Genomic DNA, 53,433 nt, shown 5'->3' with positions numbered 1-53,433 from the left:
CACATTTTGACTTTTTAAAAGTTAATTTCGTCCTTTTTCTGGTTTCACTTGGAAAACCTGGCGTGCAAAAAAAAAAAAAAAAAAATCACCTTAACAGTAGACTCATTGGTTGAAGCCAAATCCCCTAATCGTGTCTGAATCTGTCGTGGGTTTTTCCTCTCGTGGCAGCCCGGCGGGTACCAAACACTCCCGTGGGAGCCTCCTGTTTATTTATTTATTCATCAACACCACACATGTCTCAGTGATGCCGCTTATCACCGCGTCTCCTCATCTCCATAACTCTCCTGTGCACAATTGTCTGTCCAGATGTCCGAAAGCGTGCCGCAAATCATCTTCAAGCGACAGAAATCTCATGCATTAATTGAATAATAGCTGATTAAGATTAGGTTTAAAGAGAAAGAGTGAAGGAACAATAGTATTTTCACTTTATTTCTGGTTTATTCGCTTTCGTTGGCTCTCACTTTCCAAGTCGGATTAACTCACTCAACTGACCTGTAACCTTGTACCATAATGTTATTTTATTTTATGCTGAATTTCTACCCAAAGGTAAAAACGCTGTGCCCAGAGGGCGTTGGCGGGGGGGGGGGGGGGGGGTGGAAGTGGGTTCAGGGTGGGGGGGGGGGGGTGTTGGTGGGGGGTGGGGGGTATATAAATCTGTTGGCGTTTGCTTTCTCTCTTGGTCTCATATTTAATTGCCACCCTGGTGTGTCCTAAATACCCCGAACTGGGACATCTTCATAATGTGACCCGTCAAATAAAAACAATAATGAAAAAAAGCTTAATAGCCTGTCAACAGATGCGCAGATTGTGACCGCAAAGACAAAACGTTTAGTTAGCAAACCTAATTAGAATATGCAAATCACAGCGGGACGTTGGGAAGAAAGCTGGACCCTGTAATTAGTCTAAATTTGCTTCAAAAAGCTGAAGTGGTCCATTAAACGATGTATCAACTGGTGTGATTATATGTTTTTCCTTTTTATTTATGATGTTTGAAATCATTAAAAATCTAAAAATTGCAGCTTCACAATATATTTATATATAGAATTGTATTTGCAGAATTTCTGCCTTTTCACGCAAATTTTGTCTTTTAGATTTTTGCAACTTCGTGTAGTTTTGAGTGATTTAGTTTGAAACATTAGCATTACATTGGTTTAAATTTTTGCTTAATTTAGAGCAACCATAAAATACTAAAACTCATGCTATATGTACATATTTCTAGTGGGTCTATTTAGCAACTTAGACCAGTATAGATAGTAATAAAATGTCTCTGAAAGTGTTTTTTATTATTATTTTAATGTATTTAAAAATGCAACAAAGAATAAATATATATAGAAATGTAGGGCCATTGTGAATTGTTGAGTGTTAGAAACACTTTGACATAAGAAAATAAAAAGCTATACATGTAGGACAAGATATAATAGGTTACAACAGATTTGGTTTAATGATTATGTGTGCAGCATAGTAATAATAATGACGATAATTTTCTTAGGATAATTAGTTTTATTTTTTTATCCATCCCATTTTTGTAATCATAAAGTCATGATTACAAAAATATTCATCTATTTGACCCTTACCAGTGAGCTGCCCCATAAGGCTTCACTGATCTGACAGAAACTTCAGTGTGTCCATTCTCTCCCCTCTTGTGATTGGCTGCCGCCTGTTGTTGCCTGTTGGATAAAAAGCGCAGCGCGGACGAGCGCACAAAAAAAGTGCACCAGATTGTTGTGTGCACCAGGTATCAGGACTATTTTGTTGGAGGGAGAAGGCCAACATCATGACGGGAAAAGATGGAGTTGTGCTTTCAGACACTGAAAATAAGCAGAAAACAGCGTCACAGAACATCCTAAACCAGGGGGACTCCAAGCATCAACCTCCGGACTGGAAAATGGCCCCCATCGTGCAACGGCGCACTGGCTTCGGCATCCAGGAGCTGCTCGGCCTTAACAAGGAGCCTTCGGCGGCCACACCAAGACGACCGCTGGAAACTCTGCCGCACAGAGCGCACGTCCTGGCCGCCAGGTCGGCCCTCGGACACGCAGGGCTCGGAGTCGGCATGGGTTTACTCTGCCCGGAGGGTATACACCCGTTTTACAGTCAACCTGCTTTCCTGGAAGTTCTGTCAGAAGCGCAGAATGTGCCCCTGCAGCCTCTGCGCACAGCGCCGCAGATGGACCCCCAGATGGAGGCGCAACACTCCGGCGGCAGCTCCGGTGAGTGTCTCAGACTGGTGTTGCAATCAGTCCAGATCAAAGAGTTGCTTAAATATCTGACATTTTAAAGATGCAGCCGGAGAAAAGCAGAAACAAGGCATTTAAATTCGTTTTTAACCTTTTAGATCATAAAACATTTAGAATATTTTAATAGATGATACATTTTATTTGAAATGAAAACGATTAAAATTCCCAGATAATAGGTTCTATGTTTTCTTTTCTATAATTATTCGATTTTAACACTTAAGTTATGGAACAAACCTGCACGCAAATGTAGAAAGGAACAACATGATTCCGTTTTAGCTCTACATTATTAAATTGTATGTTTTGAACAATAAAATGTCGTTACTGTTATTTTGAAGAAGACAAATTTGCTTTGACTTTGCGCCTATAATAATATTTTGATGTTTGCTCACAGATTCAGATGATTTAAGCTCTTCCGGTGATCCGAAATTCTCAACCTCATCAATGAGTCAGAGCAAGAAGAGAAAGAAAAGGAGACACAGGTAAATAAATTATTATTATTATAAATGATTATTATTATGATGAACAATAATAATAATTAGAATAATCGTTGAATTTTATTTATTTATATGTTTTATCTTTTTTCTGTTCTCTAATACTGTGTGGTATAGATTATTGTAGTTCTTTCTTATTATTTGGATTAATAGATTTTAATTATCTTAACTGGTTTTATTTAACTTTTTTAGATTTTTTTTGTTTATTTACCTATAATGCCAGTTAATTGGAATTCAAGTGGGAGAATGTTTTGGAAACATCAGTATTTGCTTCTTTTAAAAAATAAAATGAAGTTAAAGAAATCATAAAAAAAATTGTATCATTTTTATATGTTGTACCCTTATTAAACTGACTAGAAGATATGAGTTATAAATCTGAAGCTAACTGGTTGTTATAAATTAAATATACTGAACGAATTGAGTCAATTAATGTAATATTTTTTAAAAATGCAGCCTATTGAAATATGCTCCATAATGGATTATTATAAATCAACAAATGAAAGGTTTGATTTCTTTTCTCTTGTTCTCTCTTTTTGTCTGCAGAACCATTTTCACATCCTATCAGCTGGAGGAGTTGGAGAAAGCGTTTAATGAAGCTCACTATCCAGATGTTTACGCCAGAGAAATGCTGTCCATGAAAACTGAGCTGCCAGAGGACAGAATACAGGTGATCAGATTTATTTTACTGCAGGAAATGTATATAAAAAAAAAATAATCAAAGCCTGCAGTGTGTGTACTTAGTGATGATAGGGTCTAGATTAAAGAGACGCAGTCAGGTAGAGATTTTCTTAGCTACTGTCTTCCCCTCACACTGTAAAAGTAATCCCTTCTTCTTCTGGCAGAGACAGGCCGCAGCCCTGAAATGAAAGTATAACTACAAAGAAATTAATTAGCAGAGGTCAGCGGCTGAGCAGAGGGCGGCACCCGGCTGCTCAAAGTGTTTTAATTTCCCATGAAATTTGACGTGCCTGTCTCCCATCGACCAGGTCTGGAAATTAACTTATTTTCCAATCAGCTCCCCTGCCCCTTCCTCACCTCTCACTGGAAGCAGAAATGCACAAGCTGTTGAGAGCGCTCACTCTGAAAAAAAAAAGGGTCGATTGCTCATCTGGGGCCCATCACTTTGAGAAGAATTTTATACCTGCCTATCTTTTCACAACCAACACACACACACACACATGCTCCCACACATCCAAGTATCTCTCTTTTTCACCTTCTCATCCATATTCACAAGGATATTACAAGGTGGAGGAAATCAATTTAACCTCTTGAGGACTCAGAAGCCCACCCGTTCTGAAAGAACTGATGTATGAGACGCCTTTCATTCAGTTTTTACTACTACTTCGGATGCAGGAAAAATCTTTTTTAAAGGCTGTTCCACAAAAACGATGCTTCCTGCTTGTAATATTGAGCAAAGCTTTGAAGGTTTAACTTAGATCCAATGAAAAAGAGTCAGAGGTATATATAATCCTTTTAGGGCCCAGTGCAACCTGCAGGTATTCTGCCTTCTTCTTTCCTTCTTTTTGTTTGTTTGGCCACACTTAATTACCTAACACTGACATGTAGTTCAATTTTACAATAAATAGTTTTTCCATTTGCTTTTTTTGGTATAAAGGGCTCCTATTTTTGAAAGCTCATTTTATGACAAAAAAATTAATTAAATCTTTTTATAAGTTTGTGTATTTAGCTCGGGAAAATTAGACCTTTGCTAGGCGTAGGCTTTTAAAATAAATAATAGGGTTAACTGCCTGTTGTGCAGTTACATAAAGTGTTTAATTTAACAGAGTTGTCATGACTGTGAATTTTTGCAGATGAGAAAATACTCATTCTTCCCCTCCTCAATACAGACCTATTCCGGTCCCCAGGAAAAACAGAATTTCAATACAGGCTAAAGCATAATTTGTCAGTGTTTTAACTACAAAATAATTCAAGTGTCCATGTCGTTTCTTAAAAGTAGCAGAACAGGTGAATTAGATTGATTGTGAGAGGCTAATCTCTCTGTCATTAAAGGACAAGCTGATGTTTACATGAAGCAAGCTAGTTTTAAATTAACTTCAACTTTGTTCAATTTTAAGTTTTATTTCCATTTTACTTTTGCCATTTAATGAAACACATCATTTAAACTAAACCAAACACACTCAATTACACTGCAACTACCCTTTGGATAATTAGTTTCCACATAATCAAACCTTAAAGAGGAACTAAACTCTAAATCATAATTTTTTTATTTTATTTCATGTAAACTTGTTTAATTCTGCAATATTTCTTTGGGTTGAACAGTGGTTAGTGCAGTTGGACTATTGGTTGAAACGGTACAGCTTCGTTCCCGGTTACGTCACAGCCCCCAGTTCAGGTATAAAACCAACTCACTCTGACACGCCTCTGTAGTGAATCAGTAGCAAATCCTTCCTCCACTATCGTGACAGCGCCGTCTTTGGTCATCGCTGAGCCAGCGGCTCGAATTGATAAGGCTCAGGCCCGCTAGGCTCCGTAAAACCTCTCCTAGCCTCCAGTGATGAGGGGGGCGCTGCCACTTTCCCTCGTCCTCCTGACCACAGCCCTGCTTAACCCCCTCCACTCATCCCCACACTTGACACTTCCCACTTTGGTGACTTTTTTCAAAATTTGTCTGGGTGGCAAATTTGTCAGATGACAAAACAACATGCTTTCTAAGACTCTGGTTTACTACAGTGCAACCTATAATCCAAAAACACAGAACTGGTGAACATGGTGAACTTTCCCAGGAGTGGCCGGCCTGCCAACATTACTTCAAGAGAGCATTGAAGGAACCCACAAAAGAACCCAGAACAACATCTAAAGCCCTGCAGAACTCACTTAATCTCGGTGTCACTTAAAAAAGAGACCGGGTACAATTAACATCAATAGAAGAGCTCTATGGCACAGGCCACTGCTGACCAAAAAGAGCACAAAAGCCCATCTCAAAAACATCTTAATGATCCCAAGACATTTAAGAAAATATTCTGTGGACAGACAAGGCAAAAGAGGACCTTCTTTAAAGGCTTGTGTCCCATTACATCTGGTGTAACAGCATTTAAAAATAAGACCATTAATTATGACATATATTAACTAATGGAATCATTAATTATTTTCTCTATAGCAGAAAACCATAAAGGAAAGTGCTCTTCCATCAGTTTGTGACCTCAAGCTCAAACATACTTGGGTTATGCAGCAGGACAATAATCCAAAGCACACAAGCAAGGCCACCTCTCAGTGGCTCAAAAAAAGAAGGTTTTGGAGTGACCTAGTCAAGGTTCAGACTTAAATCCAATTAAATTGCTCTAGTATGACTTTAAACAGGCCATTCATGACAGAATGTTTTACAAAGAGCCAAGATCGTTTGGATAGCTTTTTTCTCTCAATAAATTAAAACAATTTGAAAACCACTTTTTGGATATACTCAGACTTGTTTGAGATTAAAATTTGTTACATGGTCTGAAACATTTAAGAGTGACAAATGAGCAAAAGCAGAAGGGTGCAAATACATTTTTATCGAATTGTAGGTTTTTAAACAAAGAAATATTTTATTCACAATAGATCTATGTGGCACACTTTCAGACTAATCCACTTTTACATCATGTTTAATGTTTAATATTTTACTCTCTGCAGGTTTGGTTTCAGAACCGCAGAGCTAAGTGGAGAAAGAGGGAGAAGTGTTGGGGTCGCAGCAGTGTGATGGCAGAGTACGGTCTGTATGGCGCAATGGTCCGTCACTCCATCCCTCTGCCTGAGTCCATCCTCAAGTCAGCAAAGGACGGCATCTCGGACTCTTATGCTCCATGGTTACTGGGTATGTTGCGTTAATTGAGTTTTCTTCTGTTTAACTGGTACATGACTCACACACTCAAACACAGGAAAGATAAACCTTTTTAAAGCATTGTATTGGTGTATTTTGACATTTTTGTGAAATTTATCTCTTCAACTGCTTAACAGTATCTTTATGCCTTGCCCTAATAGCAGCAAACACTGTAAAACTCAGATGCATATACAGATAGAGGCATTTTTTGTGCAATAACACATAATATATGACATCTGCCAACCCATTTCTATCTTTAGTGTAAATTACCATTACGTAATGTTGATGCATGATCAAAAAAGTCCAAATCTTTGGCTGCAAGTTTGTAATTAGGGGCTGAAATGAAGCCGTATTCTGACATGCACTGAGGGGCCCACCCTGCAGTCGATATAGTGATCATCCCTCTTCATGAAGACAGATTAGTCCTCATGTCACCTCATGTCAATTGATTAGATTAAATCAATTAGGAAACACTAATTGAATGAGACCTTCCGTCCTAATTTCTTTTCTCTTTGTATTTATTTATTCTGACATCCCATTTTTGATCTCAACACCCTTTCCCAGATTATATTTAAAAACAGTTTCTATTTCTTTGCCCTTCAGGTATGCACAAGAAGTCAGTTGATCCTTCACAACCTTCCCCAGGAAAAACCATGAGCAACAAGCCGCCAATGCTGCCGCCTGCGCAGGAGAAAACAGGAGACAAATTGGTGGAGGAACATAAGGAGAAACTGAGTAAGGACACTAGTTTGTCCATTTCTAAAGAGGAACTGAGGGAGAGCAGCATTGCAGCACTGCGAGCAAAGGCACTGCAACACAGTGCAATGATGGGGACTGTTTCAGATGGAGCAAACAGCCACACGACGCAAAGAGAGGAGACTGAGAATGAGAAGAAGGCACAACAGGAGAAGAGCAACTGAAAAAAAAGGCTGCAGGACACAGATTCAAGGTGAAATACTACCAGAAAGAAACTTCCAACGGTTTGATTGGTTGAAATAAATCCTGGAACTCGTAATAACTCCTAGCCTCCGAATTCCTGCTCTGCGCTGCTAAAGCTACCACTGTAATAGTTGGTATGAAATCCTAGGAGCATTACAAGCCTAAAGCATTATTTTCAGACGGTTGAAGTGTGATGTACAAGTGTCCAATGGTTCCATGACATGTAATTATTTGCCCCTTTATAAATGTGACTGTAGTTTAAATAAATGTTACTTATATTTAAAATCCTCCATTTATTGTGCTGATTGAGATTCCCATGCTCCATGAAGACCGTGATGAAAATGAACCTATTGCAGATTTACTTTCACTTCCAAATAAATATAGATGCTGCAATTTTAGAAAATCAAATCTATTGTTTTTTAACAACCTGAAAAATGTTATAAGAGCAAACGTTCCCAGCCAGCAGAATTCCCATTATTGCACAGCTTTCATGGAGGTGAAGGGAGAATGTATAGCCCTTTCTTCCTTTATGAAAAGAATTTCTGGCCAACAGATTTTAATTAAAACACTGGTTAGCCCAGTAGGTGGCAATAATGTCAACATTAATAACTCATCCAAATGCAAGGAATGAACAATCTGAGCCTGGCTAAAAAAGAATATCCAAAAGCAAATTAAGTTTGTTTATTCTTTGATAAATATTTCTTTGAAAAATCCTGCTGTTGTGGTTTCCTTTGTTAAGGCGATTACGTGCATATGCATTGTAGGTTGCTGCATCTTTGTTTACTTCAAAGCTCTATTTGCCAAGTCTGCATGGATACACAAAAACAAGGGGTTTTAAAGAGCATCCTTAAAGATTTTTTTTTTTTTTTTTGATTTTCTGTTTTTCTCAGGCTTTCAGCTCACAATAGTTACAGTAATTTTATTTAGAAAGTTGTGAAATTGGTAAAAAGTGTGAAAGAACAAAAAGAAGGAAAATTCTGGTGAGAATGCAGATGAAAGTTGCCAAAGAGAGATGACTTTGTGTCCGGAAAACGGAAGATCAGATATGAATTCCGTTCAAACATTCTCTCATCTATTTGGCTCAGACACTGAGAAAAAAGTCAATTTAATGCTACAACACAAGAGGAACATTTTTAGAGAGCAATTACTGAGTGAATTTTAGCCATGTTTCCACTAGTCTCTACTCAGTGTGGTTGGGTGCAGCTCTATTTGCTTTATAGGCTTTTCCAGTATTAACGATCATGTGGAACCATGCCGAGTAATGCTGAAAAGACAACATCAGAAGACTGTCGATCAATGATTAGGTAGAGGGCGACATCACTAGCCGCATCATACATATTATAATTAGTAAGTAATATCTGTTAAATTGTTGTATGTTGGGCTTATTGTGATTATGACCACTATAGCAAGCTAGCAGGTAGTGTTAGCTTACCCTCACACAAACTTTAGCTTACTGCTGCATGGCTCTGAATTTCCCCAGAATGATGATAGTGTTTATAAGAAAGTCGCTGCTGCGGTCATCCATAATCAGACTGTAAATGATGTCTCTTAACATTCTAAGAGAAGGAATTTTAGAGAACAACCAGTCACAAATGTCAGTCCAGACACCGGTCTGTATTTAACTGTGATATAGCGATTATTCCATTTTGGGGAATTGAGGTGGGTGAAATTATGAATATACTGAATTTTCCAGTACAACAATACTTGCTGATGAAACTGTGAAAATTGGAGAGGGAGACGTTGAACAATAAAATCATAACTCAGGATAGATTTGATTCCAGCCATTTTCTCAAAAATAGTTTTGGGAATATGAAACCACAGATTATTGGAGTTAAGACACTGTTTTAACCATTTTATTTTAAGAGTTCCATTCATGAAGTCAAAATCCATCCAGGAGGAGTGAATGTACAGGTCCTTCTCAAAAAATTAGCATATTGTGATAAAGTTCATTATTTTCCATAATGTCATGATGAAAATTTAACATTCATATATTTTAGATTCATTGCACACTAACTGAAATATTTCAGGTCTTTTATTGTCTTAATATGGATGATTTTGGCATACAGCTCATGAAAACCCAAAATTCCTATCTCACAAAATTAGCATATTATTAAAAGGGTCTCTAAACGAGCTATGAACCTAATCATCTGAATCAACGAGTTAACTCTAAACACCTGCAGAAGATTCCTGAGGCCTTTAAAACTCTCAGCCTGGTTCATCACTCCAAACCCCAATCATAGGTAAGACTGCCGACCTGACTGCTGTCCAGAAGGCCACTATTGACACCCTCAAGCAAGAGGGTAAGACACAGAAAGAAATTTCTGAACGAATAGGCTGTTCCCAGAGTGCTGTATCAAGGCACCTCAGTGGGAAGTCTGTGGGAAGGAAAATGTGTGGCAGAAAACGCTGCACAACGAGAAGAGGTGACCGGACCCTGAGGAAGATTGTGGAGAAGGGCCGATTCCAGACCTTGGGGGACCTGCGGAACCAGTGGACTGAGTCTGGAGTAGAAACATCCAGAGCCACCGTGCACAGGCGTGTGCAGGAAATGGGCTACAGGTGCCGCATTCCCCAGACCTGGGCTACAGAGAAGCAGCACTGGACTGTTGCTCAGTGGTCCAAAGTACTTTTTTCGGATGAAAGCAAATTCTGCATGTCATTCGGAAATCAAGGTGCCAGAGTCTGGAGGAAGACTGGAGAGAAGGAAATGCCAAAATGCCAGAAGTCCAGTGTCAAGTACCCACAGTCAGTGATGGTCTGGGGTGCCGTGTCAGCTGCTGGTGTTGGTCCACTGTGTTTTATCAAGGGCAGGGTCAATGCAGCTAGCTATCAGGAGATTTTGGAGCACTTCATGCTTCCATCTGCTGAAAAGCTTTATGGAGATGAAGATTTAATTTTTCAGCATGACCTGGCACCTGCTCACAGTGCCAAAACCACTGGTAAATGGTTTACTGACCATGGTATCACTGTGCTCAATTGGCCTGCCAACTCTCCTGACCTGAACCCCATAGAGAATCTGTGGGATATTGTGAAGAGAACGTTGAGAGACTCAAGACCCAACACTCTGGATGAGCTAAAGGCCGCTATCGAAGCATCCTGGGCCTCCATAAGACCTCAGCAGTGCCACAGGCTGATTGCCTCCATGCCACGCCGCATTGAAGCAGTCATTTCTGCAAAAGGATTCCCGACCAAGTATTGAGTGCATAACTGTACATGATTATTTGAAGGTTGACGTTTTTTGTATTAAAAACACTTTTTTTTTATTGGTCGGATGAAATATGCTAATTTTGTGAGATAAGAATTTTGGGTTTTCATGAGCTGTATGCCAAAATCATCCGTATTAAGACAATAAAAGACCTGAAATATTTCAGTTAGTGTGCAATGAATCTAAAATATATGAATGTTAAATTTTCATCATTACATTATAGAAAATAATGAACTTTATCACAATATGCTAATTATTTGAGAAGGACCTGTATGTACCCAACTTGAAATCTGTACGATTTGATTGAATTAATTTTGAAAATGCCTATATAAATAAAACTGAACGGAAATGAATTGATTGACATTTGTCAATTACCATATTACCATAGCTTTTGCAAAAATTTTAATAATTTGTAAAACTTTGGTGGTTTCCTTTATAATTTCCATGAAAATAGTGGTATCATCGGCCAATTGGCTTTTAATTATTTTGTTTACCAAATATGTTAAGAGGGGAAATATTAGTTTTTGATTAAAAAAAAAATAGACATCTCAGCAGGCATTATAAAAAGATAAGGATAGATAGGGCAACCTTGTTTAATTCCTCGTGTTATACACAATCGAGGGGAAGTTGTTTTTAATCTGTTCGCAAAACCAAAGTCAAAATTTTACAATCAGTATTTAGTTCCAAAATTCTTTTTTGTGTCACACATCCGGGTCCTTGAGGAAAGCCACATCAAACACAGATTAACCGATTCAAGGATGTCTTTCACTAAATTCAGGGGCTGCGGCTGCATCCTTCGAAGGTCGCATTTGTAGGCTGAATACGTAATCGCGAGGTGACGAATGCTATCCTGTTTCGAAGGCTCTTCCAAATGCGGCCGACAAATGTGTCCTTCTTTTCCCTTTATTTGAAGGATGGATCCGGTGTATCCTCCGTGACCCACCCTATCCCATGATTCATTGCGGGTCGAAGTAGATTGTTCAAACGGAAGTTGGAAAGGCCGGAGGAGAGAGAAAAGCTGTGAACAAGAATCAGAATCAGAATCAGAATCAGAAAAGCTTTATTGCCAAGTACGTTTTTGGACATACAAGGAATTTGTTTTGGCGTAGTCAGTGCAATACAATACAAATTAAACAGTATAAACATATCTACAATATAATATAAATATATGTGCACAGTTTTAAGTGAGTGAGAGTAAATATAGAGCAGCATAAGATGCAAGAGCAATACAACAGTGCAGGTGATCATTGTGCAAGTATGGCAGTGCAAGTAAAGCAGGAGTCCATGCTGAGCGTTAATGTAACGCATAGAGTTACAAGTTACGGGTGTCCTGTCAGCAAAAAAAGGGGGGGTATGGGGGAAAGGGAGAGTGTCAAGGTGGTTTCCGGGCTTTGTTAACCAGGCTGGTGGCAGATGGGAAAAAACTGTTCTTGTGGCGTGAGGTTTTGGTCCGGATGGACCGCAGCCTCCTGCCAGAGGGGAGAGTCTCAAAGAGTCTGTGACCGGGGTGGGAGGGATCAGCCAGAATCTTCCCTGCCCGCTTCAGGGTCCTGGAGGTGTACAGTTCCTGGAGCGACAGTAGACTGCAGCCAATCACCTTCTCAGCAGACCGAATGACACGCTGCAGCCTGCCCTTATCCTTGGCTGTAGCAGCGGCGTACCAGATGGTGATGGAGGAGGTGAGGATGGACTCAATGATGGCTGTGTAGAAGTGCACCATCATAGTCTTTGGCAGGTTGAATTTCTTCAGCTGCCGCAGGAAGAACATCCTCTGCTGGGCTTTCTTGATGAGGGAGCTGATGTTTGGCTCCCACTTGAGATCCTGGGAGATGATGGTTCCCAGGAAGCGGAAAGATTCCACAGTGTCAATTGTGGAGTCACAGAGGGTGATGGGGGCAGGTGGGGCTGGGTTCTGCCTGAAGTCCACAACCATCTCCACTGTCTTTAGAGCGTTGAGCTCAACATTGTTCTGGCTGCACCAGTCCAACAGATGGTCCACCTCCCATCTGTACGCAGACTCGTCACCATCAGAGATGAGTCCGATCAGGGTGGTGTCGTCCGCAAACTTCAGAAGCTTGACAGACTGGTGACTGGAGGTGCAGCTGTTGGTGTACAGGGAGAAGAGCAGAGGAGAGAGAACACAGCCTTGGGGGGAACCGGTGCTGATGGTCAGGGAGTCAGAGACGTGCTTCCCCAGCCTCACACGCTGCTTCCTGTCAGACAGGAAGTCAGTGATCCACCTGCAGGTGGAGTCGGGCACACTCAGCTGGGAGAGCTTCTCCTGTAGCAGAACTGGGACGATGGTGTTGAAGGCAGAGCTGAAATCCACAAACAGGATCCTGGCGTAGGTTCCTGTGGAGTCCAGGTGCCGGAGGATGAAGTGAAGGGCTAGGTTGACTGCATCATCTACAGACCTGTTGGCTCTGTAGGCAAACTGCAGGGGGTCAAGGAGGGGGTCGGTGATGTCTTTTAGGTGTGAGAGCACAAGGCGCTCAAAGGACTTCATCACCACAGAGGTCAGGGCGACGGGTCTGAAGTCATTAAGCCCTGTGGTCCTTGGCTTCTTGGGAACAGGGACGATGGTGGAGGACTTGAAGCAGGCTGGCACATGACATGTCTCCAGTGAGGTGTTAAAAATGTCTGTGAAGACTGGAGACAGCTGATCAGCGCAGTGCTTCAGGCTGGCTGGTGAGACAGAATCCGGACCAGCAGCTTTCCGGGGGTTCTGTCTCCTGAAGAGTTTGTTGACGTCCCTCTCCTGGATGGAAAGAGCCGTCCTCGGCGTGGGTAGGGGGCTGGTGGGGGGGAACTTCAGGGTGGGGGTTGGAGGTGCCAAGGCCCCTCTTGAGGTTGGGGAGGTGGGGGTGGTGGATTGTGGCTGCAGCTGTTGGGGGGCGTCGTGGGGGATGGTTGCAGGACTGTCCCTTTGTCTTTCAAAGCGGCAGTAGAACTCGTTCAGGTCGTTGGCGAGGCGTCGGTCGTTGATGGAGTGGGGGGCTTTCGGCTTGTAGTTGGTGATTTGCTTGAGCCCTTTCCAGACAGACGCAGAGTCGTTGGCTGAGAACTGGTTTTGGAGCTTCTCAGAGTACAGTCGTTTGGCCTCTTTCACTGCCTTGCCAAACTTGTACTTAGCCTCTCTGTATATGTCTTTGTCCCCACTCCTGAAGGCCTCTTCCTTATCCAGTCTTAAACTTCTGAGTTTAGCTGTGAACCAGGGTTTGTCGTTGTTGTAACTCACCCTGGTGCATGATGGTACCAGGTGGATATATTGCGCTTCCTGTGAAACAAAATGAACTTTTACAATATTTTTAAGCGAGAATGTAGCTCTGTAAACCTGAAATATCTGCTCGGTTTATCAAGATATCGCTTAATTGCAAAAGTGCTCTAAAGTGTTCGGACATGTCCGCTCCCATTGCGCTAACAGCCAGCTCGCCTCACCAGCTATCAGCTGACTGGGCGGTTGAAGTGTGCTAAACCCGGAGAGAACAGCTGACTCCCGGCACATTGCTTTTAAACTCTGCTGAGTTTCCCCAATGGTGTAAGTTAAACACAGATTTATTTCAGTCATGAGACAGCTAATGTTAACGTGTTGTCATTTATTATTATGCACCACAAATAAAATTGATTTAAAATTTGTTAGGAAAGTTAACATGTTTGTGTTTAAGTTAAAAGTTTTACACATAAATGGTATTTGTCATCAATATTTTATTTATAGTGTTATATTTTATATCCATGAACAAAAATTGTTTTAAAATCTTTAAATAGCTTATTAATGAACTAGAATAAAAATAAAAGTTAATAAAAGTAGAACATTTTAAACGAAATACGATTATAAACGGACCAGGGACATGTAAAGGGGTAAATAAAAACCATGTGCACTTATTTACAGTGGAGACAGTGGAAATAACCTTCGGACTCCATTTGTATGGCTTCACAGCTCCTTGTTTCACCCTATAACGGTTGCTAAGGAGACATAAGGTACCTGGGAAACGCAGACCTGCATAACACCTGTGCCACACTATGCTGAATCTGGCATGTTTAGCTAATAGCTACAGGTGGCGTAACTGTTAACAATTTTTTTACAGGTCAGCCAAACTCATGTACACTCCACTCCTCCAGCTCAAAATGAAATTTAAGGAAGTTTAACCTGATATGAAACGTAAATCGATGAATCTGTGTTTGATTACGCTGTGGCTTTTTGGATTTTTTATACAAACCAATATGTTTTCAAAGCAAATGAATTCAGTTTTAAACCAATAAATTTAGTTTAAGTTTAGTGAAATACATTTTCAAACCATTGCATTTGATTTCCAATTCAGTTTCTGACGGCATGGCAGACGTTTCTGCCCACACACCTGTGCTTACACACAAACATCTTTACATGCAGATTATTACACACATGTTACTAGGATCATCCAGAATGTTCTGTAATTTTAATTTCATTTTGATTTAATATGGATTAAACATGTGAAAGGGGCATCACAGTCACTGCATTTTGCACACAGTCGTGTTTTTCATTGACGTTCAAAAAAAGTGTCGGCAGATTGTTTTTTTTTCTTCCTTTATTTCTTTCTGTGACCGCCCTTTAACGCATCACTCTTCAAGCCCTTCCTCTCAGGTCTTTCCAAGATTTCCAGCGCAATAAACGGCGAGCGCAGGATTTCCAAAAGTTCGTCACCCAAAACTTTTATTTTGTGTGGAAATGGTTTGCACACTTTATTTGCGCAGCTCGGACTAGTTGCAGCAACACTATGTGGCTTCTTTGCAGATGCACTGCAAAGTACGTGGCTGCTTCCTTCAGTCGTGGCGTCCGGGCATCTTTTCTTCATGTTTTGCGCCGCAGCAGAAGCAGCTGGAACTCGGCTGCCTTCATGCCGGAGTCTGCAGGCTTCGAGGGCGTGTCTGGCCGCGACGCCCTGCACGATTACTCGGTCTCCCACAGCGAGAGCTTCTGGGCCGCCGTGGCCCGCCAGAGGCTGAGCTGGATCCGACCCTTCGACGCTGTGCAGGACTGCGATCTGAGCCAAGGGAGGATTAAGTGGTTCGAGGGAGGAAAGCTGAACGTCTCCGGTGAGATAATCCTCACTTTAAAGCTAAATACGAGAAATAATAAAAGTGTATTTCACCTGTAGATTCCACTTTTAGGTGAGGACAGTGAATGCATCATTATAAAAACTGATAACAATAGCACCCGGAACCACCTCGTGGTTTATGCTGTATTGTTTATGTTGTGCTTGCTTTTATGTGGACATGTAGTGAACTGCCTGGACCGTCATGTGCACACGTGTCCAGAAAGGGTTGCCCTGATCTGGGAAAGGGATGAGCAGGGGTCAGAGGTCAGGTACACATACAGGTGAGTATGTTGGAGTCAGTATAATAATGAACCTTTTCTTACTGTTATTACAGTGTGATTCATCTTTATCCTTGCAGGGAGCTACTGGAGATGACTTGCCGCTTGGGGAACCTGCTAAGGCGGCATGGCGTAAAGAAGGGGGACTGTGTCACCATCTACATGCCCACCTGCCCTCTGGCTGTGGCGTCCATGCTGGCCTGTGCCCGGATCGGTGCTGCCCACAACGTTGTGTTTGCAGGTTTCAGTGCAGAGGCCCTGGCAGAGCGAATAAGAGACGGTGAGACATGCTGATTTACACAACAAACTGGTAACTGAGTTCAGTGTTTTCAGTCATCAAATGAGTTTTGTATGAGCTTTCAACACAGTTATGCTTTATCAGCTGGATTTTACAGAGCCTGTACGACAGGCCTGAAGTCTAAAGTTTTAAGATATAAGACACTACAGAGTAAGGAGAGCAACAGATTGTCACTAGAGTTTTGACAGAACAGTTACCTTTTTAATAAGCGATCATATTTGTGTCAAAAACTTTACAGATGACCAAAAACTGAATTTGTTCCTTTACTTTCACTTTCAATTGAGTAGTCTTTCTTTTTTTTGACTTGGTGGTTGCTGGTTGCTGGTCAAATTCTCAGAATATTAAATAAAGGAGCATTCCCTGACTCCCCTTATTATCTTTTTTAACAGAGGAACATAGGACCGTATGAAAGAAAGGAAAATGCAATTAGAAATGTATAAATACACGTATAAATAAAACATATATAAAAATATGAGTGTTAGGAACCTATGAGAAAACATTTGTCACGTAGGACTTTTCTTGTTTTATTAATTACCAAACTTGATTGTTGTTAAAAAGTAATATTTCATATTTTTGAAAAAACAATATAAGAGACCCTCATTTAAACATGACAAAATATCTAAATATAAACAATACTATTTTGATATATTGAGTGCTTTTGGAACATTGTAAACCTTTTAAATCCAAGCTATTTTACTTTACCTCATGTCACAACAAATGTAATATCTTTTGTTTTTAAATAACTTTTTAAATATATCAACACTAGAAGAAAAACATACATAGTTATCAACTTTTTTTACAACTGAAAAATCTGAAAAGATCTTTGTATGTTGGATTCAGCCCCACTAAGTCAATGCTTTGCAGGACCACCTTTCACTGCAGTTATTGATGCAAGTCTTTTGCATCTGTTTACCAGCTTTGCACATATAGGGACTGTATGTTTTGCCCATTCTCCTTTGTAAAAAATACTTTAAGCTCAGTTAGATTGGAATGAGAGCATCAATTTTGAAGTCTTGCCTCAGACTCTCAATTGGATATGGTGTGGACTTTGGCTAGGCCATTCAATCACACAGATATGCTTTGATCTAAACCATTCACTTGTATCTCTGGCTGTATCTTTAGGGTTGTTGTGTTGCGGGAAGGTGAACCTCAACCCTAGTTCAAACAGATATCTTCTAGAATTGCCCTGTATTTAGCTCAATCCATCTTCCCATCAACTCTGATTTCTTTTCTGCTCCTGTTGAAGAAAAGCATCCCCACAGCATGATGTTGCCACCACCATGTTTCCGTGTGGGAAAGGTATGCTCAAGGTTATATGCATATTCTGCCACACATGGTAGTAGTCATGTATGCCAAAATAATTTTGAGAATCATGTATAATTCTCCTTCCACTTCACAAGTATGCAATACTTTCTGTTGGTTTATCACATTAAATGCCAGGTTTGAGTGAATTATAATATGTCTCCATTAAGGTTAGAACGGAATGGAGGAATATATAACTGTGCTACTGTGGACGGAGTGAGCTGTAAAAGCTATTTCCAGATAAACACAAAACTATCTTCTTTGTGCAAAGTCATTTTCACAAAAATGTACTAAAACTTAAATCTGTCATTTGCTGGTTTTTTTTAACGCCTTGTGTAAAAAGACACAAGCTGAGAGTAAATAATTTTATAGAAAATAGAAAATTTGAAGAACTGCAGAATTTGATATAAAAAAAAAGCAAAAAGATAGAAATCAGCAGAGTAATTTTCAGAGTGTGAGAATAGGATCTTGCAGTAGGGCGTCAGAGATGGGCCCCTCTTAAAGGCTCCTCTGATCATTCACTATGAGCCACTCAAGCTGGCCAAGTACTGTGATGATGTGTGCTCACGTGAATGAATCAGACACCGCGGAACCAGCAGAGTGAGCAGCTATGATAATGGTGTGGCCCCCACTCCACACCTACTTGCCAACTTGTCTAAGAGTCATCACAATAGGGGGTTCTCTCCAACCCCCTCAATTTGCCTCGGTTGTTCCACACACCCCACCAAGCTGGGGAGAAGACATTTCAAGCCAGGTTTTAAACGTTTGTGTGAAAAGTTTAGTTTGGTTTGCAGACGCCAGGCTCATCACTTAGTGTCATTTTTTTATATAATCGTAATTCAGTTGAAGAAAATATATATTTCTCAATCCAAAAATTCAAATAATTTTGTAATTTGTAAAAACATGTAGTACGTCGTTCTCTTTTTCTTTACATAATTGTTTATCATGTGTTTTATTGGGACTTTATATGATCCACCAACACAAAGTAGCTCATAATTGCAAGGTGGAACATAAACATGGTTTTCAAATGTTTTTGGTTACAAATAATGGACTGGGATTCGGATAAAGTCTGTGAGACATTGTATCACTAAATGTTGTGGCCCTTTATTGCTATAAGAATAAAATTGATGATAAAAAATATTTAAACATTTGCTGAAGTATTTTTAGCAATACATTTGTCAGTGCACACATTTAGAGCTTCACAAGCACAAATACCGCTCTGAAACTGAAATAAAAATGTACCTATTATCAAATAGGCTACTTCATTACACCAGTTACATAAAGTAGTGCAATAGAAGCGCCGAACAGTACTGGGAAATGCATTAAATCTTATTTTTTTATGTATTTAGGTTTATTGACGGTCTCATGGAACTAACAATGGAGGAAAAATAGTTCAGACTCTAAAACTAAAAATACGTTTTTGATCATTTCTGATGGTTTGCCAACATCATCAATTTAAGTTCATCATTATCACAATAAATGCGTAATGATAAACAGCAATAATTGACCGTCTCTGGTCCAATTTGTTTTTTACAGATATGTATTTTCTTGTATACTTCTGTGTATTTTCTTTGTGACAGAGGAAAATCAACCCAGCACAGAGACCTGATTCTGACTGAAACACTAATAAATCCTTTTGTCCCTCCTCCCCCACGTTGTGCATAGCTCAGTCCAGCACCGTCATCACGGTGAACCAGGGCGTCCGGGGTGGGAAGATCCTGGAGCTGAAGAAGACGGTGGACGCAGCCGTGCAGAGCTGTCCGACCGTCCAGCAGGTTTTTGTGGCCATGAGAACTGAAAATGAAGTGGAGATGACACACAGGGACTTCACCTTGGAGGAGGTTAGAGCACGAGAGGCTGAAGCTGGTCCTGTCTGTGTTTTAAGTATGTAATTTTCATAAAGTAGGGTTTCATGTTTTGGAAACAAAAGGGTTTTTTAGCTGGTTTAAGGCTTTCAGTAAATTCTCTGAAAAAAGGAAATTTGAACAGCTGAACAAACTCCTGTCTGCTCAGGAAAACACTTTGATGTGATAAAACAAGGCGCTGCTCCTGACTGTTTGTTATACAGGTGATAAGTTCATGTTCCTCTGACCGCCTTACCTCAAGCTTCTGTTCAGGAGATGCTGAAGGAGGACGTCGTGTGTGAGCCAGCTCCCATGGACAGCGAGGACGTCCTGTTCCTGCTGTACACATCGGGCAGCACGGGGAAGCCCAAAGGCCTGGTCCACACGCAGGCTGGATACCTGCTGTACGCCGCTCTCACTCACAGGGTGAGCAGCAACCCCACAAACACTGCTAAGCATTCTCTAAAACCTAACTCTTAACATGTCTCTTCCTCTGTCCATCCTCTGTTTCCTGTTCAGTACGTCTTCAGCTACCATGACGGCGATGTGTTCGGCTGTGTGGCAGATATAGGCTGGATAACAGGACACAGTTACACGGTGTACGGGCCCCTGGCCAACGGAGGAACCACCGTCCTGTTCGAGAGTACTCCAGTGTACCCTGACCCAGGTTTTAAATGTTAAAATGTTTATAATTCCTTCACCATTTGGTACATAGTTTCCTACACAGCCTTGAAAAGTATAGAATGCACTTTGATCACTAAGTATGGAAAAGTGTATTTTTTTAACTGTACCGGTGTTATTAAACTGGGTCTAAAATGCCAAACTGGGCTTTAAAAGGGACATACTGTATCATGCTTTTAAATACTTCCTTTTCACACTGAAATCATTCATTTGTGGTCTATATAAAGTGCAACTTCAGTGCTTTGGTCTGAACTCCTTGGTATTGTAGCTCCACAGACACAAGTACTGAGGCACTTCACACCCCGCCCTCCTCCAGGTCAAAGAGCATTCCATAACAGAGATACAATTACTTAGCATCACAGAAACAAGACAAAAACAATACAAAACTGTTTATGTAATAATACTTTTCAAAACACGCAGTACAGTTCTGTCCTCAAGGAGCTAAAAGTAGCACACAGCGCTAACATAAGCAGAAGGAACGATGCTACTGCTATCAAAACAATAGCCAGGATGTCATATCAACACACAATAAATTAATGTCTAAAATAAAGTTTGTCGTCATTTCTGCGTTACTTGCAGCTTACCGCTTTGCTGGGTCCGTCGATTCCATAGACAGAAGGAACTGACCCCTTAATCAGATGAAGTCTTTCAGCAAATCCTTCTTGATACTGGTGGAGGTTGCTGAAAAACTCGTCCTTGAAGTGGGGTAAATAGGAATTTCCCCACTGATGTGGGTAAATTTCCATGGAAAATAAAACTTAATCAGGTACTTCGAAGAGGCTCTGATTCTGGGGGACGGTGTAATGAATTGTGTGGGTTATTACCGAATATTTAGACTTAGCTACGTGCAGCGTCGCCATGCTTGAGCTTGGACTACGAAATCGCAGTGAGAAATAAAAGTGGCAGATACACAAATTGGTCAGCTAGAAGTCCGTGACCTTGTTTATCTGTTCCGCAGTGAATAATCTGACGTAACAGTTCAAAAAACGTAATAAAGGATAGAGAATACTGAACAGACTGAAAAATATGACCCAAACAAATTATAAAGATATCTCTGCAGCACCCGGACAGACTAAATTCAACTTTTTGGCATTTTGCATGATATGTCCCCTTTAAATCATCTGTGTTTAAAATTTTCATGTTTTTTATGTAAAAAGCCCAGGAGCTTTAGATTTTTTTAATAAAAAAGATCTAAGTTAGATCAGATGCAGCAAAAGCAGTGAAATTGCCTATATAAAACCAGAAGCCATTCTTAATATTGCATTAATTCACTATTATGCAACCTGAAGATGAAGAGACTGCTAATAAAGAAGGTTCAAGACTAATACTTGATATTCAAATGCCCAGAATTTTATAAAATTGTAAGAAAATCAAATCTTTGTAATTTAAAAAATGTAGAATCCTGTGCTTTATCTTTGATTTCGGCTTGATTTAACATTATAACTATCAGTATTTTGGTTCATGCCTTATTGACTGAATGTACACCTCACAACCATTTAAGTAACTGGATCTCTGACTTGAAACTGGGTCTAAAATGCTACACAAATCACCAAAACTGCAACATTTGTTTATATAAATAGAAATACCAAATTTCATAAAATGTGATTCAAAGAATCTGCATTTAGTTTAGGGGACTCCATTCCTTAATCCGCAAAGAGATTTTGAAATGAAGCGGATCTGACTCAGTCCTGAGTGAAATGTCACTATATCCCACTATGAATATCAGAAGGCCATTGTGAAACCTCTACCAACCAGGTACTTTTGATGTTAATATTTTGTACTCACGTGTCTGTTATGTTATAAAAACTCAAAAAAAGTCTAGAAATCCTGGAAAATTATGTCATTGTAAAGTAAAAAACACATGGAGGAACTCTGTTGGTAGAATTCTCTGCATCCTATAATATTAAATGGCTGTTTGGTTCACAGGGAGATACTGGGAGATGGTGGGGAGGCTGAAGATCAACCAGTTCTACGGAGCTCCCACTGCAATCCGCCTCCTGATCAAATATGGAGACCAGTGGGTGAAGAAGTATGACCGCTCCTCCCTCTCCACTCTCGGCTCTGGTATGTGAAACATGTTGCTCCGAAACAAGAAGAGACTTTCTTTTTGTCGTCTGGCTTTACTTTGTGTTAGGTCAGATCAGAGTGGTGCCGAGTTAATATGTCTCTGCAAGACTTCAGCGAGTTTTACCTTTAATAAATCTACTTGGTCTTAAGGTTCAGAAATGTAAACATTTTCTGTTTACATTTAGGTTCTCTTGTTTTTATTAAAAAAGGTAATATTTATTGGAAACTTTATTGGGTCACACAAACAAGATGACAATTAAATACAAAGTGGAAAGTCACTCAGCAAATATCCTCGGACGTGTTTCCACCCTGAGCAGTCTGGCTGCAAACTGCCCTGAAACACAAACACAGACATGTTGATGGTTGGTTGTCAAGCAGCAGAGAAAATAAATTAAGCTTCAAAGTGACAAACCTTCAACTTTGCCCCCTATTTCTGGGGCTATGTGTAAAATATTGAACATTATTTTGCAGTCTAAGCTGAAGTGGGCAAGAACGCATGACAGAAAACACGAAACTACTGCAAGGTGACTCTGCATGTGCAGCAGAGTGAAAGTGAAGCTTTTAGCTTTTTTCTTTGTTTTTACTGCAGACTACCAGTTTTCTAGCATCAGCCTCACAATTATATTTATATTTATAGTAACTTGAAACATTCACAGCCTGTTGTTTGTGTATGAAAGCCTTTTCAAATTCTTGCTCTGGGTGTTTGCTCTCCTACATAACACTGTAGCTGTTAATCAGTTGCCAGTAATGACTAGCAGACTGAGTCCGATTATTAAAAACCTTTGAACCAATTATTGTTTGCCTCAAGCCGACGCAAAGCTTCTTTATTGTGTCCTTCTAAGCAAACCATGTATTGACGTGTTTCAGATGGTTTTTCTATCCGGAAAAATAAATCTAACAAACTTTATGACATTAAGATGGCTCCACGCTGGGCTGCACGATATCAGGAAAACATGCGAGACGCGATGATGTAGGTTGACAATATGACTTGCGGTAAATAAACAAACACTTCAGTATAATGTTAATGTCTCTGTACTTTGGATTAATTTCAAACAGACATCAGACAGTTTGCAGCGGAAACAGATGGTGGAAAAAAATTAAATTCATTGTTTTACTAAAATACCTACGTCCGTCTACAGCTGCTGCTTTGACAATTAAACAACTCTGCAATCTTCATGCCCTTCTAAAACATTTAAACGTAAAAAAAAAAAAAAAAGCATCACTAAATATATTACTGGTATGTAGTATGAATGCATGGTTCTTATAATTTTATTAAAGTCTCAGACGTTCTTTGCAATAAAACATATTGCAGAGATGATACATTTGCTATCCTTTGTGCAGCCCTACTCGTACCCCATTTCCTACCTGCAAGCAAACAATTTCATACCCATGCACTTGAACCGTGGCATACAAGTTTATTTCTTGTTGTGGTTTTCATGAGCTATGGAGATAAATAGTTAGAAAAATGCTCAAACCTCTTTTGTAATTCAATTAAATTGTACATTATTACCTGAAAACTTTGCTTTACACCCTTTTTCAATTTATTCTGGTTCTGATCCCAGCTTGGGCCACTTACTTCATAATGAAATATGACAGATTATTTTATAATATCTTCAGGTTACCTCCCCCTGGTAGATATCATTCATTGGAGTCACATAACTGTGTTTCCTTACAGCAGACGACGAGTAGAATATTGTAAATTATTTAAAACTTTTAGTTGCCAAAGCAGGTGTGAAATGTCATTGTACCTGGTGGGTACAAAACGATGTATGGTTAGTATGAAACCAGACATTTCGTACCCAAAAAAGTTGAAACAACCTAAAGTCCGAAGTTACGAACTGGCAAAAAGGAAGAATGACCAGAACCCTATTTAAAAAAATACCCAGTGACCTGGAATGACATAATGTGACTGAAGCTGTTTGGGTCTGTCTGCAGTGGGAGAGCCGATCAACACCGAAGCATGGGAGTGGTACAATAGGGTGGTCGGGGAAGGGCGCTGTCCTGTGGTGGACACCTGGTGGCAAACTGGTAAGATAGAGAATCTGTATTTACAATTTCTATAATCATCTTTTAAGTCTTTAACATAATCTTAAGACTGATTTAAGCCTACATTGTACAGAACCCTATAGTCTGAAACACTATTTAGTTAAAAGTAGCCTAAATTTGAAAAAAAGCTCACATCACACCCTTTTGTTTGACCTATAATAAAAACATCACAGTTAAATGTTTGAAGCTATTATTTATTTTTCAAAATAACTACAATATTAGCAGCCCTGATAGTGGATAGGTCAACTCAGAGACACAGAGGTTCATTCATTATTAGGTGAACCTGTATGGGGTAAGAACTCAAAAACAACGTGTATGTAAAGACGGAAATGTGTGCATATTAGTCAATAGTTGTGCATAAGTAAAATCCAGAAGAGGTATTGTATATTTTCTCTATAAGAATACAAAATAAAATGTTACAGCTTCAAGAAATTGCAAAGACAAAGTTCAAGTTTACAGTTGTGGTTTATTCTTTATGAATACAATATGCTATAACAGTTTGTGAATACGATTTCTTGTCTATGAGAATACGAATTTACATCAACGACTTGGTGTCACGTGATCTCAGGCGGGTTAGTGGAGCACAGAGTTAGTCGATTCGCGTTGCGCATGGGCTGTCACACTCCTCACCGCCAGTAAACGCAGTGCCGGGATTGGATGACGGAAAAAGGTAATGGGAGATAATTCAGTCTAAAATGATTATTAGGAACAGAGGGGAGATATGGGGGAAATCAAGAGCATTATAAATAAAGCATTGTTCTTATTTTTATGAAATACAAAACCAAAACATAGAATATAGTGGGTGGAGTTATACAATAATGTACAGTAGGTGGCAGTATGCACCTCTGAATTTGTTGCATACCGCCAGCAGAAGAAGAAGCAGCAGCAGCACTAACACCAAGATGACGGACCAAGAGCATATATTAACAACATTAAGACATAAATAAACTTTTTAACATTGCCTGGTTTTGTACCGTAGTTTCTTGGTCTGTAACATTTTATTTTGTAGTCTTATAGAGAAAATATACAATACATTTTTTTGGATTTTACTTATGCACAACTATTGACTAATATGCACACATTTCTATCTTTACATACACATTGTTTTTGACAGCGTTCTTACCCCATAAACCTGAGACAGATCCTGTTGATGAAAACTAAATTATTATTTGATCATTAAAACAGAAATAAAAGGGAAATAAAAGTTAATCAACTCCCTCTCACAGTGGCCATGTTTGCACAGAAACGGTCCATCTTAAAGGAAAAAACCCTTAACTGCTCCCCAAACAAGAACAGTTATATAACATGGATTTGGGTGGTGTGTGTGCATATGCACAAAGATTATTGCAGCTTGTGTGTGTGTGTGTGTGTGTGTATGTGTGTCTGTGTCTGTGTGTGTGTGTGTCTGTGTGTGTGTGTGTCTGTGTGTGTGTTCCTGTCTTGGCATCACAGTGAGAACCATTTTCCCAATTTCACCATCAAATTGAGGACCGTTTGTACCAAAGTGAGGACATTTTGCTGGTCCTCACGACCTATTTTGCTAACAGTTAGGTTTAGGATTAAGGTGTGAATTGACTTTAGGTTAAGGTTAGGGTTAGGCATGCACTGGTAATGGTTAGGTTTAGGGTTATTGTCAGGGTTAGGGCATAGAAAGGGTTGAAAATGACTGAAAATCAATGGAAGCCAATGGGAGTCAACACATGGTCCTCACTACATATAGCAAAACAAGAGTGTGTGTGTGTGTGTGTGTGTGTGTGTGTGTGTGTGTGTGTGTGTGTGTGTGTGTGTGTGTGTGTGTGTGAACACAGCCAGGAATGAAACATTACAAAATTTTGTGACCAAGCAAGAAACCACAATAATTAGCTAAGCCACTAAAGTCACCCTGTTCAACTGTTGAATTTACGTTTTTCTGTTTTTCTTTTTCTGAATAGCTATGTTAGTTCTATACCACATTAAACAGGACATATTATTTCTAAAAGATTTGACCTTCATCCCTTAGAATATTTCCACCAAAGTCTTGAGGATCATATCATGTTTTTGCAAATTTGAGAGGGGTCTCTGGGTTTTTTTGGGTCAGCACTGGTTTGGACCTTTGGACTCTCATATGGATGCCATTTTGTGTCCTTCCTATTGTTGAATCACAAACACTTACCTTAACCGAGGCAAGTGAAGCCTGCAGTGCTTTCGATTTTATTCTGGGGTTGTTTTGTGAACTCCTCTTGGAGTACATTACTGCACTGGTGGTTCTAAACCAATCTTACTGGTGGGCCAATGATGTTGTCAGAGGGCCACATTCAACACTGACTAAAGAGAGTGAGAAGAGTTCTAACATTCAAAATAACTATACAAGAGTAAAAGTATTCCAGTTGCAGTTCAGATTTATTGAATGTTTTTTACAATGTCCAAAGAAATTGGTAAAGGGAACAATATAAAACATCCAATAGTGTTCAAGCCTTCAACATGTTTAGTTCAACATAAAGATACAGTCAAACCTGCCACTGGGGCAGCTTTTAATCTATCTACTAAAACTAGATTTAGACAGTGGCCACCGCAATGAATGTAAAAGGCATATTTTGCTTCCTCTTTGATTCTTGCCTGGACCCCAGAATGCTTACCACTCATGACAGAAGCCCCTTCATATGCTTGACCTACCAGGTTCTTTGTACTCTAGGCCATGACTTTCTAGCATGTGGATTATTTTCTCACTAAGACCTGCTGCATCCAGCTTCTTGGCGGACTCAAAATGGAGAAAACTTTCCTGGACAACTCCATTGTAGTAATACCTTAGCACCACAGAGATCTGTTCCTTTTTTTGTACATCTTTTGTTTTGTCAGCCATGATGCTGAATAATTCACTGGTTTTCGCTTCTGCTGTAATTTCAGTTTGAACCATGTCTGCCTAACGATTCAGACCCTCATTCTATATTATTTTGCTTGTGTACTTTGCATTATGAAATGAAGTTAACATATTTTAAACAGTTGTGTCATAGTTAGCAATTGTCTCTAGAATTGCTATAAAACTCCCTTTGTTATCGGAGTCTACAGCCTCATTGCGACCTCTTTGGGCCATGTTTAGAGTGGCTGTAAGTAGCAGAACTTCCCCTATAGTATTCCCTGTTTTTCCTGATCTGTCTGCTGTGTTCCTTGTTTAATACATTTACTAGTGTTGCATTAGCTGCTGCAGTTAGTCCCCCCAGCTAACCATAGCTTGTTTGTGCCTCTCAGATCTGGCATGCATTGCACTTTTTGAATCTGGATGGTGTGTCAAAGACAGTGTCTGGACTATTAGGAAGGCTAAAATGTCTGCACAATGCACAGAGTCTGAGTTTTTTGAATACTCAAGTCATGGGTAAATGTGGTACCAGGCTGCCTTGAAGCTCCTCCTTTTGTCCCCCATCAAGGTCCTTGGGAACAATTTAAGGTTCGGCTGCATTGGTGGGTCTTCTCTACTTTTGCTGATGTGGAGAAAGAGAAACTGAATACATGTAAATAAATGTATATTCTATGAAGACACACACAGACTCTGCTTGCATGTCTCCCTCAGGTTCTTCTTCACTATTTTCACTATTAAGATCTTCATAGTTCTCTTGTTCCTGCTTTATGGCCTTACTGGCAAACACTCCAAAGTTCACTGGATCTCTTTCTATGGCTCTCTCAGCCTCTCAACACATCTCTGCTTCTGCCTCGTGATTCTCAACTTTCTTTTGGGGGCAGAAGTAGGACATAATGTCCTGTTTTCTACTCAATTTGAACTATTGACAAAAAAGCAATGGAGTGGAATACAAAACATCAGCAAACCAGAACATGAATAACATTAAATATGATAGGTGCTGGCTTGCTTGGATTTGTATGTGATAACGATAGCCTTTATGCTTACATCTGGCTTCTATTAAATGAAGTTAGTCAACAACATTTCCTGACCAGAAGTCTTACTTTATAACAGTTACACAAATACAGGGGTTGGACAATGAAACTGAAACACCTGTCATTTTAGTGTGGGAGGTTTCATGGCTAAATTGGACCAGCCTGGTAGCCAGTCTTCATTGATTGCACATTGCACCAGTAAGAGCAGAGTGTGAAGGTTCAATTAGCAGGGTAAGAGCACAGTTTTGCCCAAAATATTGAAATGCACACAACATTATGAGTGACATACCAGAGTTCAAAAGAGGACAAATTGTTGGTGCACATCTTGCTGGCGCATCTGTGACCAAGACAGCAAGTCTTTGTGATGTATCAAGAGCCACGGTATCCAGGGTAATGTCAGCATACCACCAAGAAGGACGAACTACATCACAGGATTAACTGTGGACGCAAGAGGAAGCTGTCTGAAAGGGATGTTCGGGTACTAACCCGGATTGTATCCAAAAAACATAAAACCACGGCTGCCCAAATCACGGCAGAGTTAAATGTGCACCTCAACTCTCCTGTTTCCACCAGAACTGTCCGTCGGGAGCTCCACAGGGTCAATATACACGGCCGGCTGCAATAGCCAAACCTTTGGTCACTCATGCCAATGCCAAACGTCGGTTTCAATGGTGCAAGGAGCGCAAATCTTGGGCTGTGGACAATGTGAAACATGTATTGTTCTCTGATGAGTCCACCTTTACTGTTTTCCCCACATCCGGGAGAGTTACGGTGTGGAGAAGCCCCAAAGAAGCGTACCACCCAGACTGTTGCATGCCCAGAGTGAAGCATGGCGGTGGATCAGTGATGGTTTGGGCTGCCATATCATGGCATTCCCTTGGCCCAATACTTGTGCTAGATGGGCGCGTCACTGCCAAGGACTACCGAACCATTCTTGAGGACCATGTGCATCCAGTGGTTCAAACATTGTATCCTGAAGGCGGTGCCGTGTATCAGGATGACAATGCACCAATACACACAGCAAGACTGGTGAAAGATTGGTTTGATGAACATGAAAGTGAAGTTGAACATCTCCCATGGCCTGCACAGTCACCAGATATAAATATTATTGAGCCACTTTGGGGTGTTTTGGAGGAGCGAGTCAGGAAACGTTTTCCTCCACCAGTATCACGTAGTGACCTGGTCACTATCCTGCAAGAAGAATGGCTTAACATCCCTCTGACCACTGCGCAGGACTTGTATATGTCATTCCCAAGATGAATTGATGCTGTATTGGTCGCAAAAGGAGGCCCTACACCATACTAATAAATTATTGTGGTCTAAAACCAGGTGTTTCAGTTTCATTGTCCAACCCCTGTAACATAGTTTTGCTTACCTTAAATCTCAGCGGTAGTTTTTATTTTGTGATTCTGTTGGCATATTTTCTTCTGGCGTGTAGCGCTCCAAGGGGTTCGAATGGAATCAAGTGCAACACGCATTTTTATTGTATAATAGTTATTTGGGGGGGACAGGGGGGTCCAGGTTCAGTTTTACAGGGGCACCGGCCCATGTTGGCCCCTGCCCAGAACCGCCACAGCCTTTGTGAGGCTGGACACTCCTGGGAGGGTTCACCACTAGTCCATATTGTCTCCATTTGTGGATAATTGCTCTAAATGTGGGTCACTCAACTCTCAAAGCCTTAGAAATGACTTAGTCCTTTCAAGACTGATAGATGTCAGTGACTTTCTTTTTCACCAGTTCTTGAATTTCTTAAGATCTTGGCATGATGTGTTGCTGTTGAAATACTTCAGCCTAATTCATGCTGTCTGACAGGTTCTATTCAAATGCTTTCTTGATTTAACAGGTATGACAATAATCAGGCCTGAAAATAGCTGAGGAAATTTAACCAAAAATGTGGTCAATCACTACTAATTCATGAGTTAACAAGGAAAAAACTGAAGAAATCTATAAGGGGGTAAATACTTTTTCATAGTACTGTAAAAAGGATGTCATATAATACAAAATACAGGGAATTTCACTTGGTCTGACACAAGAAAAACCTTCTAAATTGTATGTTTTCAACTTTGATGACCTTTAAATTTACAAGAAAACAGCCTCTATGCCTCCACAACTGTAGCCTATATTGACAACATGTAAATCATCTGATTTTGCTTATAACGTCAAATTTGCAGATGAACACTGTACCCAGCTGATGCCGTGTTTTATCCTGATCACATCGCATAATAAGCAAATGGTGCACACCAGTGTTAATTACCATGCAAATGGTAAAAAAAACTATAATTATTGATGATAATTAAACCTCAGAGCATCATGAGCTTAAGAATTAGAGACACAGATATGACCCAAATACCCTACTTCTGCAAAAAGGATTATGTTGTTATGGTGTTTTTCTGGACTAATGTTTTCAATTAGGGCTAAGTGGCATTATTCATAAAGGCCATTTGGTTGATCTGGCGACAAGTAGCCTGTTTAGAGGGGAAATTAGATTTTTATCCACTGTTGGCATCTGCATGTTGGATCAACCAGGGCAGGAGAGGGGAAAAGATGGAAAGGCATGGAAGTCTCAAAAAGCAAAATAGTTCAAAATAATTTAAGGGGAAAGCTAATCGAGGGGTTTCTGGCTGTTTCCAGTTTTCTAAGATGACCCTTAAATAAGTAAATAATGTATATTTACTGTAAACATTATCAAGAGTTTTATCTTTCTACAAGGTAGGTAATAAAATGCAAAACTATCCCTGGGAGTGAGTTTTGAGCACAAGTCACACAGTTACAGTGGCTGTGAACAGGACACAAGTCTCTAATGCTATTGTGGCATCATCTGTTGTGTCCTATTTCACAGCAGGCCCCCTCTGCTGTCTCCAGCATTGGTGCCACCACTAGGTGGATTACCAGAGCCCATGAGGCTTGGGAAGCTCTAATTGCGTTTAATTTACTTAGTACGGTTGTAATACCACAATATGCATCTGGAGTCATGAGAAAGCCTTATGCCTGGATTCACAAACCGTTACTCAGCTCTATCTCTTACTTGTATTCCCTTCGTTCCTGCATCACGTTTATTTATTTATTTTTTTGCGTCACGTTTATAAGATACACAGGCTACTCTTAATATGTATTCTTAACGTATCAAGAAAGTGTATAGGTAAAGATCTTGAAGTAAAAGTGTACATGGAATGGCACAATTGTGTTAAATTCCATAAAAAAGATAAATATGATAAATAAATCATATTGGTGTTAAGATTTTTCATGTGAACACCAAAATATAAAATACCATTATAGTTTAATCTTAGATTAGTTGTGATTGTTAATTTTTAACTGACACTTTTAGGTTTTCATAAATATAACATTGTTAAACAAGTTAAAAAAATGGCTACAGGTTAGATTTTCGTAATTTCATGTTAAAAGAAAGAAATGTTTTTAAATTAATAGATTGAGAGAAAAGATAACTAAATTAACAGTGGCCCAAATGTTAGATCTTGTGTTGGGTTTCAGAGGAAAAAGATATGTTGGAAAATAAAAGTAACCGTCGCCCGAACACCAAACCCAGAGAAACCCCACAAATAAAATTATTATTGTAGCATTTGAAGTATCTTAGCTACAACTGACTAAAAATAGGTTAAATAACTTGTTGCACTGGGTGATAATGCTATGGTTAGCTTGACTTATTCAGTCTCACATCTTTGTGAAGTCGCTGTAAAACGTAAGTATACTTGTTAATTCTATGGTTTCAACATAAAGTGATCTGGTGTTTATCCACTTCTAAAATCTGTTAAATCCAACATCATGTGCACAAAACACACTCCACTGGTTCCACAATTTATTTAACAATAATGAATACCCCCAGAATGTTTTTTTTACTATACTCTCCAGCTGTTGGAATTTATTTATTTGCAATCTTAAAAGTGAATAAAACCTTAGTTTGTTTTATGTTAGCTGCTATGTTCAGTCATTCATTTTATTCCATAGTGGGTTATGGGGAGAGGCAGGGTCCACCCTGGACAGGTCACCAATCCATCACAGGGCAATGCAGAGACATGCAGGACAAACAAGCATGCACACACACATTCATACCTAAGGGCAATTTAGAGAAACCAACCCTAACAGTCATGTTTTTGAACTGTGGGAGGAAGCTGGAGTACCCGGAGAAAACCCACGCATGCAAACTCCATGCAGAAAGATCAGGAGTTGAACCCAGGACCTTCTTGCTGCAAGGCAACAGTGCTACCAACTGCACCACCATGCAGCCCAGCTGTTATGTTTTGACAAGGTTTTGATAAGATTAATTTATCCTTTGCTTTGTTTTGTTTTGACCTCAGAAACAGGTGGCATCTGCATCGCCCCAAAGCCATCAGAACCAGATGCAGAGATTGTCCCTGGGATGGCCATGAGACCCTTCTTTGGCATCAAGCCGGTGCTCATGGACACCGAGGTGAACTGCTTTGCAGCGTATGCGTCTGTGTGTGTCCTACCCCCGCAACTATCGCATGGCTGGGAGTGGCCTTGGGAGCGGGTCAGATTAGGATTATAAAACAGCCTCCACCAGCTGTGTCACTTTTGATGCCCACCCGCCGCTCTCACTATTCTGATGCTGTTGAGGCTGCTTTTGCAATGTACAGATTGTGCAGACAGTTGGAGTAACACATTTCAGCTGACCTTTCTTCCTCTTTCACAACAGACACAAACTAAAAACATTAAACAGCTTCAGCATTTGCAGCACTTATGTTGCATGACTAATATTTTGACACGTGCGGGAACTCAATTTTTACATTATTTGTGGTAAAAATGTCCTTGATATATTTTCTTTTACTAAATCCACTGATTATACCTCACTGTTGCTTTTTGTTTTGCATTAACAGATTAGGCTTGTTGTTTTTTTTTTTATTTATTTAAGGGCAAGGTACTGACTTCCAATAACACCTCTGGAGCTCTGTGTATGGCTCAGCCCTGGCCTGGTATGGCAAGAACTATTCATAACAACCACCAGAGATTCATTGAGACCTACTTCCAGCCTTATCCAGGTACTGTTTGACGTGTTCAGAAACAAACACCTTCTTGTAGTCAACTTTTCATCCATTTTTCCACACAAATAGGGGAAAAAAAACTATTTGTAATGAAACTGTAGGTTACTTCTTTACCGGTGATGGAGCCTATCGTTCTGCGGAGGGCTACTACCAGATCACAGGGCGTCTCGACGACGTCATTAATGTCAGCGGCCACAGGATTGGAACAGCAGAGATAGAGGACGTATTGGTGAGCTCACTTTAAATATACTTAAACACAAATATCATTTGGGTAACCCATAACAAATTTGGATATAATCTTTTTAAAATAAAATAAAAATGCACAGGAGTAGATTGTTTAATTTAAATTTGAGACCATTTTATAGTAAACATAAGGTATATAGTTATCTAAATGATTATATTTATTACTATTAAATGAAGCACAAAGTCATTCTCTTCCTTAAACCACAAAATATTAAAATAAACTTTTATATCTGTGGCAGAATAAGTGTCCTGCAGTGGCTGAATCTGCCGTCATTGGATACTCTCATAACATCAAAGGCCAAGGCAAGTACTAGAGCGTCCTCCACATTTATTGGCACCTCAGTTAAAGATGTGTAAAGAACTTAAAAACATTTATTTATTTCTCTGACTGTAGAGTTTAGGAAAGTAGCTGTTTTCTTGACTCGTGAGGATTTTCACACATTTACCTTTCTTGAATGGCCTGCTCTATTGTATTTCCCATTTTGAAGAGAAATGGGTCATTATGTCACATCATATTTATACCCCAGACACACAGGAAGCCATGGATTACTAAGAATACATTCCTCAACACTCAGGCTAAATTTATTTAAAAGTGGAGTATAAATTTAAAAGGATCGTTGTTAAGGTTGCCATTTTGGCACCTGTTAGTCAGTCAGTGAGAGATGCTTCTGCTGCATGATAGATCTTCTCATTACCAGGCATGCCAGTAAGAGTGGCATCCCCCATAAATTTATCTGAGCGTAAACTGAAAAAAACATGAATACAAACTGACATAAAGACCAGTTTATTCTGATTTGTTAGGAGTTTACGCCTTTGTGGTCCTGAAAAAGGGTGTAGACGTACAGGAGGCCGTTCTGTCCAGGCAACTGAACAAAATGGTGTCTGAAAAGATTGCCAAGTATGCTTGTCCCGACTTCATTCAGGTAAATGAGCTTACTGGTGGTTTTAAATAGCATATTTGAAGCTGGCTTTACTCAGTATCCTGGTCTGTGTCATATCTGTGCTGCAGTTTGCTAAACGGCTGCCTAAGACGCGTTCGGGGAAGATTATGCGGCGCGTGCTGCGGAAAGTTGTGGAGTGCGACCTGGATGGTTTGGGAGACCTGAGCACGCTGGACGATCCTGGAGCGGTTCAGGAAATCCTCAAAGGCCATGAAAAGCTCTTGAGTAAATAAGAACCACTGCAGTAACTTTCCTGAAAACAATCAAATGTAAAGAAGGGTGTGAAGGATAACTTGCCCATTCCCAATAAACAATGTGCCTTTTTGAAGAAAAAAATGATTTTAATCACATAATGTTTCATTTTATTGTACATATGATTCTTTTTCAACAATCCACTTATCTTTTTAAAACTGTGAAATCTAAAAATGTGTTTATGAACGACATTGTTGCAAAAAACAGTTATTTCATAATAATGAACATAAAATGTTTTGTTTTACTTTATTAGCATCAACACAATAAACTGTTTTGGCTCCAGTTTCTGAAGCTCAAGCCTTCAAACAATTATTCTGTTAAGTAAAAAAACTGCATTTCTTCATTTTTAAAAAACTGTTTATTGACTCAAGATATAAAGGAAATAATCAAACTGTGTGATCACTGTCCTTCTAAACTGCCAGACTGAGCCGTTACTTGTTTAGGAGGATTTGAATGATAAATAGTTATTCATTAAGGAATATAGTGTGCTCTGGCATCATGCAATGAGGTTAAATGCTGGTCAATGAGTTCACGTGGCTTCCTGTCTGAGGCTGAGGGTCCCACTGGTTCCTTTTAACTTGGTTAACTCCCATCGGCCTTCTCCGCATAGCTTCAGCTGCATATCGTGGTACTGAGAAAATCGGTATAACAGGTTTAATGATGCAGACACCAAATTTAAGAGTAAAGCAAGAAAGAGCTGAAGAAACAAAGGAAATGGAAACTAAAGAGGTTTCAGACTGATGAGGCAATCATTTCACCAAAATATCCTATTAGGTGGTTGATTTACTAGTGTTGTCAGTTAGTCCCTCATTTATTTTAACTTTGCTTCAAAGTCATATTTTCATGCAATCCTTCAGAAGGATTTTTTGTCTTCCTTCCTTTCTTGAGTTTTCATTTGACTTTGGCTTCATTGTTGTCTCATTTTCAGATAAAGTGGTTTTGTTTGTTAAACACCTAAACACAGACATATGAATGATCCAGACACAAAACGTTTCTCACATTTTAGGCACATACTCCCTAATATGCTGTTATGTTCGAGTAAAAAACTGGACAAAAATGAATAAAAAAGCCACCAAGGTCCAAAGGAAAAGCCAAAACAACTAACTGAGGCCATTTCAAAATGTTTGAAGCAAAGTATAAAGAAATGATTTGCAGGATGTCTGCCGATTGTTCAGCTTACCTTCTCAAGGCTGCTACGGTGTCCCAGACTTATCAAAGTCATGCCCAGCTGTTTACAGGTTCGGTACAGTTGAGCCTCTGCTTCCTCTGTTAAAGCACTGGTGGCTTCATCTAAAACTGGTGGATAAAAAACGCAAAGTTGTTTTCATACCTCTAAATAGTACTGTATGCCATGTATCAGAATACAGGGTATGTACAAAAGTAGTTGGCCACACCTAACCATCCCATTATTAGCGAGAATGTGGAGTTGGTCCCAGTTCTTCCAGGTAAAATTACTTCCACTTCACTTGGAAGAACTACCATAAGAGTTTTGAGTGTTTCTAGGGCATTTATGAGGTAGGACACTGATGTTGGTCTCCATTTCTGTTCATCCAAATGGGGCTCAATGAGGATGAGTTTAGGGTTCTATGTAGGCAAGTTTTTTCGCTCCGATAATTTAAACCTCTGTATTGTCCACTGCTGCAGTCATGCTGGTACAGAAGGGTCTTCCTGCAAAGTTGGAAGTATAGGATTTTTGAAAGTATCTTTTTATTCTGAAAGATTAAGACTGTCCATTGCTGGACATACAGTCAAGGGCGAAGCCCAAACCCTAAAAAAATAGTCCCATACCATTATCCTTCCTCAACCAAACAGCACATTTGGTCCTGTCCAATCTAGCAGGTAATTACCAAGCATCTACCAAACCCAGACTCACTGATCCGACCCCCAAACAGAAAAGGTTGTGCTACACTTTTTCGCTGTCGGTCATTTTGACTGACAGGGTAAAACAAAATCCGGTTATAATCTATTTTTACCCGTCAGTTTATTTTTAAAAATGATAATAAAAAAATTCCATAGAATTTATTTTCATTCATTTTAATTAATATTCAGTCAGAACAAGCTGAACAGAGAATCAACATCAACCAGATAAATTCAATTAACTTTTTCTCCGGAGTGAGAAGTTCAGGTGACCTGAACGCACAGTCTCACAACTACCTCCTGGTCTGCATGGACCTGAATTGCACACTTGTATGTAAGTAAGTCAAATGTCTGGAGAGGGATTGCTACAGAAGCTATATGTCATACATCTTCTTGAGGCCGTTTCAATATTCTTCTGGAAGCTGAATTTGCACTCTGCCGCCACACTACAGACGGGAAGTACAAGCGCCACTTCAGGGAACATTTCTCTAATTGAAGTCCAGTCCCGGTCTGGCAAGCACTCGCTTCAGCAGTAGCAGACACCTAATAAAATATTAGTTATAGTTGACCGTAGACTATCACAAATGATCTTTAGATGGTGTCCTATTCTAAGTCACAAAGCTCTTCTGAATTGCTTACTTTGTATCAGAAAAGGCTTGCAAATAAAGACTGCATGGCTAATTATTATTTTTATTTATTTTATTTCACAAGTGTTGCCAAATACCTCTGTCCATATAGAGTATCATTAAAATGATTTATTGTTGTGGTGCAGAGCTCCATACAAACCCACCTGCATATTTCGGCTGCAGGTAGAAGAGTCGTGCAAAGGAGAGGCGCTGCATTTCACCTGGAGACAGAACATCATACCTACAGGAATAAACTAAATATTAGAAAGATCCATGATTATTAATATATATATATATATTTTATTTTCATAGTTTTTGTTTTATTTTGTTGTTCATACCAGTTCCAGTCCACTTTCTCATCCAGACCACCAGTTCGTTTCAGGAGGCTGGACTGTAGAGCACATAGGAAGCTGGATTTATTATCAGGTTATAAACAAAGTCCCCAAGATCTCAGAAATTTTTCATTATTATATGGCTTTTACTCACCACTCCAGCTAGTTCCAGGAATTGTATAATCCTGTCATCATCCACTGACCCTGAAAATAAGACTTTATAAATATTATTGTCTCATATTAGTCGCAATAATAAAGATACCAGAAAGTAGCAATAAGACTGAGAAAGAATCTGATAACATGGGAATGTTCTCAGTATGAAAACAAGCCAAGAAATGTGCATAGCTTTGTAATAAACAAAACACCCCTAATCTTTTTTACTACTTATATTTGCTTATTCCTCTATTCCACAATATATTTCTCAAATTTTTTTATTGTGTTACAGTAAACTGATTATAATAATTTACCTGATGCAGGGTAAATATCCTTCAGTGGGTAAATCACCTGTTTGAGAAAAGAGCTTCAGTAAATTGAGAGGTTATACTTATAACACAGCACCAACACACACACAAACACACACATGCGCATAGTGTATTTATTATTTAACAAGTTGTGGATTTTGGGTAAGCACAAAGGAAGAGTAACCTGTTCACGTAGCGTGCCATCAGTCATGTAGGGTTTCTGAGGTAGGAAGAGGGTTCCTCTAGGCCCAAAACATGTGGTCATCTGGACAAAACCTAAAAGCACAGAAAAAGGAAAGGAAATTATTGCACCAGCAACCTATAATGCTGTGTTATTTAAATGCTACATGTAGCTGTGGGTCCATTTATGTTACAGCAGAAGTCCTACATATTTTAGATTTTTCCACACACAAATTAGCAGATTCCTCACCCATTTTCGTTCTATTACAGAATGAATACAAAACTTTACAGTTGGCCTAATGCAGAGCTTTCTGTCAACTACAGGCTTTTAAATACAAAACAGCAACAAAAGCATGGGCGGATAGATTAAAGTGAGATTTAGAGAAAGGGACAGAATGTAAAGTCTGGAAATAAAAATATTATTCAACCTTTTTTAGACCTGGAAACTACTCAAATAATATCCAATTCATCCTTTTCCAGAGTGTGTAGGAAACCATCAAACCAGGGGTGGCCAAAGTGTGGCGCGCGGGCCATTTATGGCCCACAGGATAATTTTGTGAGGGCACAAACTACAATCCAAGATTTTTTTAAATTTGGCCCACCTGCATACTGATGCAGATGATGATAGTTTGGTAATGTGAGACTTTATTTCTCTTGAAATTGAAAATTTACAACAAAGTATTTTACTAACTACACTTCTTGTTTCCATTTTAATTTTAGGCCTCCAGTGAGATTTACACAAAAGCAGTCTTGGGCTAACCTATTCATCACATTTTTAGAAAAGGAGCATTTTTTTACTTAATGACTGCATGTTTATTTATTGAGGAGCGAGTAAAACTAAAAATATATGAATTCACAATACAATACGTTTTTTATTTCTAATTTAAGGTGACGATTTTGGCCTGTGTGGCTGAAGGTTTGGTGAGCTCTGCTGTAAGCACTATTTCAGCCTTCAGAGAAATAAACATAATTTATTTTATCTTTCATTGCACCAAATAAACCTTTTATGTCTTCTGTTTTCCACCTAAAAAGACCCTGAACAAGAGACCAGCTTAACATGTTAAAGTGCAACTTAAAAATAACATCATGGCCTAACAAACGGTTTTTCTAAACACTGAAAAACCTACATCTTAAAGCGACTGAGCTCAGCAAAGTTGCGAGGGCAATTACTAAGACATGCTAGGTTCAGGTCCAGGCTAGAAAGGACGTAAAAAAAAACCTGAACAAATGGTGACAATGTTCAAAAGATGTTCCACATTTAAAGTAATTCTGGAATATTTAAGGTTGCCAAAACCTTTCTGCTGCAAAAGTCCTCCACAACAAAATGTTTTTTAGGTTCTGAACCTCCAGACTGTGTGCAGGATGTATCAAGCTATACAGTAAAAAGCACCTCACATTACGATCTATTTTTAAAGTGAGGAATGTATTCTAATAGGAACCTCTGTTACATTAAAAGCCATTTAATCACTTGCAGCAAGATCAGGTTTAAGTGATGATCGAATCCCTGTGATGGTAATTGTTTTACTACATATCGCTAGTGTGTCTCATGTGGACACAAATCCTTTCTGTTTCAGATTTATGTGGAACAGTTAAAGCAAACACTTGTCTCTTGAGTTATTTGTGATATCCTAATGGCTCCAAAACATCAGTAATAATCAGCCTCCCTGCTTTCTCACCACTGTGTGCTTCCCAGAGACGGTTGAGGACCCTAAGTAGCGACGTCTTCCCTGTGCCTGTGTTCCCCACCACCAGCAGATGAGCACCCTGGCTGATTTTTAGACTCAGATCCTCCACGAGGAGCTGGTCTGAGTACGGAGATTTGTATGAAAGGTGGTCCAGGATGAAGGCTGTATCCACAGGGCCCGCGTGGACGTTGAAGTCACTGTATTGGGGAGATTATGTAAAACAGAAATGCAGGTAAATTTTTGTACTGTTCCATCCACTCTCCGCTGTATTAGTGGTATTTTTTGTGTTTGTGTAAAACCGCTCACTCTAACCTGTCGAAGTCATAGCTTTCCCCAGACGCAGGGTCATAATCGCACTGCTTGCGAATGATGTCATCCATCACCTCCCTCAGCTCCCCAATCCTGACCACAACACACAGAGATTAAGAGACGGGAGGTTGCATCCCATCCACAGAGATTTGCTGTCGTTAGGCTTGCAGCGTGATACCTGTGGGTGTATCCCGCCACATCCGACAGAGTCGTTGACAGGTCTATTAGCTGCGTGAAGCCGTTTATCAAGTAGATGCATACAAAGGCATTCTGGATATAAACAAGAGGAGAAAGTATCAGAGCCATAGAGTAAAAAAAACACAACTTCCCTGATTTAATGGAAGAATAAAATGCAGCATTGGGTCACAACTTCAGAAAATATCGCATTTTAACCATAGTGCCTTGCGAAAGTATTCGGCTCCCTTGAACTTTTCCACTTCTTGCCACATTTCAGGCTTCAAACATAAAGATATAAAATTCTAATTTTTTGTGAAGAATCAACAACAAGTGGGACACAATCGTGAAGTGGAATGAAATTTATTGGATGTGTAAAACGTTTTTAACAAATAAAAAACTGAAAAGTGGGGCGTGCAATATTATTTGGCCCCGTTGTGTTAATACTTTGTAGCGCCACCCTTTGCTGCAATTACAGCTGCAAGTCACTTGGGGTTTGTCTCTATCAGTTTTGCACATCGAAAGACTGAAATTCTTGCCCATTCTTCCTTGTAAAACAGCTGGAGCTCAGTGAGGTTGAATGGAGAGCATTTGTGAACAGCAGTCTTCAGCTCTTTCCACAGATTCTCGATTGGATTCAGGTCTGGACTTTGACTTGGCCATTCCAACACCTGGATACGTTTATTTGTGAACCATTCATTGTAGATTTGGCTTTATGTTTTGGATCATTGTCTTGTTGGAAGATAAATCTCCGTCCCAGTCTCAGGTCTCTTGCAGACTCCAACAGGTTTTCTTCCAGAATGGTCCTGTATTTGGCCCCATCCATCTTCCCATCAATTTTGACCATCTTCTCTGTCCCTGCTGATGAAAAGCAGGCCCAAACCATGATGCTGCCACCACCATGTTTGACAGTGGGGATGGAGTGTTCAGGGTGATGAGCTGTGTTGCTTTTACGCCAAACATATCGTTTTGCATTGTGGTCAAACAGTTTGATTTTGGTTTCATCTGACCAGAGCACCTTCTTCCACATGTTTGGTGTGTCTCCCAGGTGGCTTGTGGCAAACTTTAAACGAGACTTTTTATGGATATCTTTGAGAAATGGCTTTCTTCTTGCCACTCTTCCATAAAGGCCAGATTTGTGCAGTGTACGACTGATTGTTGTTCTATGGACAGACTCTCCCACCTCAGCTGTAGATCTCTGCAGTTCATCCAGAGTGATCATGGACCTCTTGGCTGCATCTCTGATCAGTCTTCTCCTTGTTCAAGATGAAAGTTTAGAGGGACGGCCAGGTCTTGGTAGATTTGCAGTGGTCTGATACTCCTTCCATTTCAATATTATTGCTTGCACAGTGCTCCTTGGGATGTTTAAAGATTGGGAAATCTTTTTGTATCCAAATCTGGCTTTAAACTTCTCCACAACAGCATCTCGGACCTGCCTGGTGTGTTCCTTGGTCTTCATGATGCTCTCTGCGCTTTGAACAGAACCCGGAGACTATCACAGAGCAGGTGCATTTATACGGAGACTTGATGACACACAGGTGGATTCTATTTATCATCATCAGTCATTTGGGACAACATTGGATCATTCAGAGATCCTCACTGAACTTCTGGAGTGAGTTTGCTGCACTAAAAGTAAAGGGGCCGAATAATATTGCACGCCCCACTTTTCAGTTTTTTATTTGTTAAAAAAGTTTGACACATCCAATAAATTTCATTCCGCTTCACGATTGTGTCCCACTTGTTGATGATTCTTCACAAAAAATTAGAATTTTATATCTTTATGTTTGAAGCCTGAAATGTGGCAAGAAGTTGAAAAGTTCAAGGGGGCCGAATACTTTCGCAAGGCTCTGTATATACAGGTCCTTCTCAAAATATTAACATATTGTGATAAAGTTCATTATTTTCCATAATGTCATGATGAAAATTTAACATTCATATATTTTAGATTAATTGCACACTAACTGAAATATTTCAGGTCTTTTACTGTCTTAATACGGATGATTTTGGCATACAGCTCATGAAAACCCAAAATTCCTATCTCACAAAATTAGCATATTTCATCCGACCAATAAAAGAAAAGTGTTTTTAATACAAAAAACGTCAACCTTCAAATAATCATGTACAGTTATGCACTCAATACTTGGTCGGGAATCCTTTTGCAGAAATGACTGCTTCAATGCGGCGTGGCATGGAGGCAATCAGCCTGTGGCACTGCTGAGGTCTTATGGAGGCCCAGGATGCTTCGATAGCGGCCTTTAGCTCATCCAGAGTGTTGGGTCTTGAGTCTCTCAACGTTCTCTTCACAATATCCCACAGATTCTCTATGGGGTTCAGGTCAGGAGAGTTGGCAGGCCAATTGAGCACAGTGATACCATGGTCAGTAAACCATTTACCAGTGGTTTTGGCACTGTGAGCAGGTGCCAGGTCGTGCTGAAAAATGAAATCTTCATCTCCATAAAGCTTTTCAGCAGATGGAAGCATGAAGTGCTCCAAAATCTCCTGATAGCTAGCTGCATTGACCCTGCCCTTGATAAAACACAGTGGACCAACACCAGCAGCTGACACGGCACCCCAGACCATCACTGACTGTGGGTACTTGACACTGGACTTCTGGCATTTTGGCATTTCCTTCTCCCCAGTCTTCCTCCAGACTCTGGCACCTTGATTTCCGAATGACATGCAGAATTTGCTTTCATCCGAAAAAAGTACTTTGGACCACTGAGCAACAGTCCAGTGCTGCTTCTCTGTAGCCCAGGTCAGGCGCTTCTGCCGCTGTTTCTGGTTCAAAAGTGGCTTGACCTGAGGAATGCGGCACCTGTAGCCCATTTCCTGCACACGCCTGTGCACGGTGACTCTGGATGTTTCTACTCCAGACTCAGTCCACTGCTTCTGCAGGTCCCCCAAGGTCTGGAATCGGCCCTTCTCCAAAATCTTCCTCAGGGTCCGGTCACCTCTTCTCGTTGTGCAGCGTTTTCTGCCACACCTTTTCCTTCCCACAGACTTCCCACTGAGGTGCCTTGATACAGCACTCTGGGAACAGCCTATTCGTTCAGAAATGTCTTTCTGTGTCTTACCCTCTTGCTTGAGGGTGTCAATAGAGGCCTTCTGGACAGCAGTCAGGTCGGCAGTCTTACCCATGATTGGGGTTTTGAGTGATGAACCAGGCTGGGAGTTTTAAAGGCCTCAGGAATCTTTTGCAGGTGTTTAGAGTTAACTCGTTGATTCAGATGATTAGGTTCATAGCTCGTTTAGAGACCCTTTTAATGATATGCTAATTTTGTGAGATAGGAATTTTGGGTTTTCATGAGCTGTATGCCAAAATCATCCGTCTTAAGACAATAAAAGACCTGAAATATTTCAGTTAGTGTGCAATGAATCTATAATATATGAATGTTAAATTTTCATCATGACATTATGGAAAATAATTAACTTTATCACAATATGCTAATATTTTGAGAAGGACCTGTGTTTGTGTGTGTGTGTGTGTGTGTGTGTGTGTGTTGTGGTGCTATTGCAATACATCAAAAAATACTTAAGAGGTCAATTTGCTCCTAAATTGCTAGAGAAAGAGTTCAGCTGCCATCTAGTGGACAGACTGAAAACATTTCTGCAGCTGCTTGGTCTTACATGCTCAGAACTGTGCTTATAAAAGGTCATGATATAAGAAAAAGGTCTCCATGAGCAGTTAGGAAAAACAGGCCCACCTTGCTGATGAGTGCGCTTAGTTCACCTGGACTGAGACCATCATAAATACCAGTAAAGATGGGAATGGCGATTATAATGTAGCTGAGGAACCCTCCAAGGTAATCAAAGGTGTTCACTCCAACTGTGACAGAAACAGTCACAGGTGAAGTCAAGAAGTTTAAAATATTCATGGAATAATGTGTGTTAATAGCTGATTTTCTTACTATAAAGCCAGAGCTCCTTGTTGATGAGGCTCTTCTGGGTCTGCAGCAGGGCCTGCAGCCTTCGGTCAGTTCTCATGTGCTCCACTTTACCAGCTCTGACAAAACGACACACAGCCTGCTTTTTATTGCGATTTCATGCCTGGACAATTTAAACAGACATGCATGAATGTCCTTCAGCACAGGAACACATCATCTAAGTGAAGGGCTGAGAGCAGGAGGTTGAAATAAGAAACTGGGAGTGTGATGGTGCATGAGCTAAGGAGTCCCTTAGAAATGTCCTTTAAAGGTGTCTAAATGAGGGACGGGAAGCATGTTGTGTCCAAAGGGCCATACTGACTTAGCTCAAGCAGTTAAACCCAAAGATTGCAAAGTTTGTAGTACTCTGGGGTTTCATTAAAGACATCGTAAATTACCTTTTAAACACATTAGGGGTTTGACGTCTTGTACTTTTAATAGTTTGTCTGATTTGATGCATAAAGGATTTATTAAACAATATTTTTGTTAATATACTTGATCAGGTAGTGTACAGAACATAAATAAAAACATTTCCTAAAAAGTATATGTTTGACTTTTGAGCTTACTTGCTGATTTATTATTTTTAATTTTCCTCAATCGACTGGGACTTGCCAGTGCAAAGGCTGGTCCTGACAAACTCAATCTAATCTACAGTCCAAAAGCTTCAGATTTAAGTGTCCAAATATATCTATTCAAGATTGGCTTGACTCAAGGGTCTTGAAAGGATCTCTAGTTTTTGGGGGTGCAGCACTGGCACAGTGGTAGAGTGTGTGACCCATGTATAGAGAAGCTTTGGCCCTCAACTCCCCTGGTTCAAGTCCTGGCCACAGCAACCTGTGCTGCATGTCTTCCACCTCATTTACTCCCTTTTCTGTCTGCATACGTTCAAGAAATTACAAAATAAAGACCACTAGTGCTGAAAAACGTTATTTTATGTAGTTCTGCTTCCATCTGTGGATGTCAAAGGCTTAATAATGAAGCTGCAATCTTGCCCATATCTGAACTTTTAGGTAAAAGCTCAAATCTGAGTTAACACGTAGAATCACCCTCTAAGGAATAAATAGGATAGCTTAGGAAGATGCTGTAGATGAGAGTGTGATTGTTTTGCGTGGCAATATTAAACAAATGAGTTGTGGGTTTTGGGGCTTGTTTTGACTCACCTATAAAAAGCGACAGACTCTGCATTGACACGAATTTGCATATGTTTAAATCTGGAAAATAAATCAGCACATTTGTGTCAGTACAACTCTTATCACATCCAATCATTACACTATAATGCAGAATTTGATTGTTATATGTGGCTAAAAAAAATAAAAAACCTAAAACTTCAAGCTGATGTATTTCCTGTGTAATTTAGAAGAAAAAAAGCAACGTGCCAAAGTGCACCGATGCTTCCTTTTAACAAACGATTGGTTTCCTCCGCAACAAGGACTGGGAAAAGCTTGTGTGCATTCATCACTTGAGACACTGTGTGCACAATACTTTGTGTAGACGTTACCTGAAGTCCCCCTCCAGTTTCTCCTGCTCAAACAGGGTCGACACAATGGGCCCCATAAGAATTTTATTGGCAATTGTTCCAACAACAAAATATCCAAAGATACTCACGGGACCAATCCAACCAGTGCTGCAAACAAAGGAAATTTATTTTTAAACATGAATGCAGTTAGGAATCTGTTACATTGTGTACCAAGATTCAGAGAGGTGGAACATATTTTCAGAGTTGGAGCAGAGACACGAAAACTGCATCCAGTTCCTGCTTTCCAGTCTGTTATTGAGACAGGACCACTTTCATTTGCAAACAACCTAATTATAAAAAACACATAACCAATGAGAGCAATAAACTGAGTACGAAAAATAATAAAATAACATTTTCAAGAATGTGAAACATGTGTAAACCTTTGCTTTCAGTACCTGGAGAAAACACTTTGTGAAAGAAAATAATAAAATTTCTAGAAGCATTTTTACGATCTGCTGGGAAAAAGTCTGGCAAATTTCTCCCTGGAGAAAAGCTTCAGCTCAAAGATTCTGCCTGGATTCCTCAGATTTACATTCCAGCTACTTCGATATAATTCTGCTGTTCTTTTCCTTTTTTTCATATAATACATATGATTAAAACCACGTGGCTTTGTCTGCAATACCACCGTGAGCACATACCGTTACAGTGTAAGTTTAACAGCACCTGAGCACCAGATTTAGTCTGAAATGTACACTGTTACTCTAGTGTATTGTCTTCTTGCACACCAACCTCTGAAAGCATTGGTAGGTGTAGTAAGAAATTATGAACGGTGAGACGATCAAGCGACTGGCCATCGCGCTCATCTGCTTACATAACCTCTCCACATCCTGACTGATCCGCTGGTCTCTGGGAGTTACACAGAAACAAAACAGGCACAGACCAAGAACTCCATCTTATATTCTAATAAGCACAAGATTGTGTGATTAAAAATACTGCTCAAGATTCTTATGCAACATAAAATGTAACATATTTATATGTGTTCATGCATATTTTCATTATTTAAGTAGCAGAAATTTATGAAAAAAAAAATCCTTGTGCTTACGGGTTATCTATGTCCTCTCTGAGCACATTTAGTATGTAATAGACTCTGCCCTGGAAGTAGGCCGAATGAAGGCTCTCAGTCAGGGTTGTCCTCCAGCTGACATACATTAGATTGCAAATGTACTGGTCAAGACTTTTAAGCTGAAAGAGAAAAACAAAAAACAAACTAGTAACATAAAAATAGTGGAAGAGATACGTATTAGATATGTCCATCTGTCGACAGAGTTTAAATCCATTAAAGTATTTTGCTGGGTCATGTTAGTTAGGCTGGGAATCCAAGTGAACACAATCAAGAGTGTAAAAGGATTATATAAAAAAATATGTCAGGCTGACCTGGCAGAGCTGCAGCGATTAGACAATTTTATAGCAAACCTTTGAGCCATACAGTAATAACATGAGGTGTTCAATTTTCTCAGTAACACTCAAAATAATCATACCTTAAACAGATTTCCTGTCTCTTTTCACACCAGTTTAAAGTGTAAATAAAAATGTACACTTTAAAAGCCATACATTTAAAAATTTATGGCTTTAAATATAAAACCTGCAAAATCTATTGACAGAACAGATTGATGGACAAATGGGTGGGTGGGTGGATGGATGGATGGGTGGATGGATGGATGGATGGATGGATGGGACAATCAGATTACTTAAGAAACCTTCCCTTGATCGAGATGACTTGAAAAATTACAAACCTATATCCAATCTTCCATTCTTATCTAAAATTCTTGAGAAAATAGTTGCTAATCAAATGTGTGAGCATTTATACAGCAATGACCTGTTTGAAGAGTTTCAGTCAGGTTTCAGAGCTCATCATAGCACTGAAACAGCTCTGCTGAAAGTCACTAATGATATTCTTATGGCCTCAGATAATGGACTTGTGTCTGTACTGGTTCTGTTAGATCTCAGTGCTGCATTTGATACAGTCGATCACAATATTCTCTTAAAAAGGCTGGAATATGCTGTAGGAATCAGGGGAACAGCGCTAGGCTGGTTTAAATCTTATCTGTCTGAAAGATTCCAGTTTGTTCATGTAAATGATAAATCATCTTTAAACTCCAGGGTTAATTGTGGAGTACCACAGGGTTCAGTACTTGGGCCAATTCTCTTTACTATATATATGCTTCCAATAGGTCAAATTATCAGGCAGCATAGGATAATTTTTCACTGTTACGCTGATGATACTCAGCTTTACTTATCCATGAATCCTGATGAGCCCAACCAGTTAGATAGACTACAAGCATGTCTTGAAGATATAAAAACTTGGATGACTTTAAATTTTCCTTCTAAATTCAGTCAAGACAGAAGTTGTCGTCTTTGGACCGGAGTCTTTAAAAAAGAAACTGCTTAGTCAATCACTTAACCTGGATGGCATTAAATTGACCTCCGGTAATAAAGTAAAAACCAGGACATGTCATTTAAATCCCATATTAAACAGGTTTCTAGGATTTCCTTCTTTCACCTCTGGAACATTGCCAAAGTTAGAAATATCCTATCCAGGAGTGACGCTGAAAAACTAGTCGATGCATTTGTTACTTCAAGGCTGGACTATTGTAATTCGTTACTATCAGGATGTCCACAAAATGCAGTTAAAAGCCTTCAGCTGATTCAAAATGCTGCAGCAAGAGTTCTGATGAAAATTTAAAAGAGAGATCATGTTTCTCCTATTTTAGCTTCCCTTCATTGGCTCCCTGTTAAATCCAGAATAGAATTTAAAATTCTCCTCCTCACATATAAAGCCCTTAATGATCTAGCTCCATCATACATCAGAGATCTGATTGTTCCATATGTTCCTAACAGAGCACTTCGTTCTCAGACTGCAGGTTTACTGGTGGTTTCTAGAGTCTCTAGACGTAGAATGGGAGGCAGATCCTTTAGTTATCAGGCTCCTCTTCTGTGGAACCAGCTCCCAGTTTTGGTCCGTGAGGCAGACACCCTGTGTACTTTTAAGGCTAGGCTTAAAACTTTCCTTTTTGATAAAGCTTATAGTTAGAGTGGCTTAGGTTATCAGGGAGGGAGGGAGCCTTCTTCCCTCCCTGTTGGATGGAGTAAGGGGGAGTCAGGTTTAGCCTAAACCGGCTCAGTTATGGTTGAGGTGCAAACACACCCTCCATTTCTGCTACCTGTATGACCCCTTCTCTTTTCCAATGGTTATGGTCAATCTGACAGAGAGAGGTATCCCAATCGTGGTTTTTAGTATAACAATGACCATCAGTGGGCTCTAGATGGATAAACTGTCTACTTTTAAGGCTAGGCTTAAAACTTTCCTTTTTGATAAAGCTTATAATTAGAGTGGCTTAGGTTATCCTGAGCTATCTCTGTAGTTATGCTGCTATAGGCTTAGGCTGCTGGAGGACATAACGACCACTTTCACCCTCTTCGCTACATTCTCACACTACTCTCTAATTCTGCATTATTTGCTGTTATTTCAGCTTTTAACTTTGTTCTCTCTATTCTCTTCCTAGAAGCTACACCTGGCCTGACTCTGTATCTACCTGTGACACCTTTCTGGAGAGGGGAATCGTCCAAGCTTCTGCTGGCAACAACTTAATGCTCATCTTCTACAGATGATCCACATAGCCCTGTCTTTCAGTGTTTAACCCTTTCTCTCTCCTAGACATGGCAATTGACTGAGCTTTTACTGTAACCAATTATATGTGCTCTCTTTCAGACTCTAACCTTGAAAACTGGCTCAGAGTTTATCTGTTCTTTCTTTCTAGGTGAAACGACTAAAGGAGCTACATCCATTAACATTTACTTCTCCTTCCCATAGAAAGTACTCCTGGATCAGTGCTTCTTTGTTCTCTTTGTGTCTCTGCTCTGTTCTCTCAAACCCCGAGTCGGTCGTGGCAGATGGCCGCTCACACTGAGCCTGGTTCTGCTGGAGGTTTCTTCCTGTTAAAAGGGAGTTTTTCCTCTCCACTGTCGCTACATGCATGCTCAATATGAGGGATTGCTGCAAAGTCAACACCAGTGACTGTCCACTGTCTCTACATGCTCATCCAGGAGGAGTGAATGCTGCAAGTCACTGACTGGATGCAATCTGCTGGGTTTCCTTAGACAGAAAAACTTTTTATCCAATTTGAATAAATAACTAACTCTGACTGCACTGTTCAATGATAAGGACTAATTGGAATGTATGAACCTGACTGTTGTGAAGTGCCTTGAGACAACATGTGTTGTGAATTGGCGCTATATAAATAAAACTGAATTGAAACTGAATTGACACAGAATAAAGTCTGGAAATGCATATATTTCTCCCTAATGCGTTTTCTTTTTCCATACTTATCCAGACCCGGAAAATATATAGATCAAATTCAAGACCTTCCCAGACAAAATAAAACCCCTGCTTAAAATACAAATGGGACACATAATCATGTAATATCTCACAATATTTCAAGATATTAATATAGGGGTGCATCAATAAGGCACCAATTTCCTTAATTATAGGTGATTGGCAATCATCTGATACTAACATGTGAAACCAATCTTCTCCAACTCCACAAAGTTCTGAAAATGTGATTAAAGACTAAAGAGACTGTTTGTTTGTTTTTGTTAATTTAGTAGTTTGGAAAGCAATGCTCTAAACTTTTAATTTATATTTGAAAGCACTACCTCATGTGCAATTAAAACAAGTTTGTATAGTTTCATGGGTATTGTTCAAGATTGGAGCATTGAAGGTGTATTGTGACCTTATGACCCCTGACAATGACAGTGATAAAAAAAATCAGTATTGGCCAAAATCGGAATTGGCAGGTCAGGCTGTTTAAAGATCAGTGATCAACCGAAAACCGCAATCGGTGCACCCCTAATTATTATGTTATCCACTTTTGGAACATGTTTATTCCTTAAAATCCATTTCTGAAGAAACATGACTATAACAACTAAATAAAACGGAATGAAGCATGAATAGTGAGAAAAAATAATAAAGAAAAAAGTTGTTTGCATCAGTAATACACGTATAACTGATTACTCAGTCTTATATCGATAACATGAATAACGTGAAGCTTTCTCCAAACAGCTGCCCCAAGAGCTTTTTTTTTTTTTTTTTAAATCTGCAGACAGTTTAAAAGATAAAGGAAACAAACAGCTGACTTTGGACAGATGCCAAATTCCAGTTGTAATAATGAGAAAATCAATCCGTGTCACTTTATTCTCATTTGGTCGCAGGAATGAGAGAAAACAGGCTACTATCACCTCTCACTATACATCAACTTACTGTGGAGTTCAGCAAAATGAGCACCATAGCTGTTCCCACCAGACTCCTGAAACCTGAATAATCTTTGTCTGCCAGCACGTTGTAGAAGTGACTGGGGAGGACGCCCACCTGGTAAATGATCAGCTGCTCTGATGGTGGAAAAAGGTGTGTTAGCACATTGCCATGTTAAAAGACAGGTCAGTCAGGACCTCATAAAAGAGCAACAGTCTAAGCTAAAAGTCAGCAAAAAAAATGAATGCAATGTGCATTTTTCTGCAACCAGAAAAAAGGAAGAACTTTTCTTCAGTAAGAAGCTGAAATTTCAGCCGTTTCAAAGCCAGTGTGATCTGATTGCAACAATTTATTTCCTCTTTCAGTCTGCTGTTGCTCAAATGGGTTCATAACTACCTGTCAGAGTGACACCAAGGAGCGTCCCAAACATCAGCACACTTTGACTGGTCCATGATGGGAACAGAACCCTCTGGATTCCACAGAACCTCTGGACAAACCTCCAGTCTAGTTTTGGCCTGAATTATTGAGAAGATGATAAAAGATTATATTAACTGGATTTTCCTCAGCTCCATCTCCCCTTACAACAACCGAACACTTGTTGAGAGCAGCAGGGAGAAACAACAAACTTCATTTAAAAAGACATGTAGTGGGACCTCTGTAGTTACACAAGTTTTACGTCTCCATCATGTAAATATGGCTTAGATTTTTACCTATCTGTCCCTTTTCCTTTTGACTTCTCCAGGCGAGGCATCTGAACCAGCAGCTGGGAAAAAAATCCCCTTTAAAATGACAGCTCACATTTGTTGTTGTTTCCAATTGAATGTTCTAGATCAGTTCAGGCTAACCTGAGAGCAACTAGGGCTCCAGATAATCTAAAAACCAACAGATTCGTAACATCCAGACGCAGCAACCAGGAAGTCCAGCTACAAACACATCTCTACAAATGGATCTTATATCGCGTCCCTTATTATTGCTTTAAGGCAGCGTAGGTAGTTTAGATGAGAGTCTGATTTATCCCGGTTATGTCCGTGCTGCGACTTCACTGTCACTCCTCCGCTTCTACTAGAAGCAAATGTTTTGGCCGGTTACTATCGTCCTGCTGACTTCCGGGTTACCGGGTTCCCCTTCAGTTTTTCAAAATAAACGTTTTGAACCGTTTTTTGACAAAAAAATAAACTAAACCTTAGTAAAACATTGTTAATAAATTATTATTATTTAAATTTCTAATAAAATCACAACACTGAATATTATAATTGCTTATAAGAGAAAGAAAAAAATCGGTACAAAACGGACCTACTATTGTGGGCCAAGAGTTGGACCAAGGTATAAGCGCCCTAAGTGACGTCTCCCCACAGAGCACTACATTTGTAAATAAAATTTTTAAAAATCAGATTTTCAAAGTAAAAGGCATGTTTCACTTAGCATTAAATAAGGAGCAACATTAAAAACAATAAAAATGTAATTTTTCGACAAACTATCTCAATTCCTATCTACATCATGTAAAGTCATAAGATTCAAGCAACATGGATTTGATTGTAGTCAATAAAAGCATTATATTTTGGTAAATTTCTATGTGAATGGTAATTTTCATGATATTTGGTGTATAATCCACAAACGTTCAAACATGGATTATATAAAGGATATTTTACAGGGGCAGTGATGAGCTTGGTGAGTGGGAAATGAAACTTAAATTATTAATTTATTTCTACGTTTAGGGGGGGATACAAGCCTGGGCTAGCTCAGAATGTAACTAAATAAATCTGTTATAAACCTCGATAATAACAAAAACAATACAGTTTCATAATTCCTAAAATAGATTTTTTGAATTATAAATTTTGAAATTATACAACCTGGTTGTTACAGCCTCTGGCCTTGCAGTCTTTTCTTTTATGCAGATTCAGATGTAGGAGCACACTCAGATGATTGGCTGCTTGGAGGCTGCTGAGGAACCTGATTGGACCTGCTGAATCACCAAGCCAATCAGTGGATGATGAGACCCACTTGTGTCCTATAAAAGACTCCTGGATTCATTCTTTCAGTGGGGCAGCTTTTAGAAGAGGTTTTGTACAGCTGACCCCCGCTTTGCTTTGTGTGGTTTGTTTGAAGACTGTTTTGGCAGCTGCACATTATTTTGGTACTGCTGACCCACCTTGCTCTGCTTACCAGTTTGGTTAAATGCTTGTTTGTGTTCTAGTTCAATCTAGAGTGTTGTATTTGAGAAGATTGGGCTGGATTTGTCATTTTCTGTCAGCTGTATGTTGGAATCCTGCTCCTTGTAATAAATCCCCTTAAATGTACTCTTTTTACCTCTGGACTCATTTTTATATTACCACCCCCTGATCCCTAGACCTGGGGTCGTAACACTGGTGTTTTGATATTTCTAAAACCTTTTAACCAATTTGAACAATAAATCTAATTTGACTGCACTGTTTGAAAACTACGATCAATTGGAATGTATGTACTTGTCTTGGAATTTGTATGATTTGATTAAAATGACTTTGTAAAGTGCCTCGAGACGAGGTGTTGTGAA

At 39.6% G+C, this 53,433-nt stretch overlaps 3 protein-coding genes across 10 annotated transcripts; 2 read left to right on the top strand and 1 right to left on the bottom strand.

The window, feature by feature from the left end:
* Nucleotides 1-1,699: 1,699 nt before the first annotated feature.
* LOC124881754 (visual system homeobox 2-like) lies at nt 1,700-7,766 on the top strand. Its single transcript, XM_047387514.1, has 5 exons — nt 1,700-2,210; nt 2,629-2,716; nt 3,272-3,395; nt 6,356-6,536; nt 7,146-7,766. The coding sequence occupies exons 1-5, from the start codon at nt 1,775-1,777 to the stop codon at nt 7,460-7,462; spliced, it is 1,146 nt and encodes a 381-aa protein (XP_047243470.1). The 5' UTR covers nt 1,700-1,774; the 3' UTR covers nt 7,463-7,766.
* A 6,345-nt stretch (nt 7,767-14,111) lies between these two features.
* LOC124882536 (acetyl-coenzyme A synthetase 2-like, mitochondrial) lies at nt 14,112-34,883 on the top strand. 2 transcript variants are annotated; one of them, XM_047388976.1, is made up of 15 exons: nt 14,112-14,224; nt 15,455-15,756; nt 15,943-16,039; nt 16,117-16,316; nt 19,302-19,477; nt 19,754-19,906; nt 20,000-20,147; nt 22,088-22,225; nt 24,164-24,256; nt 32,452-32,564; nt 33,027-33,153; nt 33,258-33,385; nt 33,639-33,702; nt 34,201-34,322; nt 34,409-34,883. In XM_047388976.1, the coding sequence occupies exons 1-15, from the start codon at nt 14,220-14,222 to the stop codon at nt 34,571-34,573; spliced, it is 2,031 nt and encodes a 676-aa protein (XP_047244932.1). In that variant the 5' UTR covers nt 14,112-14,219; the 3' UTR covers nt 34,574-34,883. The 2 variants fall into 2 exon arrangements, with proteins under 2 accessions (XP_047244932.1, XP_047244931.1); XM_047388975.1 differs by lacking the exon at nt 14,112-14,224 and having other exon boundaries at nt 15,291-15,756.
* abcd4 (ATP-binding cassette, sub-family D (ALD), member 4) lies at nt 34,661-52,215 on the bottom strand. Of its 7 annotated transcripts, none has more exons than XM_047388979.1 (20): nt 52,197-52,215; nt 51,614-51,666; nt 51,300-51,418; nt 50,913-51,040; nt 46,698-46,837; nt 46,385-46,501; nt 45,638-45,763; nt 45,300-45,350; nt 44,125-44,219; nt 43,921-44,042; nt 40,221-40,312; nt 40,046-40,135; nt 39,725-39,930; nt 38,053-38,144; nt 37,875-37,911; nt 37,562-37,623; nt 37,414-37,466; nt 37,240-37,316; nt 35,773-35,888; nt 34,661-35,223 (listed from the first exon to the last, which is right to left on the bottom strand). In XM_047388979.1, exons 2-20 carry the CDS (start codon nt 51,652-51,654, stop codon nt 35,122-35,124), a joined length of 1,866 nt encoding a protein of 621 aa, XP_047244935.1. In that variant the 5' UTR covers nt 51,655-51,666; nt 52,197-52,215; the 3' UTR covers nt 34,661-35,121. The 7 variants fall into 7 exon arrangements, 5 of the variants coding, with proteins under 5 accessions (XP_047244935.1, XP_047244934.1, XP_047244933.1 ...); XM_047388978.1 differs by lacking the exon at nt 52,197-52,215 and adding an exon at nt 51,749-52,042; XM_047388977.1 differs by lacking the exon at nt 52,197-52,215 and having other exon boundaries at nt 51,614-52,042.
* Between the last annotated feature and the right edge of the window lie 1,218 nt (nt 52,216-53,433).

The sequence above is a fragment of the Girardinichthys multiradiatus genome, chromosome 15 (assembly GCF_021462225.1).
Source record: "Girardinichthys multiradiatus isolate DD_20200921_A chromosome 15, DD_fGirMul_XY1, whole genome shotgun sequence".
In the NCBI taxonomy this organism is placed as follows: Eukaryota; Metazoa; Chordata; class Actinopteri; order Cyprinodontiformes; family Goodeidae; genus Girardinichthys; species Girardinichthys multiradiatus.
This window is presented reverse-complemented; position numbering and strand designations above follow the sequence as displayed.

Excerpts from the sequence above, each read along its gene's own strand:
- LOC124881754 (XM_047387514.1), top strand. The coding sequence starts at position 1,775 with ATGACGGGAAAAGATGGAGTTGTGCTTTCAGACACTGAAAATAAGCAG. Across the intron at positions 2,211-2,628 it reads ACACTCCGGCGGCAGCTCCG|ATTCAGATGATTTAAGCTCT; the intron begins GTGAGTGTCTCA and ends GTTTGCTCACAG. Across the intron at positions 2,717-3,271 it reads AGAAAGAAAAGGAGACACAG|AACCATTTTCACATCCTATC; the intron begins GTAAATAAATTA and ends TTTTGTCTGCAG.
- abcd4 (XM_047388979.1), bottom strand. The coding sequence starts at position 51,654 with ATGCCTCGCCTGGAGAAGTCAAAAGGAAAAGGGACAGATAG. Across the intron at positions 46,838-50,912 it reads TCATTTTGCTGAACTCCACA|CTTAAAAGTCTTGACCAGTA; the intron begins GTAAGTTGATGT and ends TTTCTCTTTCAG. Across the intron at positions 37,912-38,052 it reads ATGGCACGCTACGTGAACAG|GTGATTTACCCACTGAAGGA; the intron begins GTTACTCTTCCT and ends TTTCTCAAACAG.
- LOC124882536 (XM_047388975.1), top strand. The coding sequence starts at position 15,438 with ATGTGGCTTCTTTGCAGATGCACTGCAAAGTACGTGGCTGCTTCCTTC. Across the intron at positions 19,478-19,753 it reads GGGACTTCACCTTGGAGGAG|GAGATGCTGAAGGAGGACGT; the intron begins GTTAGAGCACGA and ends GCTTCTGTTCAG. Across the intron at positions 19,907-19,999 it reads ACGCCGCTCTCACTCACAGG|TACGTCTTCAGCTACCATGA; the intron begins GTGAGCAGCAAC and ends TTTCCTGTTCAG.